This window comes from Molothrus ater, chromosome 23 (genome assembly GCF_012460135.2).
Source record: "Molothrus ater isolate BHLD 08-10-18 breed brown headed cowbird chromosome 23, BPBGC_Mater_1.1, whole genome shotgun sequence".
NCBI lineage: Eukaryota > Metazoa > Chordata > Aves > Passeriformes > Icteridae > Molothrus > Molothrus ater.
In genome coordinates, this window is record NC_050500.2 from 3,509,378 (window position 1) to 3,579,576 (window position 70,199).

A 70,199-nucleotide genomic window follows, 5' to 3' on the forward strand; every position below is an offset into this window, starting at 1 on the left:
CTCTCAGCTTCTCAGGAGGAAAAATCCTAAGGAAAGGATTTTTCATAAAAGATGTCTGTGACAGTGAGGCATCAAGGGGACAGAGAAGTGATGGGCACTGTGGGGATGGCATTGGGCAGGGATCATCCTGGCATTGTCTGATGAGGGATGAAGGGAATTAAATGTGGCTGGGACAGGGATGACTCCACTGGGTGCCACTCAGAGCATGGGCTGGGCTCACAGATAGTGGGGGGGCCTCAGAGCTGGCATGTCACAGCAGCTCTCCAGGGAATTGTGACATTGGCAGAGCCCAGCACCACCGTGGAGGAGATCTCTGAGGACACGAGGTGTGATAGATGCTGCCCATCAAGAGGCAGCCAGGGCTGAGCCCCGCTTGCCATCCAGTTGTCTGCTTTTAATGGATATAAATGGTTACCTTTAGCACTGAAAAAGCTGAATAGATACAAATATTACTGATAGCATGTGGGTGCACTGGGCCTCATTATCCTTGGGTAATCGAGGTTATGTGCAGCTCTTCTCCTGTATCTGTCACTGTCTCTCTCAGCGATGTGCTGAAGCAGGGAAACCTTGAGGACAAATTGCCCAGGGAGATGGGGAAGGGCTGGGACCCAGAGCCTCGCTGGCCTCCCATTGTCATGCCACACAGCCCCAGCAGGCAGCCTCTGCTGGTACATGGCTTCAGTTCAACCCCTGCAAGCAGTCACATATTTGGTGAGTTTTGTTTCTCTTGGTCTTCACAGGTCACTGGTGAGAAGGCAGTGATGTTATCAGATGGACCCACGGTTATTCCCAAATTTCTGCAGGAAGCATTGTGAACCTCTGTGACGGTGTTCACAGGGGTCTCAGGTTGAGGGAAGAGACAAGGATTTGACTCCATGTTTCAGAAAGCTTGATTTATTATTTTGTGATATATATTACATTAAAACTATAGTAAAAGAGTAGAAGAAAGGATTTCATCAGAAGGCTGGCTAAGAATAGAATAGCACAGAATGATAACAAAGGCTCTGTCTCGGACAGAGAGTCTAAGCAGCTCACTGTGATTGGCCATTAATTAGAAACAACCCTATGAGCCCAATCCCAGATGCACCTGTTGCATTCCACAGCAGCAGATAACCATTGCTTACATTTTGTTCCTGAGGCCTCTCAGCTTCTCAGGAGGAAAAATCCTAAGAAAGGATTTTTCATAAAACACATCTGTGACAAACCACACTGCGTTTTCAGGGTTGGTGGCACACAGGAGAGTTCCTTTTCCTCCCCCAGAACCCATGAGCTGCCCTTTGCTCCGTGCAGAGCCACAGCAAGATCCCTTCCGCAAACAAGCCCAGCTCTGAGGCTGCCCTTGGCAGGGAGTTTTGAGGGGTTTCACAGCCTGGTGAAGCTGGGGAATCCCAGAAGCCACATGCAGCTCTTCCCACTCTTGATGGGAGTTATCTCCCAGCACACGTTGTGTGTTTTACAGCAGAATCTGTAATACAACATTTGCAAGTGCTGAGCACTGAGCGCTCACGCTGAGAGGTGCCTTCCTGCAGGTATTGCTACTAATGAAGCTGAGGCTGTAAAATATTCCTGGAAAGTGCTTACAAAAGGCTTTCAGATATGTCAAATGATGTTTTTAATGTTATCTCAAATTTGCCTTCTGTTTCTAAGGAATACTCAGACTCTCAGCTCCTCCCTGCCTTTCCCCTGGTTCGGAGGAGGAGGAGGGAGGTGTGCTGTGTGGATAATCACAGAGCTCCTTACCCAAACCTCTCAGAAAATATTCACAGAATCACAAGGCTGGAAGAGACCTTCAAGATCATCGAGTCCAACCCATGCCCCAACACCTCGACTAAACCCTGGCACCCAGTGCCACATCCAGGCTTGTTTTAAACACATCCAGGGATGGTGACTCCACCACCTCCCTGGGCAGCCATTCTGGTACTTGATCATTCTTTCTATAAAAAACTTTTTCCTAATATCCAACCTATATTTCGCTTAGTGGAACTTAAGGCTGTGTGCTCTGGTTCTGTCAGTGCTGCCTGGAGAAAGAGCCCAGCCCCAGCTGAGCACAGGCACCTTTCAGGAGCTGCAGAGAGTGATGAGGGCACCCCTCAGTCTCCTTTTCTCCAGGCTGAGCACCCCCAGCTCCCTCAGTGCTTCCTCACAGGGTTTGTGTTCCAAGCCCCTCTCCAGCCTTGTTGCCCCCTCTGGACGTGCTCAAACATCTCAACATCCATCCCAAACTGAGGGGCCAGAACTGGGCATCCTGAGCTGCATCTTGGCACTGAAACACTCAATCAGACTCATAACCTCTGACTCTGTTTACTTCTTGATTATAAGGGGGGAAAAAGCCAAGTGTCAAATACTTCTCCTCCCCTTGGCTCCTTGGCAGAGGAGATGAGCAGCCCACAGAGGTCACACCATGTCCCCACCCAGCTGTGCCACCCCTGGCAGGACCCAGCCATGCTGGGTGTGCCCAGACCCATCACTGACTCTTCTCGTCACTCCCCCTCTGTTGCAGTGATCACCAAAACCAGCTTCTCAACAGAAAAGCAATGCCATTGTGGAGCTGATCCAGGCCCATCTCCCTGACTCCCTTTCTACCATAGGCAGGAAACCCATTAATATGATGAAAACGACCTCAAATTGCTATTGCTGGTTTATTTAATCTGGCCGGGCTCCTTTCAATGCTCAGCCACCATCAGCAAAGACAAATTACCTGTCTGATGTTTAAAGGTTTTGGGATGTAGGACAGCATTGATTTTGTGTGTCTGAAAAGGTGACGCTCCCTGGGCTTGCAGGGAGCGAGGGTTTGGTGACAGAGATCTGCTGCTGCTGATCCTCCCACTGATCCCGGGTGTGTCACTGCCACACAGAGCCAGTGGCCAGTGGGCACTGTGGAAAACTCAGGGAACAGAGTGGGAAGAGGAGGTGAAGTGATGGGGAGGAAGAAAAGCATCATGTCCCTGGGCTCTCTGCTCTTTGCCCACCTCGCTGCCTGTCGCCACATTTCTCTTCACAGAGAAAAGCAAGGCACGGTTCTTCCCAAGAATATTTCTGAGATTCACATTCTCTGAACCTCAGAGAAAGGAAAAACAATTCTTATCTCATTTGCTGTGCCTGTGTTGTGCCAAAGTAGAATGCAATATGGAGATTGTTTACCCAAAGTGATGCTGTTTTGTTTCCTTGGCCTGTCAGGGTGTGTGTGTGTTGGGACTGTCACTGACAGTCACGAGATTCTGTGCAGTTGTGTGCAGTTGAGTGCTTGGCAGATTCAGTTTAGATGTAATGTAATATAGTGTAATATAGTATAGAATAATACAGTATAATAAAGTAATTAATTAGCCTTCTGATAAGATGGAATCAGACGCATCATTCTCTCCCCTCGTCAGGGGCAAAAATATCATTGATAGCTGCCCACCCTACAGCTCTGCCAGGGGATGGCTGGGACCCAGTGTGGCACTGCAGGGCCTCTCTGTGCCTGCTGCTCCTCCAGGCAGCCAAAAAGTCACCAGTGACTCCTCCGGGATGCACGGAGCAGATGGAGAACTTTGCCTCTCGCTGGGAAGCGTTATTGCCAGTCCTTGGCTCCCACGGATAAGCATTCCTGTTCCAGGCAGTCACTGAGCCTGGCATTCCTGTTCCAGGCAGACATTGAGCCTGGAATTCCTGTTCCAGCCTGGCATTCCTGTTCCAGGCAGTCACTGAGCCTGGCATTCCTGTTCCAGGCAGTCACTGAGCCTGGCATTCTGTTCCAGCCTGGCATTCCTGTTCCAGGCAGTCACTGAGCCTGGAATTCCTGGTTCCAGGCAATCATTGAGCCTGGAATTCCCAGGTCCAGGCAGTCACTGAGTCTGGAATTCCTGGTTCCAGGCAATCATTGAGCCTGGAATTCCTGGTTCCAGGCAGTCACTGAGCCTGGCATTCCTGGTTCCAGGCAGTCACGGAGCCTGGAGGGCAGCAGGGTCCCTCTGGGCTGGCACAGCAGCACCTCCTGCTCTCCCACTGCTGGGGCATTCCTGACCTGGACCCTGCCAGGTGGGAAAGTCTCCATCGCTTCCAGGGAGTCACTGGCACCCACCAGCCCCCAGGAGAGCCAAAATTGCGCTCCAGGACTGCCTGTCCCCTTCCAGAGCCCCAAGCAGGGGCTGAGCACCCCGGCTGCCCCTCTGCAATCACATGCCTGTAAACCAGGGCAGTTCCACACCTGATATAGCCTACATGCAAAATAAAACTGATTCCTTGCTCCTGCTTCCTCCCACAAATTCCTAGGAATAGCCCTCCAAGGGGAAGCTCCAAAGAAAGGAGCGATTAATTCTCAGTGGCACATTTAAACACCGTTTTTATTACAATTCAGCCTTTCACGCTCTTTGCCCTTTTCCGATTCATTCTTGCTCTTTTGAGGTGGAACGAGGCTGATGTTTTGCAGCTCCTGTTTTCAAGGGGAGTTTTTTTTTTTTTTTTAACTCCTGGTTTGCTGCTGTGGCTGTGCCAGGGATGAGAGCCTTTCCCAAGAGGATGCACCTGGGGTGCTCCTGGGGAGCTGTGGGTGCTCTGCTCTCCCAGCAAGGGCATGGTGTGGGTGCAGTGGGACTCAGTTGGGCACACTGGGGTGCAAAGGGGCTCAGTGGGGTGCAGTGGGGCACAGCCCAGCCTCCAGTGCCCGATTCCACCACACAGTGCTCCGTGCCGTGGTGTTTTACAACACACAGCAACAAAACCTGAAATGTACTGGAAATAATTCTACTATCAAATGCATTCAGCTCTGTTTGTTTGCTTTTAAATTAACATTGGGGATGAAATGATTCACTGAACTACAAAGAGATCCCTCGACTTGACAAGAATCGCAGGCAGGATTCCTTCCACTTTCAGTTATCACAGGAAAAAACATTTCAACATCTTGTCTGCTCAGTGCAAGAAAAATAGTTCTGTGCTCTGTGCCTGAGAAACAAGGAGCTTATCAAAACAATCTCCAGCATCAGGGGGATGAGATGGCAGAGCCTCCAGTGAGGCACCTTTTCTCTCACTGTGCACAGCCCTGGAGCTGCTGAAAGGAAGGACAGGGCTCTGAGCAGCTCAGGGCCACTTTCATGGACTGCTGGTGACAAAGGGATGGATCCCAGAGGAACCAGAGCAGGAGGAGCAGCCACTCTAAAAGGATGCTGCATCCTGGACCCAAAGAAATGGGGAGAAGGGAATGGTTCTCAGTGATTTGCCTACAGAGGGACAGAGGGAAGCGCCCCAGAGACACAGGGAGAGCACAAGCAGCAGGCTCTGTGCCCCCATCACCCCAGATCCTTTGGAGGTCACTCATCCCTCTGCACTGCGCCCATCCCCTCAGCCTGAGCAAAACCAGTTGGATTCAATGATCCCAAGAGGTCTTTTCCAACATAAATGTTCCTCTGGTTCCAAGAAAAGCTTTTCCCTGCCTCCTGCCTGGATGAGGATCCTGCCTGCAACCACAGCAGGGCACTCCAGGCTCCTCCAGGAGCCACTTGAGGTGGAGATTAGGAGCCAGGGCAGAGCAAGCACGGATGGATAAGCCGGACTAGTCAAAGAGCACTTAAGCTTGGAGTGATAATTAGACAGGTCTAACGAGGACAGGGAGACAGGAGCCACGACCTTGAAGGTATCAGGGAAGAGCACTGACAACAAGGAGGCAAAAGGGCTGCTTTAACTGTTCTGAAAAGTGATTTAAACAACTTGAACAACTTCATTGCCAAGAAGTTTCGGAGGATGTGCTGGCAAACGCCAGCAGTGGGCTGGCAGCAAGGCCAGGCTCAGCTGCACCCACCCCCAGCACCCACCCCTCTCCTCAGGCTGCTCCTGACACCAGCCAGGGATGGACACTCGGATCCCAAACAGCTCCTGAGAAGTCCCCATCAGCCTGTCAAGGAGCAGGAGCATCCAACAGCTCCCTTTGCAGGGCTGGCATCTGTGCAGCAAACGTTTCTGGGTGGTTCAGGGCTGGGGAAAGATGTGTAACTCCAGGAACAGACTGGGAAAAGTAGATGGAAAGATGGATGTCAAGGAAATGCTGTGGGAAAGCATCATGATTTCCAAATCGTTTTACTGAGCAAAAGACATAAATTTCCAAATCGTTTTACTGAGCAAATTCCTTTAATTTTGGTGCCTTGAGACCAAACACAATACAAAGAAGCCTAAGAATTAAACATTTCTCTCCTTGGGTTGCCCTTTATGAAGAAATTCCAATGTCCAGGTCTCCAGCTATGCAAGGACTTCCAAAATTCCCTGTTTTGCCAAGGCCTTTTTTCCTACAGCACCAACACTTCTATGGATGGGCTTTGGGGGAAAGCCAGAGTTTGGACAGATGCTGAGGCATGTGGAAGCGGAGACTTAAGTTGGGTTTTATATCTTTTCAAAAAAGGGGTTTTTTTATTTCTTTTCAAGCTGGTTTGCTAATTCCAGTTTGAAAGCTTCCGACTTTTCCAGAGCCAGCAAGGTCACCTGACAATCAAACTCCCTGGTTCCATCAAGGCCCTTCCACCCAGCTAATGAAAACAAATGCTGCTGGCACAAGGGCCATCCTTCTTTCTGTCCTCTGGGGCCCTGGCTTGAGGCTTCTCTTTATAGATGCTGTGTTAACAAATGAGCCCAGTGATATTCTGGCTGCTCCCAGGAGCATCCAATTCCCAAACCATCCTGGAGCTGGTCCTGCTCCTGGGTCACTAATGCTGACAGCATCTGGTCCCTGGCACACAGAATTCATGTTCCTCTAAGAAGGTGCAAAGTAAAACCCATCAGAAGCTGTTTCCCACAGCAGGGGCAGGAGAGGGGCTCAGGAGCCAATTAATGATGGCTAATTGCCTCTTGCCTCCTTGCCCAGTGCCCTCAGAAGGAGGGAGCTGACACTGCCTGAGCTGCTGGGGGAGGTGGCTTAATCCCCTTTTATGAAGTTTGAGATCCCAGCTTTGTTGTAAATCCAGCGTTTCAGGTGGTGAAACACCTTTTAGAAGCAGCATTAAACCTCCCCCCCAGACAGGTCAGGACCGGGGGGAAAGCCCAGAGAAACCAGGCAGCAGGACAGGACAGGGTGTTTGTGCCATAAGGCAGCCCTGAGGGAAGGCAAGCATGACCTAATGGGGTTGGTTTGCAGCAAGACCTTGGCTGCAGCAGCTTCTATTTCCAGCTGCATCCAGCTTCCCTCACTTCTAAGGGCCTCCAGCCTGTAGGATCTTTTTTTTCCCCCCTCAGTATTCAAGTGCAGGCACAGTCTCTGGCTGCTGGCCCTGCGGGTACCAGGGGATGAATGAGGGCAGTTGGAACACAAGGGAAATAACAGCTTACTTTTATTGGGAGATAAAGAAATGGAGACAAGGCGGGAGTGGAGAAGGGCTTAAATAAAACTGTGCAGCTCAGGCTGGAGGCTGTGGAAAGCAGCAGGGGAGAGGCAGGAGACGCCATGGGCATCTCCGGGCTGGTGAGCAGATCCTGCCCATCTGTCTGTCTCTCTGTCTGTCTGTCTGCAGCCTCAGCCCCTGCTGGCCAGCACCTCACAGCCTCTGGCACTCACTGCAGGAGCAAGTGGGCATCCCTTAGGAGGCAAACACAGGGAACCTGAGACCCCTGTCCTCCCCACTGCTTCCCTCCCCTCATTGCTGCTCAGCTGGAAAAAAGCTGCAGCACACAAAAATAAAACCCAAAACCAAACCCAAAAAAAATACCAAAAAAAAAAAAAAAAAGGTGTTAAGTGTTTTGTTTGTGGAATAGCCCTAATATTTAGGCTATTCTCCCAGATTCATTTTTGGGAGTGTTTCCTTCCTCGCTGCTGTCTGTCTGTCTGCAGCCTCAGCCATGCTGGCCAGCACCTCACAGCCTCTGGCACTGACTGCAGGAGCAAGTGGGCATCCCTTATCCCTTAGGAGGCAAACACAGGGAACCTGAGACCCCTGTCCTCCCCACTGTTTCCCTCCCTTCACTGCTACTCAGCTGGAAAAAAGCTGCAGCTGTGGCACACCAAAAAAAAAACAAACCCAAAACCAAAAAAATTAAAATAAAATATAAAATAAAATAAAATAAAATAAAATAAAATAAAATAAAATAAAATAAAATAAAATAAAATGGTGTTGAGTGCTTTGTTTGTGGAATAGCCCTAATATTTAGGCTTTTCTCCCAGATTCATTTCTGGGAGTGTTTCCTTCCTCCCTGCATTGAAACCAGTGCGTGCACCCAGCAGCAGCACCTGGGTGGATGAGGGGCAGGAGGATGTGCACAGCTTTTCCCTGGCTGTTCTGGGGACAGCAAGCCAGGCTCCCTGGAGCTGTCACCTCTCCATCCACCCTGCCCCATGGCTGCAGGGGCCAAAGAGCTGGGAGGGGTGGTCAGGATGCTCTGGAACACCTGGTGCCTTGGTGCTTTACACCTCTGCCTCTGGGGAGAGCAGTGTGGGGCTGAGGAGAGGCCGTGTCCTCCTGCCAGAGGACAGTGACGTGCCAAGGGACGTGCCCCACTGTGAGAGCCAGGCAGGGCCACCCTCACCCATGCTGGGAGCTGCAGCACCAGGGTTTTACCCTTGAGCTCTTGTTTTGCTGTTGTTCTCTGGAGCAAGACACCTTCTCTTCCCACAAACAAAGCCATAAATCCTGGAGCAAGCAGGCTTCACAGGGAGAAAAAGTGAAGCTGGGATGACAGCGCCAGGGAGTTGTGTGAGGAGGTAAATTACTTGAAATATTGCTGAAAACTTCCATGCCGTAAATATAGTTCTGATCCCAGCTAATCAATCATCACAATTATTCTATAAATAAGGGAAAGGTTGGCTGTGTGGTATGGGACTTTTTTTCCACAGGCCTCTGGAGCAAATTTGTTAGCATCTTAAAATAAACTATTTGCTCCAGGTAGTTTGTTTGTTCTCTCCAGGCTGCATCATCCTCTCATTCATTTTTCATCACCTTTGGATTGGTCAATGGGAATCTTTTAGTGCTTTTTTTCCCCCTGCCTGGCTCTCACAAAGGGATTTAAAAACCAGCCAGACAAAACACGTCCAGGTGGGTCTCAGCCCAGAGTTCTCCCCCCCAGCTCCTCCCAATGCTCATGCTTAGGTAGCCTCTGTTTAATGTCTTTTCCACAGGGCTATAAACTCACAACAGGCCATTTTTTCCCCTTTTATAGATCAGCATTACTAATTTATTGGCAGTTTACTATTTGGAAATGTTCTCATATAAATTAATGGGAAGGTGATATTACACCTGAGTCCCTGGGGGAGGAGAAAGCCAAACAAACACACAGTCCCGGTGCTCAAGGAATGGCAGCATGTTAAATCACCCCTTTGCTCTGCAGAACCTGTTGTTCCAAGGGCAGAGCTTGGCCTCTGGCTGTCCCAGGGCTCCCACAGAGCCCATCCTGAGGAGCCAGCCCGGTTCCAGGGCACACAGGTTGGCATTCTGTGCTTTCCACATAATCTGCTTCTCCCCAGCTCCCAGCACCACCTGATCTTCCTTCCTTCCCACACTGCTTTCCAGGTGTGCAGGCATTGCCAGCCTCTTCACCAGGGATTTAATTACACGCTAGAGGAAGAAGAACCCGGCTCAGCCAGCTCCAGTCGCTGCTGTGAAACGGCAGCATCCAGTGCAATTGTGTCAGTGAAAATGGGATAAAACCACCTAAACCCAGACAAATCAGGACTGGGGAGGGGATGGGGAGCCACACTACGTGGGAGGGGGAGGAGGAAGGGTTTTTATTAAAGGCTGATCCTCCATTTCATGCGCTTCAGGAGCAAAAATTGAACTTTTCTGCCCCAATAAAACATCTCCTGCTCGATAGGAGTTTTCCCAGTCCCAGGTGCATCCCACTGCAAGCTTAGAGCTGGAGAAGGGCTGCGTTCTGTGGCTCTGGGGTGTCCTGCAGTGTCCCACACAGAGGGCAGGACACAAAGCCACTCAGCTGGAGGGGAACACTGTGTTCATTGACACGCTCCTTTTATTTTATCAAACCATTGCTATTTATGAGGGAAGCTTATTGAGTTAAATCACTTCTCCTGCAGTAATATAAAAATGCTGTGGCTCGGGAATGCTGACAGGCAGGAGAGCCAGGCTCACTTTTCTTGCTGAGCAGACGAGGAACAGGAATGATTATTTTGTATCGCTTTACGAAAGAGACCTTCTTGTAATATACCTGCTGCGCATTGATAAATAGCACCAGCAGATAATAAGGGCCTTGGGCAAGGAGCAAGGAAGAAAAAAGGCTTTCCAGCATGTGAACACAAATGCTTTAAATGTGAACTAAATTGGCCTGATCATTCCTCAGATTTGCAGAATTAAACCGTGCCCAATTGTCAACACCAGTGAGATTGATGAGACAAATACAGCCAAAGCAAAGGGAATCTGTAACAGCCCTGCCAGAGAGGCTCGCAGGGCCTGAGAGCCACACACTGTTCATGAAACCCTGTGCTACCATTTCATCCCCCTCCCAGCCACCTCCCCGCAACGGGGAGCTGGGGAAGTTCATCAAGCAGGGACGCAGGGTGAGGACGCTGCTGCTGGAGTTGGAGATAAGCCAAGCTTAGTGTCACACCTCTGCTCTTACAAAAACCTCTTTGCATTTTGCAGGGCTCAGCCTGTGAGTGCTGTGCACCCCATCGGGGTGAAACCCCAAAATTCAGCGCAGATAAAGGTCCCAGGAAGCAGAATAGGTTTCTTTATTTCACCCTCTGTAGCACACCAGGATGGGATTGGCTTTCCTTGCCCGTGAGGAGCCTGTGAGGGCTCCTCTCCTTCACAGGGCAAGGAGACCTTTGCTTCAGCTTCACTTCTCTGGTTGTTAATGTCTCCCAGCTGACAGCCACCGTGAAGGAGAGAAACCTCGCTTCAGCTTGCAGCAGCTCAGTGCAAAACCTGGGGAAACCATGGCAATGCTGAGGCCAGTGTCACCCTTCTAATGCTGCCAAGGATTTCTCAGCAGAGCTAACAAAGGCAGGAACCTCTCCTGATAGTGAAAGCACCGTTCCCAGGCTCCTGCAAGTGCTGTTCCTTAGGCTTCTGCTTTCGACCCCAGCCAGTGCTCCTGGTCTCTCCATCCCCTGTCTCATCCTCCTGGGCTCTCCAGACTCTGCTTGGCCTCCTTGGGCTCTCAGATCCCTGCCTGACAACCCTGGCTCTGCAGCCCACGTGCCAGAGATGAATCCAGCACTGCCTGTGCTTCCATCAAACCAAAAGGCACCTGAGGACAACGCTCAGGGTGGGCAGCAGGATTCCTGCTGCCTGTGCTGAAGGTGATTAAGATGCTCACTCATCTGTCCTCAGGGTCCTGCCTCACTCAGGGCTTTGCAGCCTGGCCAGGGAAGCCAGTGAGTGACAGATGATTGATTTGAGCTCATTCCTATCAGCCCTCACTCCTATCAGCCCTCACTGCTATCATCCATGCTGGAAGAGTGGCAGAGCCAGAGCAGTTTCATCAACACAGTCCTGGACCTGCCTTCAGGATTGTTATACCTGGAGATCTCTCACATGAGGAGCATGTCCTGGATCTGTGTTCAGGATTCTTGTACCTGGAGATCTCTCACATGAGGAGCATGTCCTGGACCTGTGTTCAGGATTCTTGTACCTGGAGATCTCTCATGTGAGGAGAATGTCCCCATCCCACCCCACACACAGGCATGCACACCACCATCCCACACTACCCTCAGCTGAACCAGAGGCTCATAAATTTCTTAAGCCAGAGCTGAAAATAAGAGGTGTAGGAGAACCTCAGGGCTGCTCCTGAATGCCAAGAAGAAGAGGAAGCACTGAGCTCCCTGCTTAGCTCCAAGGACAAAGCATTCCCCAGCTCCGTCCCCATCCAGGGGCCTGTGGGTGGCTCCTGAGGGACCTGCAGGCGCTCTAGGGTGACAACCAGAACCTGGGCAAGCTGTGGGGCTGTCAGGGCTGGAGATTTGGGGGCTTTGGCTCACTATGGGGCTGGAGGAGGGGTATGGAGGGGGCAGGCATGTTCCCTGCTTTCATTAAGATCCTAGGCTTCAGCGCAGCTCTGCTGCCGGGCTGCTAAGTCAGGGCTTCACGCTTTCTAATTTTTTCTTTTGTCTTGCATACACACACGAGACAGATTTTGCTCTCACAAGGGATATTTATAGGACATATGTTGGAGCTTGAAGAAGCTGATTAGCGATGTTTAGCTTGAAAACGGAAGAAACTGCATGAGAGCAGCCTGGCCAGACAAATACTACAGAAGATGGGAGCTTTGGGGAGCAGCTCTGTGAGAGACTGACATGTGCAAGGTTATGGACTCAAACAAAGGACCATTTCCAAAGCATCAGGTGCCAGGTTTGCAGCCCACAGCTCAAAGGAAGAAGGGAAGGTTTTGGGGGTGTGTGGTAGTTAAACTTCTGATTTGTGATATTTTCGGGGTCTCCTGTCGTGAGGAGGAAATGATGAATTTGACTCCATGTTCTTAGAAGGTTAATTTATTATTTTATGATATGATATTAAAGAATACTATATTAAAACTATACTAAAGAATAGAGAAAGGATACTTACAGAAGGCTTAACAAGATATTAATTAAAAACTCTGACTCTTTCTCCAGAGTCCGACACAGCCTGACTGTGATTGGTCATTAAGTCAAAACAATTCACATGTTGGATAAACAATCTCCAAACCAGATTCCAAAGCAGCAAAACACAGGAGAAGCAAATCAGATAATTATTGTTTTCCTTTTTCCCTGAGGCTTCTCAGCTTCCCAGGAGAAGAAATCCTGGTGAAGGGATTTTTCCAGAAAATCTGACAGTGACACTGATTTGCATCAGGGCAGCCCAGGTTCAGAGGGGGTGAGCACCCACCACTGGATGGTGACCACACCAAACCAGCCTTTCTTTGGCAACAAGCTGGGTTTGGAGGCAGATGAAGGAAAAGGCTGTTAAGAAGCAGATGCTACGAGGTGGGATAGTGCTTTTTTATCAGGGCAGTGTCCTCCCTTGCCCAACCAGCTCAGGTGTGGAACTCTGCCTCCCTGGGGAAGGTATCAGGACATTCACACATAGGCCTGAGGGGTTTCATCCCAGCTGAGGGGGCTTGAGAAGCAGCTGTCATGTCTTAAAAAGGGAAATAAATCATCAAACACCTCCAAGGTCCCTGCAGAATTATTCCTGGGGCCTTCCACTGGAGGACTGCACAAGATCCACAGTGTTGCAACACTCAGTGTAAAACTTCCATCAGGGGAGGTACCTGGGCATTCCCACCTGAACCTGGTAAAATACTTAACACACTGGACTGTGGGATTTGTGGGCTTTCCCCATCCCCAACAGATCAAGACTGAGACCATCACTTGGAGCAACAGACATCTAAATTGCAACAATCCAGTCTTTTCTCTGGATCCCTGGGTGCTGAGATCTTCCTGTTATCAACTTTTATCCTTTCTTTCTCTTTCCTTCTTTTCCTTATATATTTTCTTAAGTGATAACTTTATACTTTTATATTGCTATATTTTTATTAATAATAACCAAAACAGCTTCATACCCCCCTTTCCGTTGCAACCAAATTGTTTTAAAATAAACCTCTCATACATATATACCAATAAAAACACTGGTCATTTAATGTCATTTCACTCTGATTTGCCCCAGGGGGCCTGTTAACAAGAACCCCAGCTCATTTTCAGTTCCCTCCCTCCCTCACTTGGCCCCAGGAGTGTCTGAGACCACTGGGCCCCTGGAGCTGGGGGTGTGAGGTGGGCTCTGCCTCCCCTCCTTGGGGCAGGGGCTCTGGGGACAGAGGCAGCACACCTCCCTGGGAAGGTGAGCTGTGGCTGCAAAGCTGGCTGACCCCTCCAGGCAGGCAGACCCCACAGCTGGGAGGCTCTGGGGGTTTGGGTGGCTCTTCTGGGCTTGCAGAATGGACCTACAAAATCCCATCCAGCTTTTCCCCATCTCAGCCCTCCCCTCCCGCTCTCCTGCCTCGTGATTCTCTTTCTGTGGGTCCAGCCTGCCAGGCTGGAGCTGTGCCTTGCTAGACAACGTGGTTTAGACCATTAGAAGAGTTTGGGGGCTGTGGGGGATGCTTTCTGGAGGGAATGCAAGTCTTAAGAGAGCTGCTCAGTGTATACAATCCCGAGGTGCTTTCCAGAATCCTATTCCCTGTCAGCACTGGTCTGAAAAACGAAAGGACGGCACTACAAGGAGGCAGAAATTGCATTATACTCCTCTGTGCTTCACAAGCTCCAAGTAACACTTCTGCTTCTCCCGTATGAAAAGGAAAATGGGTAATGACAACCTACTTCTACTGAAGAGACAATTTTCACTCCTCCTTGGCAAGTGTAGCTGGGACAGTGTCTTTCTCTCCACTCAGAGGCAAATTAACAGATTTTGCCTCAGAACACGGTGGATGAAGTGCAGCTGGCAGGGATCCCCTGCTGTGGTTCACAGCACCCTTGGGGCGCCCACACCTGGCCCAGCTCACAGAGGGTGAACACACGGGGGCTCTTATGGACAATCTGGGAAGTGCAGACCCCATTGTAGGGAAAAAACCCCTCTTTTCTCCCCAAACACAGCTCTGCGTGAGCCTCTGTGCATCGCAGCACAGCAGCCAGCCCCAGCCAGCGCCTGCAGCTTTGCACCAGCATCGGGAACTTTACTCTCTCGTCGCGATGACTCTGAGAAGAACAAGTTCGACAAATGAATTCGCTAATGACTTCCTTCCCTCCTCCTTAAATGGGGGGATAATTCATGGTTCCTGCTCCCGCAGCGGGGCTGCTCCATCGCCTGCCCGCGGCAGGCTGAGAAGATGAGCGAGACAAAAGGGGCCAAGATTGCCGGGTGGCAGCGCCCGCCTTTGCAAGCGCCACAAAAACGCTGTGCTGGCTGCTTCAGGGAGGCACGGAGCGAGGGCTGCACGCGTGGCTGGGCCGGTGACAGGCAGGGCTCTCCAGAGGGATGCACACACTCTGCCCAGGCGTCTCCTTCCCTGTGAGCTTTCTGCTCCAAGCGTCCCAAACTAGCCCTGAACCCAAATAATTGCCCGCATTGAAAAGCTTTGCCCGCACACTTGCTTCGGTGCTGTCGGAAACCTCAGCTCTCCTTTGATCTCTTTTGTTTCTGGAAGCTTCTGGGCTGGTGATGATGCAATGTGGAATTGAGGCCAGAAGCTTGAGATGAGGTTCAGGGCCAGAGGAAGGCTGATGATGAGGGCACGGGGCCTTTCCATGCTTGCAGTCCCTTGCCTGACCAAGGTGTATGGACTATGACAGATATTTATAGCAAAAAATTCAGAACCTCCACCCTGGCACTGCCAGGCCCCAGATCCCCAGCATGGTCCTCCCTGCAATTGCCCCTTAGCTCCACACACTTGGCACAAATGGGGAAATAATATTTTTTTAAGTGGGACTGAGTTAAGAGGATTTGTTTGAGATACAAGATAGCTCCCATTAACGTTTGCTTGTTTGGGTTTATTTAAGCCTTAATTGAGTGTCTTTTACTTAACTGCGTTCCAGTATCTCTCTCAGCCTCTTAAGAAAATATCACATGCTCTTCCCTTCTTCTCTCTCAAGATCTTTCATGTTAGTGAGCTGGGTTTAATGGCTGATAAAGTCCATGGGTTTGCAATAAAGCTGAGCTTCCTTTCAAGTCCCTGCACATCCAGCCCCAGGAAGGTGTGCCCAGGTCAACCCTGGGTTTTTTTACCTCTCTGTGCCAAAGCTGCCTTAATCAGCAGCTGTGAGCATTGTCATCATGGGATTTTTTTGTCATGAACACCCTGGGGCTCGAGGCTCCTTCCCTCCCAGAGGTAGATTTGACAGAGCCACAGCCAGTTTGTAACTGGTCTGGCTCCAGGAGGTGAGGAGGGGACAGTGGCACCACCGAGGGTGGTATTCACTGGTGGCTGTGGGGGAACCAAGCCCTAACCACCCCGACAGACAAGGATTGTGCTTAGTGAAAACCAAACACAGCCTGGACATTATTTAGGTACTTTTGTAGCCTTGGTTCTGTCTGGGCTGGGATTGGAGATGTCTGTTCCCCAGGCAGCTGCCACCTCCCAGCATAAGCTGGTCCACAGCTCAGCCCCTGGCATTTCATCCTTCCCACATGAGGCTCCTTCTGACCTGGAGCCCAGCTCCAAGGAAGGAACGTGGGGCTTTGGATGCTGAACTACAGCACCTCTAGCAGCAGCTGGAGCTGATCCAGTGGGAGCACACGTGAGCAGCAGGGGCTGGCAAGGTGTCCAAGGGACAGTGCTGACCTTCCATCCAGCTGCCCTGCTCACTGGAAGATTTTCTCTCTGAGGAATAAGTTTCTCTGGAGGCAAAAAAGAAACCCAGTGAGTCAGAAAGGCAGCAGAGACTCATCTTTACACAAGCCTTGCTTTCTGCTGGGACTATTCAGAGCAGAGCTGTGGTCACTGGTGTGCCCCTTCCTTGCAGGTGGTTTGTCCCTGTGAAGAGACACCCCGGCAGTGCTGGGTCTGTGCACCACAGTTCTACTCCTCTCTCATATCCAGGAGCAGCTTTGAAGAATCTATCCCCAAATGCATACAAAAACTTATTTTATTGCAGCAGCTGAACAGAAAAGCAGCTCTGCTTTTGAGAGACACACTTTTCTTACAGTACAGCAGGAATAATGTCGCTCCTTACTGGCAGCACCCCCGGAAAGAGAGAAAACGCATCAGGCTCTGATGAAACACCTCCCAAAATAACCAGCGCCTCTCCCCGCGCGCTCCCCTTTGTGCTCGGCTGTCTTTGGGCGAGCACGGAGCACGAAAGGCACTTCCAGCCGAAGGGAATTCGGTGGTGGCTGCGTTATCTCTCTGTGCGGGGGCCCGAGGCGGCGGTGGCGGATCCGCGCTCCCGCTGGCCCGGCATTGTACCTGCGGGCCAGCTGTGCAGATCGGGATGGAAACTCTCCCAGGGTTGCTGGCTCGGGAGCGGGATGCCCGCTCCGGGAGCAGGATGCCCGCTCTGCCGGCTGGTGGAGCCCGCTGCAGAAACAGCCGGGCCCGCTCCACCGGGCAGCGGGCCGGGGCTCCCCGTTCGGGGCTGCCGAACTGCGGGGGACCCCTGGCCCTGCCCGCAAAGCACGGACTGAACCCGCACTTCCCCTGCTGCCCGCGGGGCCGGGACGGGCTGTACGGGACACCGGGGCTCCGCGCGGCGACACCGCGGTCCCGGGCGCGGAGCCGCTGGGCCAGTGCCCACCGGCGGAGCGGGAGCTCCGCTCCCCGGGGCCGCCGGCGAGCGGCTGCGAGCGGGGTCCGGGCAAAGAAGCTCTCCAGCGGGGGAACGGCGGCCGGAGCGTCCCGGGGAGGGACGGGCCGATCCCCGGCGGGGTCCCGGCACTGCCCGGCCATGCCCAGCGGACACGGAGTCGCAAGCGGGTCTGAGTGCGGGTGCCGAGCCGGGTCCACCCCCGCTCGGCCGCGGCGCGGAGGGGCCGCGCTCCGCCCCCGCCTCCGCCCCGCGCAACTTCCCCGCGCCGCGGCCCCCCGCCCCCGCCCCGCGGGTGCGCGCAGAGACGCGCGCGCGCCCAGCCCCGCCGCGCCGAGCCGCCGAGCCGAGCCGAGCCGAGCCGAGCCGAGCCCCGGTGAACCGCACCGAGCCGAGCCGAGGCGAGCGGAGCCGCACCGAGCCGCGCATGGGGCGCGCAGCCTCCGCGGGCGCGCAGCTGCCCCGCCGGCGCTGAGGGGCCGGAGCGCCGGAGCACCGGAGCACAGATCCCCGTCCTCGCCGCCGCCGCCGCCGCCGGGCATGCCCGCCCCGCCGGCCGCCGCCTGCCCCGCCGCTGAGCGCCGCCGCGGGCGCGGGGCGGCGCGCCCGGATGGAGCGCTGAGGCGCTGAGCCCCGCCGGGCCGGGCCGGGCCGGGCCGAGACGTGACGATGTGGATGCGACGGCTCCCGGGAAGCAGGTAGGACCGGGGAGCGATGGCCCCGCCGGGCAGCGCTTAGGGCATCCCGCCGCCGGGCGCGCTCGGGGAGCGGCGGAGTTAAACCATGAACTTGGAGAGGGCTGGGGAGCGGAGCGGGGTGCGGGATGGAGAGCGGTGTGTGGAGCGGAGCGGAGCGGGAAGCGCACGGTGCAGCCCGGGGAGGCGGCCGGTCCGCGCTCCGCGCCGTGCCGGGCTCCCCCCACCCGGTTCCCCCGCCCCGCTCGCCCGCCCTGCCCAGGAGATGGAGCCGCGGTCAGCGTCCCCTCGCCGGCTGCTCGCTCCCCGCTGGCCGCCCCGGCGGGGGTTGCTCGGGGGAAGGGGCTGGGGGGGCGTCCGGGGTGCGGGCAGATGGATGGATGGACGGATGGATGGATGGATGAATGGATGGACGGATAGATGGATGGATGTGTTTGGGAGATTAATCGAGAATTGCCAAGCAGAGGAGACGGAGGCAAAGTGTTACGTAACACATTTTCATTACCGCTGCGAAGTCATCTGAGCCGAAATCTTGTTATTTCCATGGTGCTGTGGCTGGAAAGCCCTGGCCCCGGCCCCTGCCTGTGTGCGGCCCCGGAGCCCCAGTAGTACCTGGGTTTTGGTGCTTTGAGCCCATCTCAGTGGCATCGAGTGCAAGCAGCAGCGGGTTAAACAAGTGAGACCCTAAGGAAAAGTGAAATCCACGATCTGTTTTGTTCTCCCCAACTCGATTTTTTTATTTGGAAAGCCCTGGCTTTGAGCGGTTGTGTCGGGCAGGGGTCAAAGCCCAAACATCCCTCCACCGAGCAGGACGGTGGATCCGGCACATCACCTGCTGCTGGGGAGAGGGGTCCCAAGGCGAGCAGTCCCGAGCGGCCACTCCACTCCCGCAGCTCGCAGCGGGCCCTGTGGCTGCTCCCTGGGGAGCAGGGCTGCGTGGGCAGGGGAGCTGCGGGGTGAGCGGATGGTGGGTGCAGCCCCCATCCCTCGCAGCACCATCAGCCCGCGCCGCCCCCCGCGCCCCTGCGCTCCGGCAGAACGTGGCTGCAGCCTGGGGGGCACGGAGGGAGGCAGGCAGGGCCCCCCGAATGCACGGACAGCGAGTGGTGATGCGAGAAGCCTTTGTCTGCCACCCGTGGGAATCGCTGGAGGCTTTGTCCCTCTGTCCGGGCTGTGGATGGAGTCCTGGAGGGTGAAACCTGAACTGAGGTTTTGTCTGTGCTGAGCAGCTGGGGGAGGCCCTTGGCCTCTCTCTTGCACTCCCGTGCCGCGCCGCATATTCCAGAGGCACGTGGCGAGCTGGCTGCCAATGCCCCCCTTCTTTGTGCCCTGCCTCTGGCTGGTGCCCCCCGACAGCCCGGGCACACGAGCACCTTCACGCTGCCGCTGGAGATGTCTGTCTGTCCGTCCGTCCGTCAGCCGAGGATGCGCTGCTGCTGCGTGTGGGAAGGACAGAGTCTGTGGTGATGTAGTGACCTTAGGAATTCCTCCCGGCGAAAGCACCCGAGGGTTTTCTCAGGGTGCCACGCGTTTGGATTTATTTCGTGTCAGGTGAAAGCCCAGTGGAGCTGGAGGGCCGTTTCCTAAGGCTGGCGCGGCAGAAAGCTGTAATCCTGGGAACAGAGGACGCCCTCTGCTTTGTTATTTTTGAGGAGAGTTTAGCAATGGAAACAGGAGCCCTCTGCTTGCTTCCCTCCTCGATTCATTTGCCTTGCGAATTTCTGTGCTGTGCATCCTGGATCCCCAGCACCAGGCTGTCCTTTCTGCCGCCTCATCAGCTTCCAGTCCCTCCGTGTTGTATTTTTAATAAGAGATAACTTTACTGCTAACCTTGCCTGCTGCTCTCCCTTCTCTCTTACTCTAATTGCTTCTGGCTTTATTTCTGACATTTCCCATGTCATTTCTCCTCATTTTCTCCAAGACTACTAGAAAAAATAGCTTCAGGAGAAGCAGTGGAGCTTTGCAGCGCCCGTTTCACCCCGCGCAGCCTGTGCCTGGAGCGGCTGCCTGCGGCGGGGAGATGGTACCGTGCTGCTCCTTTCAAGTCGGATCCCTTTCGCCCCGGGGCGGTGGCAGTGCCTGACCTCGCGGTGAGCTGCCGGGGAGGGCAGGGCCTGTGCAATTGCATTCTCAGAATTATTCGGTAAAGGGGAGCTGCCTCCCCCCAGTTCGGAGCGGGGCAGAGCGAGCAGCGCTGCCCTGAAAGCCCCTGTGAGGTCCCAGCGATGCTCCAGCCCCGCTCTGCTCTTGGCAGGTGTGGGTGTTGCGGGGCAAAATCTGTTCTTTTTGGGAGGTGGCAGTGGCTCTGTCACTTCCCTGAGTGTGCACAGACATACGTGTGCGTGCACACGCCTGCGTCAGTGCCTGCGCCCGCCTGCGAGGGCACGGCAGCTTTCTGCTGCATGCCAGGCTTCCAGCGCTGCCGAGGACTTCCCCTCCATAGCTATGAATATAATGTTTTAAACAATATGCCACGGTTTTTACAGCGTTGAGCTCTGGAGTGATTTGCAGTAGGAGTAAAACCACCGTTTGCAATTTCTCGGCGATTGTATAAAGCAACTCATTAAAAGCATACATCCCTGCACATTGGCTCCGTGGAAACTTTATGGGCCTTGTAGTTACTGCCAAAGCAAACATTTTCCATGAATTTCACTCATCAGGTTCACACTGTCAAATGTAGATTCAGCCGCTCGTCAAAGATGCAAGCCTTGCAGTCTGAGAAGTAATGAGAGCAGTAAGCAGTGGGAGTTAATGGCCTCCACTGAGGAGTCCTTACTCATCCTGCATCCACACAGGGGCTGAGCTTGCTGCTCCCGGGTGGATTGATTGCCACAGAAATTCATCTGGTGTCACTGGCTATGATACTTAACAGGCACAATAATGCTTGAATAAACTGCACTTTTATGCAGCGGTTTGTACCTCCGTGCTGGCAGCAATTTCCCAGATGAGGCGAGGGGAGCGGCGCAGGGCTCCGGCAGCCGCTTCCCAGGGCGTGAATAATTGTTCTAATAACACCAGAGCCACTGCCTTGTCGTTGTGGTGTCTCCAGCGGGGTGGCAGGTGGGGGAGTTGTCGTGGTGCTGCTGTTTTTGCCTGGGATGGTCGGGGCTGTCCTGTGTGGCAGCTGCTGTGCCAGCCTTGGGCAGGCGGGACACGGGACGGGCAAGCTGCCGGCCCAGCTGCTCCCGCGGCCGGAGCACCACGGCTTGGCTCTGCTGTGCATAATGGTCATCTGCTGGAAAGAAGGGGTTGCTAATGCTCCTTCAGAGCCCAGACTGCAACAGGAAGGGCAGCCAGGCAGAGGATAGATCTCCAACCGTGTTCCCACCTTCCCTCACCCAATCTGATCCTCAGGCTGTCCCAGCATGCCTTATTTACCTCAGTGTCTGTAGGTATGGATGGATGCAGGCTCCCAAAGGGCAGCTCCATAGGGTGTGAATAAGCAACAGAACTTCCAGCAGGTCTGAGGTTTATTATGAAAATGTATGCATGCCTAAGCTTTTAAATATAGCTAATGGGAGAAGGACTGGGAGGAGAGATTATCAAGATTACTGGAACCTCAGTGTGCTGAGCAGGAGCTGCCCTGCTCTGGGTTGTGGTGCCTGTTGTTCTCCTGGAGGGCTGGTGGTGACCAAGTGGGCAACAGCAGTTCAAGCCCAACAGAGTTTGGGTTTGATAGAAACACTCTTCTGGAGGCTGAGTGTGTTGGGTGGGATCTGTGGATGGTGTGACATTGTTGGTGCTTTCACCCCCTCCTTTAAAACTAAGAGGTTTTACTTCTGTTCTTCCATCTTTTTTCCCTTCCATCCTCCTTCCCTCCCACACTGGGTGGTGCTGCTGCTGGGAGAGGGTTCCTGGCCCAGGCCAGCATCCCAGCAGTCACTGTGGGTTATGTGGGGCTGTTCCCAAATCTGCTGCTTGGCCCTTCCTTGCCTTGGCTCACTGTTTTCATCAGAGTGATTTTTTTCACTAAAAGAGCGTTAAACTCTGGACCTGAAGTGACTCCTTAAAAATGGAATTTGAGTCAATATGAATATTTCCTGTGGTTCTTCTTTACTGGGACTTGCACCTACAGACTTTGATAGCTTATATAATTTCCTGTGATGGAGATGTACTCCATCTAATTTCACTTGGAAATGCATTGATTAAATCAGAACTGCTGAGAGATTTAAACTGAGTCTCAGTGGCCTGAACTTAACCGTGGGAGGTTTACCTGCCTTCATCCTTCAACATTAATTTGGTTTTATGAGGATTCCTTGTGAAATGAGCTTTTGTCTGCTGCTGAATCTCTCCTGCTTTCTGGGTTTATCAGTTACTTTCTCTGGCCTCAGCAGCTCTGCAAGGCGAAGCTGCACTAAAGCCTCCGTTCAGTGCAGCACTGAGCTCCTTCACTGGGACACAGTGGGGATTGATGAGCATTTTGGCTCCATTACCCCCCAGTGCTCCCAAAACTCAGCCCAAGCTGGAGGCAGAGCACCCACACTGCCTGTGGTGTGGTGGCAGGGCTGGGTGCTGTGCAGTGCATGCTCACATGGGTGCTGGGTGCGATGCTGTAGGAGCAGGGTGGGGACCTGCCCCAGGTGCAGCTGTGTGGGAGTGTCCTCCCATCAGTGCTGAGAGATTTGGCATTTGTGGTCCCAAGCAACACCGAGAAAAGGAGGAACAACCCAGCTTGGTTGGAGGTGGATGAGCAGCTCCATGGAGATGAGCAGGGGTGGGGTCAGCAGGCGCTGGGTGCCTGGGGCAGGGGGCCAAACACCCACTGGGACTCGCCTGAGGACTTAGAGAAATAAATAAATCCAGTCATTCACAAAGTGCTCATTTCCAACTCCGATCTGCAAAATGTCTCCTTGTGACTTGGAAATGATGTGTAGGCAGGAGATATGCTTTGACATGCGATGATTTTTGTTGAAGTTTGCTCTGAAGGTCTTTCTCAGCAGCTCTGTTTTCCTGGCAGTGCTGGAGCATCCCAGGGGCACTGTGTCCCCGCTGCCAGTGGCTGCTGTGTCCCCACGAGCCAGAGCCATTGGGAGCAGAAGCTGTTCCCTGGCAAAGCCTCTCTATGGGTATGGAAAGGACTCTTCATCTCCTGCTGCAGAAGCTGGCAGAGAGGAGAAGCAGCGCCTTGGCTGCAGAGCTGCTCCGGACCCTGGCTGAAGCATCCATGGGATGAGGCTTAGCTGTGGCGAGGCAGGAGCTGTGGAGCTTTGCTGGCCTGGCTGTGATGCCAGCACTTCCAACTCCACTGACATCCAGATAAAGGCTGAGCAAAAGCTGCTTCAAAAACAACATGCAGCCTGGGAGCGGCAAGGTACTTCCTCCAAGAGGCAAGTCTGGATGATTGAGGTGGAAAAACCTGGAGCTCCCCAGAGGGCACGTGCTCTAGCACAAGAGAAGCATGGAGATGGGGACGTGCTGGCACAGGGGTGACCGTGTGCCTCAGGACAATGGCAGCACAGCACACACCACGTGTGGGACCGCGCTGTGCCACACAGGAGAGCGGATTTGTGACTTTCAGCTACAGCTTGGTGAGAACTGATGGCTCCTGTCCATGAGGGTTTTGGCTGTGCCTCTTCTGCAGCATCCTGGGATGGTCAGGAGAAACTCCTCAGGCTGCTGAGGAGGGAATGTGGCCAGCTGAGGAGCCGTGTAGAGCTGCTGTGCTCAGCATGGGAAGGCTGGGGACTCGCTGCTCAGCAGCAGCGTTCGAGGTGCCGGTGAGAGCAAATGCTGCTAATTGATGTTGCCACTTGACTGCACGCCATTCAGGTTGAAGATGTGACAAGGTCGGGGCCAGCCCAGGTTGTCCCCCCTGGGAATTGCCTGCCTAGCAAGCACAAGCACACGTGGCTTCCTCAGGGACGCATTCCGTAATTGCCTGAGTCCCGTGCGTGACCCCAGCCCTGCTCCTGGCGCCTGCGATAGCATCTCTGCTCCCTTTGCAGGACTCGAGTAATGAAGCAGCAGTTAATTGACATGGACGAGGACATCCACTTAGGGACCCACCGGAACGTGGGTGATGAATGCCAGGAGATGAAGCCACACACCCCGCCGGGAGCGTGGTTGGCTCTGCCTCTTCCTGGCCAGAGCCAAAGCTTGGCTGAGTCCGCAGCGGCGGGGCGTTTATGTAGGGAAAGTGTGACCGCTCCGGATGCTGGCAAGTGTTATTTTAGAAAGAACTCCCAAAATGAATCAACCTTTTTTCCTGCAAGTATCTGTCATTCATAGGTTTTCTTTTGCGAAGTTTTTCATGGAAAGGATAAGGATGAGTTATTCATCTTCTTGTTTCTTGTCTTTGTAAGAGGCTCTACCTCAGCATCATCTGACGTGACACACTCAGGACTTACTCTGGGCTCCTGTCAGAGTGACATATTCTCTGGCAAAATCAATTTTGCTAATTTTGATGGATGAGGATGGAAGTAAAGCTGCTGGCACAGGTGCCTTTGAAGGAAGCTGAGATACTGAGGAATGCAGGAGGTCATCCCCTGCTGCCAACCCATTGGAGATAATGCTGCAAAAGTTTAATCTCTCTCACAAAGGGGATTATTAGGTTTTTTTAATGAGATGCAGAGCACAGTGATCCCTGACACACTGACAGCTGGGCTTCGAGGGGCTGTGCCCCCAATGACACAATATTCTTGAGGTGCTGGAGGTAAATCCTCATCGTCACTTTGATCCATCAGGATTTTGCCATGGCTGCAGTGGGAGAGCCTGTGAGCTGCCTGGTTGCTGTATTGCACAGTGAGATGGCCATGGCAGAGAATGGCTCTTCTCCATGGAAAAGAAATTGCTTGGTGCTAAAAGGGATTTAGAACTTTCTGTGACAGGATGAAGAGTCTTTGCCCCGGAGTTCATTCCCGCTGCCTTTGCTTTCTATTTTAGCTTGGCTTTTTCATCATCTTTTTGGGCTGTTCTTTCTCCATGCTGTGTGTCACGCTGACCCTTCTCTGGCAGCGGGATGTCCCTGTGGTGGGGCTGGGCAGAGCCAGTGCTGTCTCAGGAGCCAGGGGGGCCAGGGGCTCCCCAGGACCACCAGCCAGAGTCTCAGCTGGGCAATGCAGTGCCCTGCACTGAGCTCCCAGCTCCTGGGCTTTGGCTTTCTCCAGGCTTCCCTACTGACGTTTCACACCTTCAAAGAGAGCACTGCTGCTCCATTTTTTCCTATTGTATTTCTTGCTCCATAAAAGCCATCTGTTCCTCTTTCTGCTTTCAGAGTCTTCATTCCTCTCATCTTCTCCATCTCTGTTAAGAGTTTATGGAGCTTTTGAAATTATTGACGTGTTCCCTGTGTTCATTTCTGAGGACAGCTGCTGAGGTTTCCAGGCAGGCCGTGCATCTCTGGGCTGCTGGGGACTTCCCAGGAGAAAGACAGGTTTGGATCTCAGTCACTGCAGGGCGAATTGAAAGCAGCTCCATTCAGAGACCATGGTGCTGGAATGAAGATCTGAGTTAGATGGACATCCCTATGTGGACATCCAGCCTCTGCCATGGGGAAGCGTTGGCTGGGCCCTGTGCTGGTCATCCAGATGCTTCCAGTGGGTCAGCACTTGTCTTTGCTCCTGGGAAAGCAGAGCACTTTGTGAGGTCACCATTAAAAATCCCATGGTGAGGTATTTTCTCCCTGGATGTGTTCCATGGTTGGAGGCATTTCCCATTGATACGGATACCACAGCGAGCTCTGATGCGCAGCTCCCGCGAAGGCACATTGTGTCACTAAGACACCACAGACCTCTTTTAATTGTTTTTCTTTAAAGCTTGTTAAGCTGCTACTTTGGATGTATTGAGCCAACTTATTTTTTTTAGATCAAAGCGTTTCCTGCTTTCATTGTAATGACATGCTTGAGCACATTCATTTAGAAAATACGATCAGCGCTGGGTTATTTATCTGGAAAGCGCTGGGGTGGAAGGGCAGCATAAGCCATAGATTTGTGCCATGGTTTTCCTCACTCTAGGTCCTTCAGAGCTAAGGGCTGGGTTGACTCAGTTGCTATCTCTTGGAATCACTTTGTGGATATGTATTCAGAGGAACAAAACCCCTCATAAGGCTCCAGCTCGGGTCTGGGATCTGGCAGGACTATTGCCATCTTGGTGGGAAGAGCCTTGCTTCTGCCATCCCATCCCATCCCATCCCATCCCATCCCATCCCATCCCATCCCATCCCATCCCATCCCATCCCATCCCATCCCATCCCATCCCACAGCACTGAGCATTGCATCCTGCTTGGACACACCAATGCAGACCTTTTATCCAAGGGGGGTGCCTGATCGTCCTGCAGTTGATTTTAAAGGAGGCAGATGTGTGACAATAGAAGAAAATTCATGAGCAAAGCAGGGAAAGCAGAAACTTTTTGGATATGCTGGCTGTGGGGAAGTGCACAGTCCTGCCTGTGCCTGTGTCCACAGCAGGGAGCCACTCAGCTCAGCCGCTGGCCTTGTTTATTGTGGGCAGCATTAACTAACACCAGGGATGATCTCTAAGCTCTGGTTTTAACGTGCTCCGACGTATGTTGCAGTCCTGTTCCCTCAGCAGACTGATTTTGGTACATGGGGGAGTGTTTTCCACTGCTGCCATAGGGATGGGAGAAGGCAGCACTGTCTCGTGTGCCAGGTCACCAACAGCATGTAAAGTCTGGGCAGCGATTCTGTGGTGGCATGAGGAGCTGGAGCACACGAGGAGCCTTAGGTGGAAACTAAAATGAGGGGGAAAGCCCTGATTTCCTTGGGTTTATGGCTGTTTTTAATATCAGCAAGAGCAGAGCTTGAGACTGCGGGTCTTCAACAAGATTTTGGTGGATCTGGAAATCTGAAACTTCCCAGCAAGTTGTGTCTGAGCTGGAGCTCCTGCTGCTGCCTGGTCCCCAGCGCTGCTGCGGAACTCGAGGGGGGGATGAGTGGGGTAAGTTGGCGACAGATGCCAGTTTGGGCTGGAAAGCCAGTGCTCACAAACCCCCTTTATCCAGGAGGGACAAAAGGCGAGTGTTATCGCTGCTGGGTTGATGAAACACCCCACTGTCCATTCCTGCCACGCTAAATGCACGCAGTGTTTGCTGCCTGGGGCGGCCGGGCGGCGGTGGGGGGAGCGACAGCCGTGCTGAGGGGGATGCTCCAGCAGTGCCGTCACTGTGTGTGCTGGGAGGGATGCTTTGGTGGTACCCACACTGTGAGTGCTGGGAGGGATGCTTTGGTGGTACCCACACTGTGAGTGCTGGGAGGGATGCTCTGGTGGTACTCACACTGTGTGTGCTGGGAGGGATGCTTTGGTGGTACTCACACTGTGTGTGCTGGGAGGGATGCTTTGGTGGTACTCACACTGTGTGTGCTGGGAGGGATGCTTTGGTGGTACCCACACTGTGAGTGCTGGGAGGGATGCTTTGGTGGTACCCACACTGTGAGTGCTGGGAGGGATGCTTTGGTGGTACCCACACTGTGAGTGCTGGGAGGGATGCTTTGGTGGTACCCACACTGTGAGTGCTGGGAGGGATGCTTTGGTGGCACTCACACTGTGTGTGCTGGGAGGGATGCTTTGGTGGTACCCACACTGTGAGTGCTGGGAGGGATGCTTTGGTGGTACTCACACTGTGTGTGCTGGGAGGGATGCTTTGGTGGTGCCCACACTGTGAGTGCTGGGAGGGATGCTCCAGTGGTACCCACACTGTGTGTGCTGGGAGGGATGCTTTGGTGGCACTCACACTGTGTGGGCTGAGGGGGATGATCCAGCAGTGCCATCACTGTGTGTGCTGGGAGGGATGCTCTGGTGGTACTCACACTGTGTGTGCTGGGAGGGATGCTCTGGTGGTACCCACACTGTGTGTGCTGGGAGGGATGCTCCAGCAGTGCCATCACTGTGTGTGCTGGGAGGGATGCTCCAGTGGTACCCACACTGTGTGTGCTGGGAGGGATGCTCCGGTGGTACTCACACTGTGTGCGCTGAAGGGGATACACCAGTGGTACTCATGCTGTGTGTGCTGAGGAGGATGCTCCAATGGTACCCACACTGCGTGTGCTGAGGGGGATACACCAGTGGTACCCACCCCATGTTTGCTGGGAGGGATGCTCCCGTGGTACTCACACTGTGTGCGCTGAAGGGGATACACCAGTGGTACTCATGCTCTGTGTGCTGAGGGGGATGCTCCAGTGATTTCCACACAGTGTGTGGTGAGGGGGATGCTCCACTGATACCCACCTCATGTTTGCTGGGAGGGATGCTCAGTGGGCTGTGCCCACTGTGGGGGATGCTCTGGTGGTACCCAGACTGTGCCCACTGAGGGGGATGCTCTGGTGGTACCCAGGCTGTGCTGCTGGGGGAAGATATTCCAGTGGTACTTGCCCCATGCCCACTGGGAAGGATGCTCCAGGGGCACCCACACTCTGCCCTGCCAGGAGGATGCTCCAGCAGTACCCTGAGATGCAGGGCATGAGCTTGCCACTGTGTTAACCCCCTTCGCAAGCAGTCAAGGCAGTTCATTCCCTGGCTTGGCTGGGACCTGTCTCACCACACTGACAGATGAACCTGCAGCATTCTGAGTCTTCCCAGGGGAGCCAGACTAAGCTCAGAGCTGCTGCTGCCAGAGCGGTGGCAGGTAAATTGCAGAGCACTGGTCTTGCACAGAAAATTTTGAGACATGTTTTTGTCTGAAGATGCATGCAAACTTCTGGGCTTCCCACCCTGTCACTTTTCAAATCCTGTCTGAAAAAATCCCTGAAGACCAAAGAAAACTCTCTCAAGCAGATATCCTGCCCTCTCTAGAGCAAGCTAAGCTGGGCTGACCACAATGGACAGTGTTGGCCAGCTTGCTGTGTTAGCTCTCACACTCATCCTCAGGCTGGCTGGAGCCACTGGGCCTTTTGTCCAAAATATTTGAAAGTGGGAACTGAACTTGAAACTCGGGGTTAAAGCTGGCTCAACATTGGCAGCAACTGGGCACAGCTCTTGCCTTGGCAGTGATGCCACGTGGGCTTGCCCTCTGCCCGCTCCATTTTACTCTTCCCCGCATTGCTCTTCCACATCCTGCGGGTGTGGGATGCACCAGAGAGGTCCTGCCCTGGCGGGTTCCAGCAGCAGCCCCAGGTGGCTGCGCCGGGGCTTTGCCCTTCCCCTGCCTCTGGCGAAGGACGGGCCTGGAGGCGAGAGCAGCCGGGGCCGGCGCTGCGGAGCCAAAGCTGAGCGCTGCCGGCGCTGGCAGGGGCTGCACCTCCCGCATCAGCACATTGGCTGATGGTACCGCTGGGTATTAATTATGCCTTCCGCACTCGCGGCTATTCAAATGGTAAAATTGTTTATTTGCAGCTGGGTGAGCTCAAGGCAGAGGCAGAAGAGCCGCGAGTGGCTCCCCCCGCCACGGCCGCCCTGCTGCCCCCCTCTCATGACTCCCAGGGATGGATCCAGCTGCCTCCATCCTGGCATTGCCATCCTGGAGGGACCCGTGGTTTCCCAGCCCCACCCAACCTCTCCCTGCCCCATTTTCCCAGGGAAGTGGGTGTTTGCTGTCTGCCTGGCCAACAGGCAGCAGCGTGGCGGGGAGGATTCAACCTATTTCACCCTCTGCTGATTTCCCTCCATGATAAATCCCATCCCCTCCGCTGCGGGAAGCGGCGTCGGTTTAATTACTTGTGGGGAGAAGGGGGCAGCGGAGGAACTTAGGACTTGTTTTAAATATCACTTTTATTAGTAGGTAATCCTGAAGCTCAGGACTGTAATATAGATAGGTAGTGATGTGGCACATTTAATTTACTTAGGTGCTACTGTGTGTCAGCCTTTGTGCCTTAAGTCCCAGTCCTGGCTTTAAAGAGCTTGGCAGCCATATTTTCACAAATTTATAATTATCTGGGAAGAGACTGGGGCTACAGATGGCACAGTGTGCTGTATGTTCCTAGTTCCCATTGGGTCTGGGATCAGAAAAACTCATCCCGTAGCAGAACAGGGCTCAGGAGAGAGGTCTCCATGGTGCTGCTGATGCCTGGGGTGTGAGGTGGGACACGGTGGATGGCATGTGGGAGTGGTCCACAAGGTCACCTGCTGATCCTGTGCCATAACTTGCCACATGCCTTTTGGCACTCATCCATGGGATGGTGCATCTCCCCTCCTCCCAGCCCTGCGGGGAGCCCCAGCCCAGCCCAGAGTGCAGAATGGCAATGCTCCATTTCCATGGTGATGGTTGGTAGTGTGACAACAAAGGACAGTCTCTGCACTGCAGGGATCATCACACAGGACAGCGGGATGGAGAGGAGAGCTGCTGCAGCGGTGGCTGCAGTCCCCACCTCAGCGAGGACACACAGTCATGGGCCAAGTATCTGCCACTGAAGTTTTCCCCTCTTCTTCCTGCTCCAGTGTGAAAGTCACCCACTGGGATGCAGCGGCCTCGTTCTATTCCTCATGGAGCCACAAGAGTTCCTGCATGTACTCTCATAACCTGCCCTGCTCCCAATGCCTTTGTAGGACACGCAGCCGCACTGCCAAGGATGCTTTTCCTAGAGCGTGGTGCCTGATTTCCTGCCTTGTTTTGCCTGGGTCAAGGAAACATCACCCCAACTCTCTGACCACAGCTCCTGCTCCAGGCGTTCACAGGAATATTTCTGTCCCTGCCTCGCTTGGTGTTTGGAGATATGAAATGCTCAGAGTTCGTAAATCACCCCAACAAGGACATAACCTTGATTCCCTGTGCAATACCCATAGATTACCTAACAGGAGGCATGAAATGGAAGAATGGCTCCATTTGTATAATTCTGCATTAAAAATCAGCCTATTCTACAGTTAATGCTTCTGTGAAGTGTCTCCACAGGCACGGGAGAAAGGGGCTGATGCTGAAGAGCCAAAAAGGACCTTATGAAAGGGACTGCACTCAAGTGAGCCTTTGAGGCTTTGGGGAAGTGGGTTAGTGCTGACGGGTGGCGTTTTGATGTTTGCAGAGCCGTGATCCCAGCTAATTTTCAGACACATTACCAGAGCCAGGGGGTTCTGGGAGCACAGCGGGTGCACTGGATTAATCCATGTCCTGTCTGCAGTATCGGGGTTACCTGAGGTGCTGCCACCCCTGAGGGTTCCCAGGCTTGGGGCAGGGGTTGTTCTGTCCTGCTCCATGCTGGATGCTCCTTCTTTCCCTCCCTGCACGTGGAGGTTGGTACCAAGTGCACAGGAGTGCCAAGTTCCACAGCAACCTCTTCCCCACTGCTGAGGACCATGGTGAGCTCACATCCTCCGGCATCCTTGAAATTAATCTCTTTCACATCAAGTGTCAACTGTCCTCCTCTTCGAAGCACACAGCTGCACCTGGAAAGATTCAGGAAGAAGTTTCATACAGGGGAGGACTCTGAAAGGTGCATTGGGTGGGGAGGCTGTGGTGGCTCCAGTGCAACATTCACTGTTCCATCACCTTTGGAAGTGGGATGGGCTCGGGTTGGCTCAGAAAATAGTCCCAGAATGTCTGGTGTCCCTGGTCTGTGTCATTAGCCCAGCAGTTTCCTTGAAATATGCTCTCGTGCTTGTTGCAGGTCAATATTTGTAGGAGTTTCATTTCCTGTGTGTGAGTGTGGCCACCTCACCATCCATGGAGCCAGGGGAGCAGATTTGTGACTGGTGGGAGCCAAGGCCTTGGATGAGGAGATCAAGGACAGGATTTCATTTTCTCAAATATATCCGCTCTGTGTTTCTTTATCTAACCCAGTTTCAGAGTTTTATTGAGTTTTTCCTGGAGTTCGATCAGTATTTTGGGATAACATTCCCATTCACCTCCAAGATGGGAAAAGAAGTAATGTGAAATTTGCCCACGCTCCTCAAATTTCTTTGCAAAATAGGCTGTGTGTGCTTGTAGGGGGGTGAGGAAAGCCCTGATTCCCAAGTGAGGAGCATAACCACAGCCCTGCTCCATACATCCCCCGGGCCCACATGTCTCTCCAGCCAGGGCTGGCTCCGTGCCCCCAAACCGAGCCAGATGGATGCTGTGTGTGGGTCTGGATGATGTATTCCCTTCCCTATGCCACAGCCCCTCTCTGGGCGCAGTTAGGGAATTTTCCCATGCTCTGGGAGCAGCTCAGGCTCCTCTGCCTCTGCTCTGCTGTCCCTGAGGAGCAGCTCGTGCCGTTGGAGAGGTGTTTGAGCTGTTGGATGTCTCGGCAGAGCAGGAACGCCCTCCCGGCCTCCGAGCAGCGGTGACTTTGTGCCGGCGCTCCCGAGAGGCGAGCGATGCTCTCCTGCCTGCTCGGGCGGAGGCGCGGGGACTCCCGGGGCGCTGTGCCGGGCCGGGCCGTGCTGTGCCAGCCGCAGCGGGCTCTCCTGGGACAACCCAGGTTTTTCTGGGGCAAGGACAATGTGGCAGGAGATCCGGGCGAGATGTATCCTCGCTCCGGTGTGCGCTGCTCGTGGTGCGTTATCCTCGCTCCGCTGTGTGACCGTGGGTGTCCTTCGGGACGTGTCGCTCGCTCTGCCGGTCCTGGCAGGGCGCTGGCGTGGGGAGGGGGTGCGGGAGGCAGGGGAGGGCAGGGTGGTCCTGCCTCTGGCCGCGCCACGCTGCCGCATCCATCCCCGCTGCCGCCGCCGCGCCGGGCACATCACGCTGCGTTGCCAGGACAACGGCAACTCCTACACGCTGCTATTTATTCTGAAGGACACTTGCTCTTATCTGTTGTTGCAAAGCCCTCAGAAGATCGCATGCCACGCAAAATTCCTCCGAGGTAACCGGACTGGCTGCTTCTGTCGCTGAAGCCATCTCCTGGGGACATGCCAGCTGGTGTGGTGGCTAGGAGGACACTCCTGGGGTGACATCCCCTTGCTTGATGGGATGTTGGTGGCAGGGTGAGCCAAGCTGTCCTTGGGACAGAGTGGGACCTGCCCCATCTGGGTGTCCCTTACTGTGTCCATCCCCATGCCAGAGCCTCTGAGCTGGGCAGCAGTGGCAGCAGTGAGGGACACTGGTGTCCTGGGTGTCACCAGCACTGCCTGGCCATGCTGGGACACAAATTTCCAGCATGGCCCAGGGCAAGACAAGGGTTGGGTGTTGCCTCTGTCCACACATCCTCCTGATGCTGCTATGAATGATGCAGCTGTGTCGGGCAGGCTCTGCAGGAGCAAGCCCCTGCAAGTTCACGCTGCCATCTCTGCAGCCTGAAATGTCACAAGGAGACAGGAGGAGATGGAAGCAGGGGGAATATCTGTTTTTCCTGTGAGCTGCCAATCCCAAGCACCAAGGGCTGGCATTTTGTCTTTCAGAAGTTTCCAGGCAATGGCTGGGATGCAGTGAGCGCCAGGTTTGGGCTGGGCACATCTTCCCTGGCTCTGTTCAGCAGCTGTTCATAAAAGTTCTGAGTGTGAGCAACACAGAGAGCTGGGAAGGGGATGAGATCTGGGGATGGGCACAGATGGTGTGAGAGGTGGCACCTGGAGTGAGTGACATGTCAGGAGGTGCCCAGCACCTTTCCTTCCTTGCAAGGAGACATTTCAGGTGATGGGGAGCTGGGCAGAGGCTGAAATCAAGCCTGACATGCTACAGGAGTGATCCTGAGCATTGCAAAGGTGAGTCTGTGCTGGATGATCCTGCTGGAGCATGAGCTTGTGGCTCCTCACCAGTGGAAGCACGGCATTGCCTGCAGCACGTGGGGGACACTCTTCGTGCTGCCACCACTCTGTCGGCCTCTAAAAAAACCCACCACCACCACCACCACCACGGTTTGGGTGGTTTGTGGTTTTTTTGAAGCCTTGAAATCCTTCCTCCCCCAGCCTGAACTATTTTGGTTTCTGTTGTCTGTTTCTGGCTCTTCCCTTTCTCCTTCTGCGCTCTTTCCTTGCGTTGCCTTCTCCCTCCCCAAAATAAATGTTGTTACGCTTTGAAAAAATACCCAATTAGGAAAAAAGCAGAGATCCTCTGAGCAGAAAAAGCCTGTGCCTGGGAGTATCCAGGTCAGCTCCTTTAGCTTCGCTTGCTCACGCACAGAGGGAGTGTACAAATGCTTCTGTCAACCAGATGCACATTCTGTCGTGCTCCCAAGGACTGTGCGGGCACTGCTGCAGAGGATTAGCCCGTTTAGCCATGTAAAGCTCTCATTAACTCCTGCTGAGTTCGACAAAAGTCTTTCTCCTGTAAAAGCTAAGTAAAATGGAGTAAAGATTTTTAGGTTTTGGCCTAATGATTTTTTTTTTTCCCGGGGGGGGGGGGGGGTAGGGAGGGAGAAGGCAACAGAAATTTGCCAGGCAGAGATTTTCTTTCTGCTTTACGTGGGGGAGCATCGTGGAGGAGACATGAAGGGAGAGGAGCCTGGGTGTGGTGTCACTGGGGAAGGGAGAGGGCTGTGACATGACGTGATGTGACGGTGACATGAAAGCAAAATTCCAACTGCTGAAGCTGCCAGCAGCTCAGGGGTGTTCCAGCTGCTCTGTGGCAGAAAGGGCAGCAAAAAGGGCTGCTCCTCCTGCCCTCCCTGCGCTGCAGGGTGATGTTCAGCTTGGGTGCTCCATGCTGTGGGAGGGGATGTGCCGTGGGAGGATGTTCCTGCTGCGGCGTGGGTGACTGCCATAGTGGGAGGTGGGCTACACGTGCAAACACCGGAGCCCACGGACTCGTCTGCTCCAGCCCTTTGAGGGATTCATCATGCTGCCTGTGGGACTGGGAAGCAAAGGGTGGGCTCTCTGGTACCCCTGCATCTCAGTGTCCCCGGAGTGAAGGCTTGTGCTGCTGGAGCTGTGCTGGGCCATCTGCTTTGGATAATTCACCCAACAGGGCTGAGTTCGGGCAAAGCAGGCACTGGCTGCTCCTCCAGGGTGTTTCCTGGTAAAACCCATCCTCAGGTCATTCCCATCATTCCCAGACCAACTGAAAGGTCACAGTTATGAATGGGGATCCTCAGCCTGCCATGTTGGTGGTGGTAGTTTTTGGGGGGAGGGGGTACAGTATGCCCTATGATGCCATTTTGGGGGACTCTGGCTGGAGAACCAGGGAGGACGACGACACCCATGGAGCTGGGGGACGTTTTGGGTGGCTGGGCTCAGAGATCTAGTGTGCGCCATACTGAGAGGGAGAACGGGGTTACTCCACTGCCCTTCTAACACAATCCCTATCTGCCCACAGGTCAGGTTGCCCGCTCGGAAGCCATGCTTGGATTTTAATAGCCATGTTCCACCTAGCCATGGACCTTGCCAGCTGCCAGCCGCCAGCAGCCACCGGCACCGGGGGGAAGCTCTCAGCACGGCCGGCGCTCCGGCACAGACTGTCCCGTGGCTCGCTGTGGGGCACGGCGGGCACGGAGGAGCTGCAACGCCCCGGCCCCCCCTGGACCTGCGGCCCCGCTCCCCCTGTGCAGAGACCCCGCTCCCGCCGGCCGCCCCCCGCCGCCCCTCTGCCCGCCGCCCGCCCCCTGCGCCGCCCGCGCTCCCGGAGGGGCCGGCGGCACCTGCGCGGCCGCGGCTTCGCCCCTCGGGACGGGAGACCCACGGCGCTGCCCGAGGTCATCGTCTGGGGCCCCACGGGCGAGGAGGACTCCCTGGAGAGCAGCACGCTGCCCAGCGCCTTCGCCACCACCACCACCACCACCGCCGCCGCCGCCGCCGCCGCCACCACCTCCGCCAGCACTGCCGCCGCCGCTGTCACTTCTGTCACGGCCGCCACGCCGCCCCGGGTGCCTCCCAGCACCGCGGCTCCCGCGGCCGGCGGGGACGGGCCCCGCAGCAGCCCCGGGCGCAGCAGCACCGCCGAGCCGGCCGCAGGGCACAGCAGCGGAGGGAAGGATGCTCGCCCGCCCCGTGGGCTGGGAGACAGCACAGGTAGGGGGACAGCGAGGTGGCGGGGACATCAGGAGGGCTGGCGCGTTCACCGCGGCGCGAGTGTCCCCGTGGCAGCGCTGCCTGGGACAGGAGTTAGTGTGACATTAAACAGGCGCTCGGCGCTGATTATCGCTTTTATCCGAGGCGTTTTCCAGCCACTCGCTGTGTTTTCCCATTACAGGCTCCATCCACAGCCCATCTCCTGTAATCGCGCTGAGCATCACGCTCGGCACAGCAATGCCTTCCCCCAGCGCCGGCTGCTGCGTGGACATGGATGGGAAAGCTGCTTCCCATTTATTGCAAATTATATTTGTTATTGCTGATATTAAACCGTGGGATACCGGTGGATGGTTTACAGAATTTACTCACTGTGCATCGACTGCTTTGAGCCCACTGCGATTTTCTAGTCGAAATGAAAAGGAATTTTACGGCCTAATCTTAATCCCAATTAATTTATCCAGCCTACCCTGCTTGGCAAAAAGAGACGATGCAACCAGGATGTTGTTCCTGACTTAAAGGGGTTATTTATAGCCGAAAAATAACTCCCAGCCTACACACCTTTTACAAAACGCTGAAATGGGCTGGATAGATCAACGAGGGAGTATTGATAAGGGCTGAGGCTTTTGCTGCTCTCTGCATGATGAGAGCATCAGCCTGGTCTCCCCCCGCTGGGGTCAGTGCCTCTGGCCTCAGTGGCATCACCCATTCCAGGAGGGTGGGGTCCAGTGGACTTGTTGCCATCAGCCAGCTGCAGGAGCCCCTCTGCCTGCACCAGCTGTGGGAGGATGGCTCCTGGCATGTGCTGGGGCTCTGGGGCTTACTGGAGTGGGCTGCCTTGTTTAGGCGAAGTTGAGCTGGCAGTGATGCCACCCACCTGCCAGTGCCACTGCTGCTGTCCTGCGTGGCCACAGAACAACGGGAGCTGCAGCCCCGGCAGCTCCCAGGGGGACAACTGCTTTAATCTGCAGGCTTTAGCTCTCATTAGGGGCTTTCTGCATGATCGGAGTTTTTGCTAATTAACTTCTCTTCAAGCAGTGAATGTGATAAACTTCTTCCCAGGTCTAAAGGCCTCGTTTGATCCCAGCTCATCCACCCTCAGTTGAAAAGCTCCTGAGGTCCAGATCCACTTTTCCTTCAGTGCTGGGGCTGAGCCCCCAAGAGAGCTCTCAGTATGCTCCCAGTGAGAGCTCCATGCCCCTGCCATGCCTCAGGACAGCGTTTTGGGAGCGAGCAGCCGGCTCTGTCTCAAAGCAGGGTCCGTGCCAGTTTTTCTGGTGCGGCGCCCGTGCGAAGCCGTGCAGCTTCCCAGCCCTGCTCCACTCTGTTATATAAGCTGTAGCGGCTGGAAGTGTTTGTTCTCTGCTGGGAAAAACATATGGCTACAAATGAGGATGAGGTAACTCGCCTGTTCGGTTTATTTGCCTCAGCGAGCATTGCCAGTCCCTGTCCGGTGAGACGCCTTGACGGGAGCCCATGGTGGGTGCAGTGCTGCTCTCACTGCCTGTGCTCCCTCAGCTGTCCCCAGCACATGCCTGGGGTGGTCAGGGTGGAACCACCTGTGTGTGGCACCCACAGGAGCTGGCAGAGCTGTCCCAAGGCTCCTGGAGCCATGCAGATACCCTGCACTTCCATCAGAGCAGGTGGCTGCTGCTGTGCTTCTGCTTGCTGTGCACCCATATCCCTCCTGTGCCATGTCCTTGTATCCCTCTGTGCTTTGCTTCTGGGTCCCTGGTGGTTGTGTAGGACCGTGGGGTCCTTGGGGTGCACACACGGTGGTAAAAAAGACCCACTTCACTTCAGCAGAGGCATCAGTGCTCGCTGAGATGAGCAATGGGAGCAGCTCTGCTCTGTCAGATCATCCTCTCGCCCCCCCTTCCTCCTCGCTGAGGAGCGAGAGAAAAAAAGCCAGAAACAATGCCTCCGTGAGTCGCTGACAGCAAAAACAAGCTTAAAAAAACTCCCCTGGAATAGGAATCACTCATCTCCTAGGCAGGAGAGGCAGCAGAGGAGTGATGGCAGGTAATGCTTGGGATGAGAGCAGAGGCAGGTGCGTGTGCTGGCCCGGTGGGTGCTGCTGTGGGGGTTCAGGTGACCTGTGGCTCAGGTGTCCCTGTCCCCGTGCCACCCCTGCCGCGCAGCACAGCACTGCTGGCATCAGCTGGGCGTGCAGGATGTTCACCCAGGCGTAGTTTATGCTTGTGCTTTTCAAAAATGTGCTTCCTTCTTCAGGGCTGTCACAATCGTTTTACTCTGGAGCAGGGAAAGAGAGGAATAATTAAAATTCCAGCATGCTGCAAGTGGGAAGGGCTGTGAGGAGCCTTCACCGGGCACTCTCCACGTGGGCTGGGCTCCTCCAGCAAGGCAGAACATCCCCGGGTCCCGCAGCCTCAGCCAAAGCAGAGAAGAGTGGAATGAATCAGAGCTGTCAGTGCAAGGCAGGAATTGCACTCGCTGGTTTGTCTGAGCCTCCTTTCAGGAGCTTTAGGATAAAGCCGTCTTTAATTAAACCTTTAAGTGCTTTATAAGGCAGAAAACTCCATGTGCTGTCTGCTGCTCTTAGTGGTATTTGATGACCGGTCGCGGCGCATTTGGCACCGCAGTCTGTGAGCTTGTGGCAGAGCTGGTGCTCAGGGACACCCCTTCACCAGGGCTGGGGTTCACCTGGGGGAATGTGGGGGCCATGTGGGTGTTGGCAGCTGGATCTGAGCTGGTGGTGGCCCCAGGCCACCCCTCCCCACCTCCAGCCAGCAGTGTGTCAGGAATAAATAATAACAGAGGCGTTGCTTCCCGCTGGTGATGACCCTGCCTCCAGAAAGAGGGTGCAGTAGGGGGTTGCTGGAGGCGAGGAGATAGTAGATGCAAAAAGCTTCAAAGGAATTAATTAAAGATAAAATGTGTTTAAAAGAAAACCCTGGGCAGTGAGGATGGAGCTGCCTCTTTGATCCGCCATGCTGAGGGGTGGGGTGGTGCCGCAGCTTGGGGACGGAGAGGAGGTGAAGGAGCTGGATGGTGTCTCCTGGGCTGGCACCACGGTTACCCTTCCTGGGAGCTGCCCAAAGGATCCCTTGTAGGGCTGTGCATCAGCTGCAGCTCTCCTGAAGGGTGGAGGATGACGGTGGAAGCCAGAAAGGAGCGTGGCCATCAGCTGAGCTCTCCCTACGAGGGAGTCGGGACGCTCCCCGGGATGCACGGATGGCGAACGTGCCTGTGCACATCCTCCCACGTGCCTCTCAGTGAGCCAGAAACTCTCCTCTGCTGCTCTCCAAGTATTTATTGCTCGGTGATATTTGCTGTAACACCTGAGAAGATAAGTCCCAGTGTCTTTAGCATAAACCTCCAGGATTTTCCTTCTTGGCAAAAACATTTTGCAGCAGCAGCAGCAGCAGCAGCAGCGGGAAGATATTTTCTTTCTTTCATCAGTCCAGCTCAAAATACCAGGAAGTTGCCAGGAGCCTTGGTGGGTTTTTTGCTGAAAAGCTGCATTTTCACCTCAGGATGACTAACACTCCCTGGGCTGGGTTTCAGAGAGATCACTGATTTACCAGGTGAAAAACCAAGCAGCTTTGCTGACCTCAGCTTTGCCAGCAAGGTGTTGGGAAGAGCAGAGCAAGGCGGTTTGTGGCGTGGTGGACTGGGCAGCAGAGGAGCTGGCTGTGTACTGTAACAAGCTTAAAAGAAGATTTCTGCTGTGTCTCCACCCCTGTAGCAGACCCTTGTGGCTTTTGTAAATGATTTTCCTTACAAGCTATTAACCAGCAGTAGGTTCATGATATGGCCAAATCTGGCTGATCAGCCCTGGGAAAGGCCGGCGGTGGCAGCAGGGAGGCCACACCACGCTCCTGATTGAATTGTTCTGTCCACAAGCAGCTTTATCAGGGGATGAGATTTTTGGGGCTCAGATGTGATTTCTGATGGCTGGGGAAGCTGTAAAGCCTCTTGAGCCCAGCGGCCTTGCCCCAGCTTCTCCACAATGCTCAGGAGGAGGCATTGGCATCCTGGTGCTCAGGGCATGTGAGAACAGAGGAAGGGGACTCGTGGCAGGGCTGAGGATGGGATGCTGAGGAGAGGGAGATCCACGCAGCATAAGTGTGGGAAGAGACCAGGGGTAGCAATATCTGGCCTGTAAGAGTAACTCCAGTTTTCTCCCTTTCAAATGAAATAGAGCTGTTTTCTCCTTTTTCTAATTTTATGCAGCTTCAAGGCCTTGACGAGGGTCTTCAAAGAGTTGCAGCTCGTAGCTGTTTTTATTGGGAAAATGAAAAATACAGGCTCCCTAACCAGAGCTGTTGAAATAAAGGCCTTGGGGGATAGAGGTTCTCTTTGTTTTTAATTAAGAGCTTATATCTCCTGTTCGCTGCCATGGCGTGCTCCTGCAGTAGCAAGACATTAGTCTCGAATGGATTTTTCTCATGGAATTAATTCCATTGATGCAGAGCTGTCCGGGAGCCGTTTCAAAAGGTGGCCAGAAAGGCCAAACCTCAGCACTTTCATCTCAGCAGCAAATATATGGTCTTTAAAATAACAGATAAAAAAAAAAAAAAGCCCTGGCATTGCCTTGCTCTGAGAAGATTGGGGTTTTGCCCAGGATGTGGGGAATCGGGAGCTGGGTTGCGCTGCCTTGCTGGGATTCCGTGGCCCCTCTCCCCCCACCTTGGGGATTTAGAGGCCCCAGTGAGAGCGGACAGCACGAGAGTGGAAAAACCCAGAGATATTTCAGCATTTCCGAGGGTTCAGAGAGCGCCTTTGAAGAGCTTTCCCTCCTGGCAGGCGGCATGCGGAATTCTGCTGCACTAGCAGAAGCGCAGAGGCTTGGACACACTTTCGGCTCCATTAAATACTTCTCCTGTAATTACCCTCCAGTTAAATGGTCACTGCGTCAAATTGCCTGGTAAAAGCCTTGGCAGGGGGAGCCCTCGCAGGGCTGAGGCGCTCGCAGGTGAGAGGGGCTGGGGCTGGGTGTCCCTCCCCTGCAGCTCCCTGTTTCCATGGTTAATAACGTGTAATTACATGGCCACCGGGTTCCGTGACCCGCTGGGATCAGAGCTTTTGCCAAGGAGACGAGCAAACAAAACCCAGGCGCTGTAATCCCTGCTCCCGGGGTCTCTCTCTGGGGGCACAGGCTCTCATGGGGAGTTATGCCTGTGCCAGGCAGCTTCCTGCACTGGAGGAGGAGGATTTTGCCCCATGAGCTATTGATTTTATCTTCCAAGTCCCCTTCCTCCATCCTGTTGGGCTTTGAGGGCTGTGTCTAAAACAGTGCTTTGCCCTTGGCATCATCTCTGTCCACCTCACTTCACTTGCCAGGGTGCTTTATGTCCCTTACAGGACATTCCCCTCTCAAAGGGTGCCCCACACATTAACCCTACCTCTCACAGACTGGATATTTGCTTGATCTTGCTCCGTTTGGCCCTACATGCTTTGAGCGGCTAATAGAAAATATTTGATATATTTGTAAATTGATATATTTGATATATTTGTAAATTAAGAATAAAGACCTGGTAGTGTTTATTGCAGCAGGTATTGCTCTAGGGCTTCCCAGGGAACCATCATGGGCCACCTGTTGGGTGCCTTCCCTCTGCCCATCACCAGCATTGAGACAAAGGTTTCCTGTTCCCTTGAAATCCCCCTGGCTTCTGCAGAATTTATACATGATGCAAAGGAACTTTGCTGTGCCTGTACATATGGCAACTTATGTGTGTGATGGAGTCTAAAATTATCCAGCCTTTCTTAAAATCCATGTGTCCTGCTCCAAGGAGCTGCCATCCTTCCCAGTGCTCAGCCACCTGCAATCTGTTCTGCCTGTGCCTTTCCCATTACGTAAATGCAAGGATTAATTGCATCGTTAGGTTCTCCCGTGGCCCTGCCACCACTGCCTCAGCTCCCAGCATTGCAGAAGGTCTCGTCCCCGACTCTGCTTCTGTTTTCAAAGGAATCGGGCACTGGGCTGGCTCGATTTTATTTTTAGAGTCTTTCCTTTTATCTTTTTCAGCAGCGTCCCACTGGGAGCTGCTCCAAGGCTGCCGTGCAGGATGCGGCCGGGCTGGCTGCTGCCAGGGTGGGCGTCACTCCCGACCTGCCACACGTGGGCACGAGCTGCCACCACCCTCCTCGGGCCCGTGGGGACATGCTCCCATCGTCACCACCCTCTGGGAACTCAGAAGTCTTTCCCTGGGCCTCACCTTCAGCATGTGGGGTGACAGTGGGAGGTGGGGAGCCTCCCAGTGTGGCATTTTCCCTGTGAATTCCCCTGGGAGGTGAAACCCAGAGGTGGAGCAGCTGAGGAGTGAGCTGGAATTGGTTGCTGCCCACCCTGCCAGCACGGGGGCCACAAGTGAATCCTTCCCCAGGAGCAGTGGCTGCCCCAGTGCTGCCCAGTGGCCCCCAGGCACCCCCAGCTCCAGCTGAGCCATGGCCCTGGCACTGACTCCGTCCTTGCCACAGACACATACAGATATATATATAAAACTGCTTATTTTCCTGTCATTCTAAGACTTATTTATTTATTAAAACTACCATCCATCAGGAGCTGCAACATCTGTTTGTGAAAAATAGCACATCCTTGGGCTGCAGCCAGGAAAAATCATTTCATTACGAAATTGCAACTGTAAGGCAGCGCAAAATCACAAACACAGTGTACAGCGAGCTGCTTTTGTTTCCAAACTGCTCATTAGGAATGATCCACGAGCCAAAATGATACCCCGTGGAAGGTGAAGAGGGGGAAATGAGCCCACCCGACCTGCAAGGCGAGCAGCCGCCAGTGCTGTAATTATTCTCCCTGGTGAATCCCGCACCCGGTGCAAGGCTGTGCTCGTCTCTCTTTCCGTCCCAGAGGGGAGACGTCTTCACTTCTCTTCCGTTCTTCATGCCTAATTCGGGCTGACAAGGAACATACTTGAGAGGATAGGAAATGAGGAGCCTGGCTTACAGATTTATTTTGTGTAAGGCAGGAGAGAGGATTGCGGCGCCGCTGCCGGGGGCTGTGTGTGGCCTCACGTTGGGAGGGGGTGGTGGGGGGCTGTGTGGGGAGGGGGGCTCTGCCAGGGTCCCCTCAATTCCCATCCCCACTGTCTCTTTTCTTCTGTCTGCAGGTCTGGCTGTTCATCAGATAATCACTATTACCGTGTCCCTCATCATGGTCATAGCTGCGCTGATAACAACTCTTGTCTTAAAAAATTGGTAAGGCCCCTCCTGCTCTGCTTGGCCTGGGGGTGACGTGGGATGGGGACAGGGTGGGGATGGAAGTGCCCATCCTGCTGCAGGTGCCAAAGCCTGTGGCACCTGCCAGGATTGCAGGAGAAAGTGGGGGGTTTACAGCAAAACCTCCAAAGGAAGTTGGTGCATCGGGGTTTGGCTGTGCCTCCACCTCCCATCACCTGGCCACTGGCTCTGGGGACCAGCATGTGCCCAGGTTGGGTGGACAAGTCTCATGGGACACGTGCCTCAGCACAGTGCCACCTGGAGAGGTCAGAGCCGTGTGCGTGTTCCCAGGATGTGTCCAGTGCCAGCAGCTCCTCCATTGCCTTCCCTAAGGAGCTTTGATGCTGCTCCTAAAATCCCCAGCCTGGCTTGACAAGAAGCAGCTGCACCTCCTGCCCTTCCCTGTGACCCCAGGGACGGAAGGGCACCTTCGAAGCTCCTCAGGTGCCGTGGTTTGAAGCATGCCCCAACCCCCAGGGCGCTGCTGTGCTCCTCCAGCTTCATTTGCTCCCATTTGTTCTCTCAGTGTGGCTTGGGCGTATGGCAAAATAGGTTAGCTTTCGCTCCAGGCACTCCTCACTTTACCTATTTTCCCAGGGAAACTGGCCTACTTTGAGGTCAGCGTTGCTGGCGTAGCGACACGGCTGCAGCACGGGGCTGGGGGGAGCCTGGCTGGTGGCTCTCCCCTCCGGCCTGGCCGAGCTCTGCGTGGCTGCTGCAGCAAATCAGTTTCTGCAGCCAGGAGGCAATCACAACACCGGGGTGATGAGGAGCCTGCTGGCTAGCTGGGATGAGAGGAGAAGCCCTTTGCAGGGCTATGGAGGCATCTTCATCTTGGTATAGCTGTAATGCTGAGCAGCAGCCGGCTGACAGCACCGAGGTTCTGTCCCCACAGCTGAACTTGCTTTGGGGAGTAGCCAGTGAGGCTCCCTACTTTATCTCAAGTGGGATTTAATTCACTGAACTTCCCTGGTTGCCGCAGTGTTTCAGTGAAGGAGCAGGGAGAATAGTTTATAAAACACTTGTGGGATTTGTCTCCAGTCGCAGCAGTGAGCGGTACGAGTCATTGATCCGGCTGACCACAGCTTGGCAGAGCAGCTCAGTAACTGCTGCTGAAGCCAAAAAGGGGGAAAAAATAAATCCAGTGATCAGTGTAGAATAGAAATGCTTTATAGTAAGTGAAATTGAGAAATCACCAGAGAAAATCCTCAGCAGGAGAGTGTGGGCAGCACCCAGGTGTGTCCAAGGTGAAGAAACAGTATCTGGGAGTTTGCTCGACTCTACCCAAACTGCCTCGGTTCACTGGGTGACCCCAGGCCACGTTCAGGCACTCCATGGCAGGGCTGACCCACGCCACACACTCTGTTCCTGTCCCCAGCAGGGACACAGTCACTGTCCCCATCCTTTGGCTGGCGTTTTTCCCCCTCAAGCAGGACGGGTGAGCGATGGCTGCATGCCAAGCCAGCGTCCTTCTTGTCACTGCTCCTCCTGCACACGTGCTGTGGGGAGACAGCAGTTGGTTTAGGGCTGTCTCTTTCACTTGCATCAAGCAGAGCAGAGCCAGCAGCCAGATGCTGTCACCCTGGCCAGCACTGCTCCCAGCAGAGCCCCACGTTCCTGTCCCCAGGGGTGCCCCTCCACAGACAGTGCCGGCATCCCCAGCTCCCACCACCCTCGGAGCTGCCACCTCCCAAAACTCCAGCGTTCTGCAAGGCGCTGTCAATCCCATCTGGAAAAAGTGGCATCTTAATTAAATCAGTGTCTAGACCCTGAAATAGGACCAGGCTGATTGAGGGCGGCTCCTGCGAGCTGGGGTTCTCCTCGTCTCTGACGTACTGAGGCAGAAGTGTTGTGCAGCCACGAGATCCTTATGAAGCCTCCAGAGCTGGAGGAGCCCCCGGAGAGCAGGGCTGCCCTGCCAGCCATCCCTCTGCTGTGTCACACCAGGTCCTGAGCTCATTTATCCTGAGAAGTTCCAACCTGTTGGCGTCTCCCAAATGGAAAGGGTTTCACTTCATTGTTCTCACCTACATATTTTCACTTAAGAAAAGGCTTTTGCTTCCTGCAGGTACAAAAGTGTGACTCATTAAGTCATTCCTCTGATGGGAAAAAGCTTGTGTCTAAAATGTAAATTTGGTTCTTATAAAAAAGCATCGAGCCAAATGACTGCTTGTGGCTGATCTTTCCAATTCTGAATTGGAATCGGAATTTCTGAATTCTAATCTAGTATGGAACAATCTGTAATGACTGGTCAATCAGGTGAGTTCCCTTGCCAAGTTTCAGGGATACAATGTGCCTCCCGTCCCTTCTGCTTTGGCCTTTCAGGCCATAACAGACTTATAAAAATGATGGAGGGCAACTTTTCACACAGACAGACAGTGGGATGGGACAGGGGGAATGGTTTTCAACTAAAGGGAAGACTAGATTAGATTTAGGGGAAATTTCTTCCCTATGAGGGTGGTGAGGCCCTAGCACAGGCTGCCCAGAGAAGCTGTGGCTGCCTCATCCTGGAAGAATCCAAGGCCGAGTTGGACAGGGCTTGGAACAACCTGATCTAGTGGAAGGCATCCCCCATGGCAGGGGGATGGAACTGGAGGGTTTTTAAGGTCCCTCCCAACCCAGACCATCCCATGACAGTGGGATTCTCTCTCCCCCCGGCTCAGCTGTGCGCAGAGCGGGCGCCCCCGGCGCAACAGCCACCAACGCAAGCTGGACCAGCAGGAGGAGAGCTGCCAGAACCTGACTGACTTCGCCCCCGCCCGCGTGCCCAGCGCCCTCGACATCTTCACCGCCTACAACGAGACGCTGCAGTGCTCCCACGAGTGCGTGCGGACCCCCGTGCCCGTCTACGCCGAGGACACCTTGCACTCGCCCGGGGATTATAAAACCACCTTCAATGGAAACAGGTGAGCTGGGCGCCGTGGTTTCCCGGTGTGGGGGCAGAGCCATCCCGCTGGGGTGATGGGGCTCTGGTGCTCAGAGGGTTATCCCTGACATATTTTCTGAAAAATCCCTCTGGCAGGATTTTTTTTCTCCTGAGAAGCTGAGAGGCCTCAAAAACGAAATGTAAACAATAATTATCTGATTGCTTAGAATGTGGTTTGGAGGTTGCTTATCAACAGGTGCATCTTTGATTGGTCTCATGTAGATTGTTTTTACTTAATGACCAATCACAGGTCCAGCTGTGTTGATACTCTGGTCAGTCACAAGATTTTATTATCATTCTTGTCTAGCCTTCTATCTGTATCCTTTCTCTATTTCTTTTAGTATAGCATTTTTATTATAATATACATCACAAAATAATGAACCAGCCTTCTGAAACATGGAGTCAAGATTCTCATCTCTTCCCTTGTCGAGGTTGCCTGCAAATTCCACAAGGGGTGATGTTTCAGGGAGCATTTGGCAGAGCCTCCTACCTCTTGTGTGCTCACTCACTCATAGTTCAGTGTGGGACTGGCCCCCTGACCCCAGTTCTGGCGGTGAGGCTTGGTGGGTGCCTCAGCAGCCCCTGGCCCTGCAGGGCTGGGCGAGCTCACCACCACACACAGTGTTCATTTCCCAGCTGCTGCTGCTGCTCCTGCCAGCACATAAAATGCCACTGGATCCGTTTTTCCAGCACCCGTGCTGTCTCCTCAGTGGCATCGGCAAAGCTGCCGGGCTGCAAACAAGCAGGTGATTAATGGAGGAGCAGGCAGCGAGAGCCAAATGAACCGTTTGGCTGCTGCGAAACAACGGCACAGCGCTAACAAGGAGCATCGTTTCCAGCCAAGGGATGTGGCCCTGCTCTGCCAGCCCCTTGCCTGCCCGAGGTGGGGATCAGGAGCAGTGGGGTTGGGAGCGATGTTTCCCGCACCACAGGCTGTCTCCAGAGTGCTTTCACTGCGTGCTGGTGTGGTTTCACCATATGGTAAATGTGTGTCCCCATCAAAGGTAGAGGGGAAGCCAGGCAGAGAGTTTTGAGGGAGAAAATGAGCAGCTGATGCTCCAGACAGCCTTGAGGAACCACAACATGTGTGGCAGCCACAGCCCAGATCTGCCTGCCCCAAGGACAGGCCTGGAGCCAACAATTTAATGCCTTTCAGCCAACATTGATGCCTTTTCAATCAGCATCTCTTGCGTGTGTGCAGGGTTCTGCTCATTCCTGCTGCATTTTCCAGGGTTTCTTCACATCTTAGGAGGTGGAGAACTGGCAGGGATTGTCACACCATTTTGTTGGGTGTCCACAAGCCTTGGTTTGATATGAACTCCAGCCAGGTGACAGAGAGTGCCTGTGTTCTGGCTAGCAGAGATCATGGCTTTTTCACCATCCAGGGATGCCCTCTGGGACCCTCTGTCCCAGAGCACTTCCAGGCAACCTGGTGAGCCCAGGCCCACTCAAAGCATCGCTGCAGAGAGATGTAGAACAGCTGACTGTGCAGCAGGCCGCCCCGGCTTGCACCGGGAGTGTTACGTACCAGCGTGTACAAGCCCCTCTTTCTGCTCACTGCAGACCCTCTTCTTCTGACCGGCATCTTATTCCCGTGGCCTTTGTGTCTGAGAAATGGTTTGAAATCTCCTGCTGACTGGCCGAAGCCTGTTTGACTTCTGGGGGCAGGGCAGACGCCAGCGGGCTGTTTCCTGGTACGTACCGCGCTCCCTGCACCCATCCCACATCCATCCTGTGCCCCTGCTATGCCCATCGTACCCTGCCTGGTGCCATCCTCCCTCCTGCACTTCCTTCAGTGTGACTGGACTCATTCCATGCTGTGGATGGGGCATTGGGAGCCAAACGAGGCTCCCTTTTCCAGGGAGGTTCATTGCAGACAGGCCAACACTAACAGGGAGGGACTGGGATGGACAAGGGCTCAAAAGCAAAGGGTGCCTAGGGCAGCCTTGAAGTTCAGCCTGATCCCATGGTTCCAGCCCACCTCTGAAACCTCAGCAAGCCACAGTAATTTCCGTGCTGGGAAATGGCCTGATCTGTAATTAACCTCTGGTGGCATGATGGACAGCCTGCCTCGTCGGAGCATGCACGCTCCACCACTATCTGAAAGCTCATTTGGTGATGTTTGCTGTCATGAACACTTCCATGCTCACTGCAAGGGTGCTGGGGTCCTCCTCCTCCTCTTCCTCCTCCTTCTCCTTCTCCTCCTTCTCCTGCTGCTCTGCAAGGCCAACCCTTCGAGCACAGTCCCCAGCAGCCGGTCACCCCTGGCGTGTTGCTGTGGCTGAAGGAGTGCAGTGATGTTCTGGTTGCGACAGTACAATCTTTGGGGATTCCCTTCTCTTTCCTTGAGTTGGCCTAAGCCGTTTTCACCTCCTTGTGTCACTTTTGAAGGTGGCACAGCTGATAGCAGTGGCAGGAAAAGTCTGTGTGTGCCAGCTCGCCCTGGGCAGCGGTGCCCGCTTGAGGCACGTGCGCAGGTGAATTAATAGCTCTGTCCCAAGTCCCTGCTGTAATGAATCATATATTCAGTGTAAATGAAATTTCCAGCCTTCCCTGGCTGCTGCTCACTTGGAATAGCCTGTTTAACATTATGCACAGCTATTGAACACAGAAATATAATTAGATTAGAATGGAAGGGAATAAAAAGTTAATGATCTTGGCCGTGCTGGGGCTGTGGTGTCTAGACAGGGCAGGTGAGGTGTGTGCCAGCACAGTGGGGCACAGAGAGCAGGGATTCACCTGGCATGGCCCCACTGCCCTCCCCAGAGCCTCTCCTGGTTGCAGCAGCTGCACTGGTGAAGGTGAGAGGCTCTCACTCCCCATCCACTGATATGCTCATGTTTTTTCTCTCTGACTCTGTTGTTGTGGCCATTGTCTCAGGAAGCAGAGGGCAAAGGAACCCAGGCAGAAGCTGGTGCCAGGAGTGAGGGCAGCAGGAGAATGAGCATGGAGGATCTGCAGGGAACACCAGCCTCAGTAATAACCCACTGGGCCTTTTCCACCCTCAGTTTTATAGTTTGGGAAGTCTTTCCATTGGCATAAAGTGAATTAAATAACATATAAAGCAAGCCAGCTACACTCAATGCCATCTACAGCTCTCTATGCCTCGGGTAGAGGGAAGGAAGGAACAGCTTGAAGCACTGTAGGAATCCTGTGTGGATCCCACTGCTCCTGCCCCAGGTCCTGTGAAACCCCAGGCCAAAGACTGTGCCCTGGTCACCTCCATAGATTTCTTTAAGTAGCCTGAGCCATTCCATTACGCCTTATTAAATCCTTGAAATTCTCATTGATCCGTTTTCATGGAATCCATAAAACGCACATTGACGCACTCTGGAAAAATCTATTGGGCTCGTACCTGCAGCATTAGCTCTGTAATGGCACTTCAATTACAGATGCAATTCTGGAAGCTGCTGTTTGGTTTCATTAAGGATAACAAAATGAGATTGATCCCAAACCTGTTCTGCCTGTTCTCTGCAAGTTTACTCTGCACAGGTGTGTTTGCACCAGCGTGTTTCTGGGACACACTTGCATAAGTGGTGTGTGTCCCAGCTGAAACGAGGTGCTGTTGGGAAATCCCTCAGGTGAAATGAGCATTCCAAGCTTTCATGTGTCACTGTGTAAGGTGCAGATGGCATGGAGATGAGCTCCCTGCTAGGCTGTCCCTACCAGGCTGTCCCTGCCACCGCGGTTGCCTTGTGCTGTCACCAGCTGCCAAGTGCCAGAGGAGCAGTGGGATGGAGGGAAGCAGGGGAGTGGAGGCATGGAGGATGCCTCTCCAGCTCTCGTTTCTAGGGGAGAGGCTGGTGGAAAAGGAGATGCAGCTGCTTGGGCTGCACCGTTTCCGGGGGAATGAGTATTTCCTGGCTGGCATCCACAGCTGCAGCAAGGTCACCTGAAGGGGACAGTTGCTGTTGACCCACTGCACCACAGCAGAGAAGGATAATCTGGAGCATGTGCAGCTTTCTGGCTGGAGGGGCTACATGCAGCTTTCTCCTCACAGCCCCTTTCTCCTGGTGTTTTGCACATTTTAATTGACAGCACTTCACAGCTCTGAGCTGTCTTGTGTGCACATTAGTGCTCCTGATGGTGTGGGGCCAGAGCTGGAGGCACAAGGCAGGTGTCATGTCCCAGGACAGGGGTGGCAGGACAGAGGTGCTGCAGATGTTTTGTTGAGATGACTACTGGGAGGCAAGTTGGAATTTAATGTGAACTTTACATCTGACAGTCTGTGAGCCTGGTGTGAGGACTGACCACAGTGCTGCCCAGCTGTCACCCTGGCCTTGGGTGATGCCGACAGCATCATCAGGCTGGGGTGAGCAGTTGAGGCAGCAGATATAAGGGATAGCACTGCAGAGCATCTCTAGCCTAGAGAGCTGCAGGCAGTGCCACATTTGTGTCAGAAAACCTGGTAAAACTCATCCAGGTACACAGGGAGCAGATGTTGAAGCTATTTCCTGGGGTCAGATTCCTCCTGTGCCAGCAGGAGCCACAGGGAGGGTTCCTGTGCTGCAGGCATGGTCCCTGTCAGGGCACCATCCCTCCCCACAGCAGGCAGGGCTGCCCGTGGCAAGCAGCTGGTGGAGCTTTCCAGCAGATTGCCTGTGCTGGCTTCTGGGCCCCACTGGAGCACCAGCTCCTTGGTAGATGTCACACCTCGGTGGATGTCACACCTCAGCAGCAGCTGCCAGCAGCTGCTCCTGCAGGCTGAGAAGTCAGTCTGTCTGCAGGAGCCTGGTGTGGCAGTGCAGCCTCAGTGCAGCCCTGGGCTGGACAGGTGAGGAGTGGAGCAGTCAGTGGGAGCTCTCAGGAGTTACCTGAAGGGAGGGATGAAAAGGAAAGCTTCTCTTGCCTGGTGCCAGTGGCGCTGGAGGAGCACCCAGACAGAGGCAGGAGCAGCACTGCTCTGCAGACCAGCACAGGACACGTGCCAAAAGCTTGAGTGGCTTTGTCCAGGCACCACAGCACAGGATGGCTGGTTTGGCTTGATTTCATCCTGGCTTTGGGGCTTTCTGAAATGAAGTTTGAGATTCCGCATTATTCTTGTCCTTAATCCCGCTCTCTTTGACTGAAAAACCCCATGGAATGAGATTATACAAAAATCTGTAAGGTTGATCAAGCGCTGACCTACTTTGCACAAAGAGGCTATTTGGGATACAACACCGATTGTACACCCTGCTGTTGTGCATTCACCAGTGCCCACCAGGAGCCACGGGATGCTGGGCACCTCTGGCAGGGAGGGGACACTTTGGGGCCAGCAGCTGTGCTGGTTTGGTGACACCAGCCTGACCCTGCCCTGGCACAGAGCAGCGAGAGCTGACAGCAGTGTGTGGTAAAGCCACGCTGGAACACGGCAGCAGCTGCTGCTGGCCCCGTTCTGCCTAACAACAGCAAATGGTTTGTGTTAACATTAACAGATAATGAGTCATCATAAAAGATCCCAGCTTGTCTTTGGAGGAGTAGCAGCAGCCCCAGCACAGCCCCAGCACAGGAGATTAAGGACTCTGGAAAATCTGTCTCGCTAATTAAGACTTCAGGGTTGTTCTTGGAGATGGTGTATTGGGCATCTTGCTTAAAAATAGTGGTTTTTTTAGAGAAAGAATCTTGGAACAAAAAGCACAGCACATTCTGGATGCTGATCCCAGCCAGGCAGAGGGCACAGATTAGGGATGTGTGGGTTAGGAATGTGTATCCTGAGCGTGGCTGTACAGGGTGTAGGTACCTGCTGGCAGCTGTCTTTGGCACACCCAGCTGTGCTACAGCTCATTAAATGTCACAGACATGTAGAGCAAGTGGCCACACGCCAGTGATGGGGAGTGACTGTCTTCACGTTGAGGGTCCAAAATTGCATAGGAAGACATCTTCCAGTAGATGGTAAATAAATAGCTTAAGGACTTTGATAGGATCTCTGGTTTGGTGCTTAACCAATTCCCTATTGATTCTTTAGATTTAACTTTAGAAAATCTTGTTAGTGCTTGTCATCATCTGCTCATCTGCCAGAGCACTTGCTGCTCGAGGCCCGAGTGTGAGAAGCTGCAGAATGCAGGGATGATCTGGAGTAAATCCCACCCTGGAAAAGGCCCTGAGGAGAGAGAAGTAGTGGTCCCAATCCCCAGCACAGACCAGAAGCTGCAGAGAAGGAGGAGGAGGAGGTCACTGATACCCTGCTCCCCCAGAAATCCCACAGCTCCACAGCCAAGGGGGAAGGAGGAGGAAACCTCTAGGCTGTAAGAGATCATCCAAGCAGAGATGCAAGTCTTGGTGCAAATTCCCTGTCGTGACTTAATCTTTCTTTTTCTTCTCGTCCTCAACAGGATTCCATTGGTGAACCTGTAAAAAATATAAAAAAATAATGGGTTACCTGTACCTACCATTTCTGTTTACCAGTAGGAGACTCAAAGAGCAGCGTTCTATGGGCCAAATATATTTTTATAAAAATGAACACGCCTATAGGTAACTGCGTTGTCAAGGAGCACGTTTTTGGGAGGAGAGAAAGGAAAGTGTGCGAGTAAAGAATCCCGTGGAGGAGGAGGAGGAGGAAGAGGAGGAGGAGGAGGAGGAGGAACCAGCAAAGGGATGGAAAGGGAAGGATAAGCGCCTGGAGCCCGGCCATGGACGGTGACTCTGAACCTGTGCCAATAATTACCATTATGTGCCATGAACCGATGCAAAGACTTTGCAAAGAGCTGAGACAATAACGCCTGGAAATGTTGTGGAGGACAAGTGGGGCATCTCTTCTGGTGGAGTCATCCATTCCAGTCCATACATACGGTATATGTAGAGAGAAAATATATATATATATATATATACACACACAAACACTTTTTGTACTGTAGCAATTTTTGAAGATCTTAAATACTCATTTTTAAAGAAGATGTCATGGGCTAAAAGTCTCATTTCTTTAACACGCATCATGCAAACTGGGTGATCTGATGTTTTCTACTTTGGCAGCTTGCCTGTCAACCTATATGTGTATATATAGGTAGACATATATACATATATATACGTGTGTGTGTGTATGTATAGACATATATATGTATGTATACATATATATATATATAATTTTGGTTCTTTTTGGAAATGCTTTTCCAGCGACGTGACCGTGGTGGGAGACAGCTGGGGCTGTGCTGCCAGCGGGAAGCAGAGGAAAAGCTTCCCAAAACCATCCAGAGCACGGCTCAAGGTGGTGCTGAAGGTATTTCCAGGCTTCTCTATCCCGATAAATCATCAAGATCGATGGGAAGAAGCTGGAAAGCCTGAGCCTGCCCCATGTCCACAGTGCTGTGATTTCTGCCGTGCTAAGCATGACACCTCGGGGCTGGACGGGGCAGATTTTAGGGGTGGACTTCCAAGAGGTGGGTCTCTCTTGGCACAGAAGAAAAAGATTTTAGGAATGGGGTGTGTGAAGGTTTTTGGAAAATGCCTTCTGAATTGGCCACAGCACCAAAGTTTACTCAGCCCTGTGTGAGAAACCAGAGGAAGGAGCTCGTGTCCTCCTCCCCCAGCCTGGGGCTGTGGGATTGAGAGAGCCTCTCCTTTGTTCTCCCAGTCTTGGCTGGCTCTGCTGCAGCAGGAGAAGACACAGCCGGCTGTCCACAATCCTGGAGATCTCTTAATTGTGTTTAAAGGGAATTTTTGCCGGGGAAGCACGATTCTGCAGGCTCCAGTTTGGTGTGTTGCTCTAGAAACACGTCCACGCCCGTCCAGCTCCTGCTGGGGTGGGTGGTGTTCGTGGGTGCTGACCCTAAACCCTCTGTCCAAGTCTTTCCATGGAGTCAGGTGCTGCCATGCCGTGCTGCACATCAGACACTGGGATGGGTCTCACTTGGGTCCCTTCAATGTTAAAAGGGTGGAAACAATAGCAGAGATCAGACCAAAGTCCTCCAGTTCTTTTTGTAAACTGCCCTTGGTAAATACTAGTGGTTTTTTAGAATTATCCAGATCCACGTTTCTACTCCCCCACTGATTACTCAGCTCCTTTTCTTTATGATAATGAACGTGCAGTTTAAAAACAAACAAACAAAAAAGTAGAACCCTGTGGTGTTGCGCATAGCCACGCGTGCGGTCTCTTGTTCCCGTGTCCTTTTCTGTCCTTTTCCCATGGAATTGCACAGTCTGGATTATTTGTCCTGAATTTTTGGACGCTGCCTCAGACAGAAGTCTTCCTTGCCAGCCCTGACAATTACCTGCGGACTTGAGCCAACCATCCCCTGGGCAGAGCTGTGTCTCCTGGGTGGCTCATGTCCTGCTCTCCAGAGCATCGGATGCCTCCAGGGAGAAGAGGAGACAGTGTCTTGCTAGAGCAGTGGCCCCCAAAGCTTCAGCTATCCCTGGGGAACGTGGGGAGTGTCTGTCCTAGGGAACTGTGGAGTCTGAGCAACTACTCCAGGGTCATCTCAGTGTCCTGGGGCTTTTTCTGTGATGCTGGTGTCAGTGGTGCAGCCCTTGCCCACAGGCTCTCCTCCCTTTGTGACTTCATGGGAATCCATCCACGCCAGCTTTGAGCCATGTTCCTTGTGCTTCTCCCCTAATCTTCCTATTTATTTCATTCCCACAGGTATTCCAGTGTAATCGCGGTAGCAGTATGACAAGAAATATATCTCAGCTCCTTCATTGCAGGGCATCCGAAGCAGCATTCTGTGTTTCTGCATGGATGGAACCTGCTGCCCGCAGGGAAGTTGTCAGGCAGAGCTGGGAGATGCCAGGGCAGCACTGGTGCAAGCAGTGATGGTGATGGCAGTGGTGATGGAGAGGCACCTGGCTCACAGGAAATTCCCTGTGGAGCTGGGGAAGAGGAAGGGAAAACGTGTGTGTGTGTGTGTGAGAGAGACAGAGAGAAGGAAGGTGAATCACTGCAACCCTGAGCATGGGCACAGGTTTCAGAGGGCAGGACTTGCATGAGCTTCCCCCCCACCCAGTCTGCAGCAGGACATGTCCTGGTCTCCCCGGAGCTGAGCAGTGAACCAGGGAACAAAAGTAGATGCACAATCTTCCCTTATTTATAAGGACCAACAGCACTTGCACTTTATCAGAGGAAGCCTCCCCCCATCCATGCTGGGCCACTGCAGTGGAGGGAGAGGAGGAGGAGGAAGGGCTGGGATGGAGCTGCTGATGCAGTGATGGACGAGGCAGGATCCAGGCATCCCAAGGTCTTGCACAGTGAAGAGAAATGAACTGTGTTGATCTCATTCCTTCCTATTGATGAAAGCCAAAAAACAAGAAAGAAATGAGAATAGAAAGTCGCATTTCCGTGGCATAGTCTATTGAGGAGATCTTCCCACCGTGGAAAAGCAGGGAAGCATGGTGTTCTCAGACACGCTCCTGTGGGAGCTTTGTCATGTTTTGGGCACATCGTCTCACCCCTAGGTCCTGGAAGCTTGAAAAAAGAAAAGTTTTGCTCCTTGCTTTGTTGTAAGCCCTCAGCCCGCTGCTGCTTGTTTGTTTTCAGTTCATTTTCCAGATTCCTTAGCCCCTGAACAGTCCCTGAGAAACACACCATGGCAGCCAAGAGGCTGCCACATTCCCCAGACATGTCATGGGGTGTCTGTGTGTCACTTGTGGCTCTTAGAGGAGAGAGTGGCGTGGCACAAGCCACCCATGGCAAGGAGAGGTTGGCTCTCCTTGGGCTCTGCAGCAAGCCCAGGCTTCCCAGGACTGTCTGGGGCTCTCCTCCCTCCACATCCCTTGCAAACCCTGAGCAGGAGCCACAGATGCACCACTCCCACTGGGCCAGGGGTCGGTGCCACTGCTGCCACTGGCACCGGTGGGCTTTATCCTGCACCAAACTGAGCAGGTTTGGGGCTCCAGGTCTGAGCTCCCACATCATGGCACCAACAGGTAGGGCAGGCAGGGTTTGCTCCTCAATCCCCTGACCTTTGGAAGCCCCGAGGGCGGCTTCACCCCACAGCACCCCGGGCAGAGCCGGTCCTGGGCAGCCGCCTGTCTCTCCAGATCCGATCGTTTACCTTCACTCTGTCTTCCCAGCTGGAGAAAGGGCGGCCGGTGGTGGTGGCAGGAGCCGTGCTCCAGAGAACACCAGTGCTCCATGGGACACCATGGGGTCAAGGGCACCGAGCCTGCCAGGAGGTCACCGTAGCGATGGCAGAGCTGGCGCGGGGACGGATTTCAGGTTACCTCTTCTCCACTGGCAGCTTGTTTGCGAAGGAAGGTAGTTCAGCTGAAACGGTAGTTAAATAGTAGATATTCTACACATAATATATATTTTGTAAAAAAAAAAATTAAAAAAAAATAAAATAGAACAAAAATATATCTATCCTATCTCAGCCCACCCATTTCAGGATGAATGTGGTTGGAATTTTCGTTCAACCAGATATTAAATCTGTACGCGATTTTTTCAAAACCAGCAAGAAATCCCTTGCCATTTCCAAGTCTGTGGGTTTGGTCTCCTGAGCTCATCTAACGCTTCTCACACATTTTTAAGAATTACTCTCAGCATTTGTAGGTACATTTTTAATAGTGTCACGAGTGAAGATAATATTTACTTTGAAAAAAGTATTTGTTGCACAAAAATGTACACTAAGGGCACAGATTTCTGACCCAGATTCTTCTATTTTAGGTTCCAAGGGGTTTATTTTTTGTTTGATAGGACATGTACAGTGAAGTTTACACTTTATTTTTATTTTGCCAAAACCCGTTTTCTAACATGAGACAGTTTTACTTTGTAACCGGTTTTACATCACTGAGTACTTCTTTCTTTTCCTGGGAAAATCCTGCACCAGGAGGCACCCGATGGAAGCGCCGTCACCTTTTGGCATGGTGGCTGCCCCACCCGCCCACGGCGCGAGCTGGGGCAGTGCCAAAAGGACCTTTTTTCTTCCTGAGCGGTTTTTAATTTGTCTCTGTCCGTGGAAGCCGTGTATTTGGAAGCACTGTAAATGCCACCCTGTCCCCTTGCCCTCTGTATATTTAGTACTCTGATGTTGCTATTAAAACTGATATGAGAACCGCGCAGCCGCTGGTGACTGGGTTCCTCCGCGCGCGGTGCCTGGGGAGGGGACGGGGTTGATTTGGTCTCCAGGGGGATCCATGCCTCAGCAAGGAGTCTTTCTGGTGAAATCCCCCTGTTCCCAGCTGTGCACACCTCGGGTGAGCAGCAGGGAAATGGCCGTGCCTTGATCCTGAGAAGAGGGTCTTGTGCATCCCCTTGGACTCGCCGCCACAGCAGTGCCACCGCCACACCCTATGGCACAGGCGGGAGGGTGCCAGGTCCCCAGGCTCACCCAGTGTCCCCCAGGGCTTTGAAGGGACCCTGTGTGCCTTGGGACAGTTGCTTGGAAGAGGGAAGCCATTGAACAGGACTGTTGGGGAGTTAATTAAGCATCACTAAAGATGCCTTAAACAAACAGCTCTGCTGTGAAATCACTTCACCCAGCTACATCTTTTACCCAAGGAGGAGTCCTGGCTGTGAGCAGGTAAGTGGTGGCTCTGGTTTGCACATTGGGTGTGGAGCAGGTGATGATGGGTCACACTCAGGCTGGCCCTGCTCTGCTGCTCAACAGATGGACAGACAGATGGACAGACAGATGTGGGGACTAGGCAGCACAAGGAGGGCTCTTGCCAGGCAGCAGGGACAGCTCCCATAGCCCCCCTTGCTCCCACAGCATCCCCCTTCCCCAGGGCACCGTGGGACAGCATAGCTGTCATCCTCACAATGCCATCTGACCTGGAAAGGGGGAAAAGCTTTCATTGGTGTCCCTGTTGGCTTTGAAGAGGGATGATCTGGGATGACAGAGAGACCAGCACAGCCACCTGCCACTTGCATTCCCAGGCTGTGGCAGCAGCCTTCCTGCAGTGCCAGCACCCTCCACAACTCTCCGTGCCAGACCAGAGAGGATGCCCAGCCCCAGCCCAGCCAATCTCCAAAAGCTCCATTCTGCAGGAAAATATATAGAAAAATGGGGAGGGACAAAGTGAGCTGCTCTTCATTTTAAGGCCAAATTGCCAGCTTAAATCACCGAGACAATGTGTACAAGCGAACAGGATGCGAATGGCCTCAGAGCTGCATATATCAACCAGAGAACTCTGTTCATTTCCAGATGCAAGTGGGATTTCAGGGCATGAAATACAGTGTTAGGTTCTCATTCCTTTCCCTGCTATTTATCACAGCCGGAAACGTACTCACCAGCCTGAGCTGTTCCAAGTGACGCTGCTGGGAGCGTGGAGGAGAAATATTGTGCTGAGCTGTGGGAGAGGGATTGGGGTGGGACGAGGCAAGCAGCCAAAGGGAAGAACCAGCATCCCTACTCCCTCCAGCACCCACTGCCCCAGCATGGAGCCGGGAGCATCCCCTCCTGCTGCTCGTCCCGCCGTGCAGCAAGGGCCACGCACCACACACCATGCCCTGGGTTAAACGGTGCCACGAGTGGTGCCCAGGGCTGGAGGGGCTGTGACAGGGTCACCGTCCCCTTGTCAGCACTGGAGACTGCCAGCTCATGTCCCTTCCAGCGCTGCTCGGCAGGGCGAGGCTGGAAAATGAGGCTGGAAACAAAACACCACACACTGTGCCGCAGCACAGAGTTCTGATAAAAAGTAGGACTAAGCATTATCCAAGTTTAATTATTATAATTATACCGGGGCGAAGTAATTGCTGGGGATATTTTAAGCTTCAATCAACACGCTATTTTGAAAACCGAAGCCTTGATTTACCCAGGGCGAGGTGGTAACCATCAACAGGCACCCGTGCTGCTGGCAGCCAGAGGAGCCCCCCGGGAGGGTTTGTGAGCTGCTTAGAGCTTCTTGTCTTAAAATAGGGATTTGGGAGGGTGGGGAGGTGAGACAAACAGTGGGAAGGTGGAAAGGGGTCCCCCATGTCCCACAAAGCATTGACTAGAAGCCTGGATGCAGCAACAGGATGGGCTGCAGGAGCAGCATCAGCTTCAGGAAGAGGAGCCATGCAGGATAGGCAACCCCAGCTCTGAGGAAGATTGGCTGGGGCTGGATGATGTAGTGATGCTGAAATCATTTAAGCTTGTTATGGTGGTTTCTATGGCTCTCTGGCTGGATGTAACAAATTGTCTGCATCATTTTCCAGATGGATCATTCTTAAATCATCCAGGACAGGCTTCAGGGCTCTGCACTGAAGCAGCGGAAGGCACTTTGGTTCAATAAATGCTGCAACGGTTCTGTATCAAGTGCTATTTCTTATTAAAAGTGTAAGTACATCATCCCAGCTGATGGGTCTCACAGCCAAGATCTCCACGCTCTCTCACTCAGAGAGGTGCCCTTAGGTCCCCAAGGGGATGGGGGACAGGAATGGGGGGCCCCATGTGGGTGCCTGTGATGGCAGAGGGGCTCAGTGGCACAGCAGAGGGAACACTGATGGATAAGGTTGCCCAGCAGCTCATCCCTACTCCCTGCTTCCCCCTCCCCAGGCAGGTGCCAACCCCCAGCACATGCGCAACTCCTGGCGGATGGCGCAGCCCAAGCAAGCCTGAACAAAACCTCTTATTAAAATTGGAATCAGCTGACCCCTTATTATTATTAGCTGACCCCTCTCTGTGAGGAGAGCTGCAGCCACAATCCCTCAGTAAGTTCTGCTGCAGAACAGAGGGTTTATCCCTGCTGCCCTCGCTGAAGCAGCCCATGGTGCCCCATGGCACAGCGAGATGTCGATGTGCCCGGCTCTGTCACCACTCTTGGCCGCACCCGGTGCTCCCAGTGAATGATGAGAGATGAGAGAGCAGTTTGTTACTGCCAGGCAATTTGGGCTAATAAGCAGTTCAAGGCAGCAACGCCTCTCAGCAGAGATGAGTTATGGCAGGAGGGCTTGGAGAGGAAGAGCCCTGAGGGTGCTGCAGTGGAGGAGCCCGCATGGCACATGTCAGCACAGCCCATGGTGGGCTCACTCTGTGATGGGGCTGGTCCATGGTGGGCTCAGTCCAGAGTGGGCTCAGCCCAAAATCTCCCTCAGCCCACCTGGGATGGGCAGGGAAGCTGCTCATGACTTGTGCTGTGGACTGGCTTTCCACTGGGGCTTCTCCTAAGGACTCAGGATGCAGTCCCCAGGTTTCAAATGCCAGGCTTGAATTGGATCTAATCTTGGGTATTTCTGATGCTGGCAGGGACTGAGCCCCAGGGCTGTGGGACCTGCTTGGCTCAGCCAGCAGTGACATGTCTCTCTGTGTTTAATAAACATAGCAGAATGAAATCCCCATTGTTCCTGCTCATCTTCCGAGCATGATTTTAACTGAAAACTGACATTTGTCTAAGTTCCTTGTCAGGCCAAAACAAGGACAGACTTTCTTGGGGGGGTTATTATCTTTCCCTTGCAAATTTTCAAGCGTGAATAAATGCTGTGGCTGGCGCAGAGGACGGAGGCGGGAGCTGGTGGTGGGTGTCCTGGGAGCCAGCTCCTCTCCTCTGCCACAGCAGGATGAGAGCAGGAGGAGCAAAAGCCCTGGTGGCACTTGGGGGCAAGGTGACATCGCAGCGTGAAGCCCGTGTGACACCCAGGTCACAGAGCACAGCAGGGCATCACTCAAGCAGTAATGCCAGGGGAAACACATCCACCCCTGCAGGCGAGCGTGTCCTCCCAGGTGTGGTTATTGACCTGCCTGAGGGCTCTGAGGTGGCTGACGGGCACTTTCCCCCTGCAGCAATTGATTCCAGTCAGCTTAGATCAGGGAACAGTTGATTTCTCTGCCTGATACTCACTCTGGCCTTCAATAACACCGTGTTTAGGAATAGATCCCAGGATTCACTGGCAGGAGCATGTAGCCATGGTATTTTCTGAAAAATCCCTTTGCCAGGATTTTTCTCCTGAGAAGCTGAGAAGCCTCAGAGGAAAAGAAAAACTATAATTATCTGCTGCTGTGGAATGCAGCAGGTGCATCTTTGATTGGTCCATGTTGATTGTTTCTAATTAATGGCCAATCACAGTCCAGCTGTCTCAGACTCTCTGGTCAGTCACAAGATTTTATTATCATTCCATTCCTTTCCTTTCAAGCCTTCTGATGAAATCCTTTCTTCTATTCTTTTAGTATAGTTTTAACACATCATTTTCTTTTAATATAATATATATAATAAAATAATAAATCAGCCTTCTGAAACATGGACTCAAGATTCTCATCTCTTCCCTCATCCTGGGACCCCTGTGAACACCACCACAGGAGCACATCGCCTGAAGTCCAATGGACAGCACTAACAGATATTGGCCATGTGTGGCCTTGAGGGTTTAGTTTCCCACAAAAAGCCACAGTTAAGCAACACCAATTCAGCCTCTGCCTGCCAGTGGGTGTTTCCAAGCTCCCTGCTAACCCAGAAGACTGCTCTGCCTGTGGTGACACGGGGCCAGCCCTGCCTGAAAACTGGGATCCAGCTCGGTCCTTTCCTCTGAGTCTCCTCTCTCTAACCCTGCAGGCTCCATGACTGGGGTGATCAGGGCTGCACTGTGAGGGACGCTGCCTTTGGTCACAGCCAGGCTCAATGTGGGCACTCAGAATGCATCATCCCATCCCAGGACTGGCTGGCCAGGGGTCCTGAGTGCTTGTAGGTACAGCAGCCACCCTGCCACCCTCCCCCCAGCACCTTTCCAATTTCCAGCCCATCCTTCCCTTCTTAAAAGCCCAGCCAGTACTCTGCCCTTGCACTAGAAAAAGCAGAGCTTGACATTTGTTTTTACCTACCTATTTCTCATCCCTGTTTTCCTCCTCGTTGCTTCAGCCTCCACGACAATGTCCCAACCAGCAGCTCGGCACAAAGCAGTGGATTGCAGCCAGCACCATTTGTGAAATGGGTCTGTGAAGCCATGGGAAGAGCCATATCCATGTAACAGTCCATAAAGCTGTCCATTGGAGCAGTTAGCCATGCTCAGCCCCTGGGAGAGAAAAAGCCCCACAGTCACCAATTTGCTTTCAATCAGCTCTAAGAGCCTCTTGGCCAAAGCCATTCTGCATCCATGGATGCTGTTAATGTTTGGGCTGGTGTATTTGCCCTGGCATTCTCCCAGGGGTTAAGGAGACAGAAACCCTCAAAACCTGTCTCTCCTGGGCAGACACTAGCAGGCTGAAGTTTTGCTGTGGCTACATGTCCCACATCACCTGGGAAGAACGTGGCTCAGTGTCTCTTGTCCCAGAACCTGGCTCAGTGTCCCTTATCCCAGAACCTGGCTCAGTGTCCAGCATTTTTCCAAGTCCAGCAGAGAGCATGGCTGAAAACCAGGTGCCAGGACTAATAGTTTAAATGCCAATAAACCCCTTTCCCCGAGTGTTGGCAGGTTTTAGAATTGTCTGGCTTTGAATAATTGACTCCCAAAGGCACTGAGGTCACCTCTCCTTGAGCAGAGGGGAGGGCAGAGCAGGGCTGTGCACACATCCCAGAGGAAAAACTCCGAGGCAGGATGGGAAAAGAAGCAGCCCAAGAAAACTCCCTCCAGAGCCCACAGCACTGCTCAGAGCCAGGGAGAGTGGGAGTGGGTGAGAAGCCCCTCTCCCAGTGGGGAGACAGCCTGCTGGCAGGCACAAAGGCAGTGACAGCTGAGTGACACCGAGCAGCAGCTGCCAAAGCCAGAGCATCCCATCCCCAGGGGGCTGGGAAGAGACTGGACAGTGCAGCCTCACTGGTGGCAACCAGCCAAAAGCCCTGGGCACATGGACAGAGCAGACAAAGCAGGGGGACGAGAGCCCCCCAAGCCACTGGAGACCACCGAGGGTTGCTGGGCCCCACTGAATGGATTTGGAGCTGTTTGGTGGCCAAGAACCGCCCTCAGTCCTGCCAGAGAGGCATGAAGTGTCAGCTCAGGGAGTGCCAGCCTGGCTTGCAAAGAGAGGAAAGAAAAGGGGAAGTGAAGGTTCCCAAGCTCCATGAAATTCCTTCCCAGGGCCCAGCTGCAGCCCCATGTGAGGGAGCCAAGAGGGCGAATGCAGCAGCCCCCGCAGGGGCAGGGCCAGTGCTGCGGTTCCCAGGGAAGAGAGGACATTGAGGCTGTGCTTTCAAGGTGAAAAGGACGAGAAAAGGGAAAGGGGTGTGAGAAAGAAAGAAAGAAGATGAGGCATTGGTAGGATGCAGCAGGAATGGTACCAAATGGGCACTTCTCAACTTGAGGAAAGCTTGGGAGAGCCATTAAAGCCAGAGATCAGTGAAGGGGGAAATTGAAATGTTAGGGGCTGGAACGGAAAATTAGGCTCAGATAATGGCCCTGGGGTTTAAAGCACCCTCCAATAATCTGTGGTGAGGAGCTGTTAAACACTCCCACTGGAGATGTCTTTGCATCCAGCTGCCCTGCTAAGCAAAATCCCCAGAGCTGTGGCGTGATAGGCATGGGGTCACAAAGTCCTGCCAGCTCCCTGGCATTGCTGATCAGTGCTGTAGATAGCAGGGTAAATCCCGGAGATGAAGGACAGGCTGGAAATGCTCAGGCAAAGCAGCAGCAGTGAGGCCCAAAGGAATGGATTTCCACAGCCCTTTCCAAAAATGCCACAGAAACTGCTAGGACTGCTCTGGACCTGTCCCCTCTTGCCACGGTACTGCCAGGGAGATGGGACTCATGACACCCACAGGCAGGGCCCACACTCAGAGCTGGGGCAGCAGCAGGATTAGGATGCCTGGGAAGTCCTGCAGCTGGACTGGGGAGGAGGGATGGCTCTTTGCAATTAGGCTGAGTCAAATGCCTTTGATCTAAAACGGATTTGGACTGGAGTAGGACGTGCTTGTCCACCCCTGTGCGCGATGGCTGCCAGGAGCACTTGGCATGGCTGGCCTCCCTCTGCCACTTCCAGCCAGCCAGCCTGGGCTGGGGCTGTTCCAGCAGCACCCTTGGAGAAAAAGGGGCCATGGAACAGCCTGGTTCAGTGGGAGATATTCCTGCACCTGGTTTAGTGGGTGGTGTCCCTGCCCATGGCAAGGAGACGGAATGAGATTAACTAAGCCTTCTGATGTTTATATTCTTGTAATTAAGTTCTTCTTTTATGTAAATAATTATTGTTTTACATTCTTTTCTAGAGGAGGAGAAATTTGATGCACTGTTGGTTTGTCCAGTGTCATTGGAGAGGTGGCACTTTCATCCTCCAATCCACTGTCACTTTTTAAAGTCTATAAATGTTGGAGTCAGAAACTAAACTCCCTTTCTTTTGACCTTGGGGGTTCCAGCACGTGTGTCATTTTATTTCATGTCCTTTAGCAACACACATGGACTGTGGGAAGCTGAGGGAATCCTGAACATGGCACACAGGAGCCTTCCAGGCTTGGTCAGGCCAGGGCAGAGGTTATTTAAGAGCCAGGCAAGGAGCCAGGGGCTCAGCCCCTGCTTGTCCTTTCTAAGGGCCCAGTGGCAGCTCAGCCCTAGCAGGGATGTGGCAGTCAGGGGGAATTGCTCCTGTTTCCCAGCTGGCATCACACACATTCCCTTCCAGCCCTTCCCCTCGTGGTGATAGGCCTGGCTTAGGGAGAAGTGTTAATCTGGCAGTTGCTATGAGACCCACTTGATGTCTTTGATGCAGTGTGGAGGCAGGTGAATCATTAGGAGGAAAATCAGGTTTTCTGGCACAGCTTGAGGAGACACAGAAGTTTCCTGATTCTCAGTGAGACGCAAACACTGAGGTCCCAGCAGCTGGGACAGGCCTAGCCTGGAGAAGCTGGGAGCATCAGCTTCCCCCTGCCACAATCTCTCCTCTTTGTGGCTTTCCAGTCCCCAGTTGCTGCTGAGTCCTTACAGAAAAACGTTTCCCAGAGTGGATTCTGAGCTGAGGATGTGCTTTGCTCTAATCCTGGCACCCTCTCTGCCAGCTGAGCCTGCTCCTGGGGCTCCCAGTGCTTGTGGCTCTCCAAAGTGCAGACAGAGAGAGCAGGGAATGACATCTGGGAGAGCTGAGAACGCTGCCAGGAGAGCCAGTGCTACAGCAGTGGGGGCAAGGGCAGGGTGCAGCTCATCCTCCTGGTGCTGGCATTTACCACAATCAGGATCACCAAGCTGGGGTCCCAGCTGTGGTGCTGTACCCTGCACAGTAATTTATGTAACTGGGGGAAGGAACCAGCACAGCAGAAATTTTTAATTATGTATTTGACTGGAATAGTCTCGGTTTGAGTTCATGCAACGTTGGTTAGTTACCTCAGATAATTAGAAATTTTACAGCTGGATAAAAAGTTTATAAAGCACTGAAAAGGGTAGGGCATTTGGGAGGGAGATATTAGGTCCCTCTGCTTGTTCTGGAGAAGGGAAATGGTTTTTGGGCTTTCCAAGGAGTCCCCGTTCCCAGTGGCCCCTAAAGGTGATCCTGCTGGCAGCTCTGGCCCTGCTCCCTCCACGCACCTTGGCCAAGGACAGAGGGTTCAGTGTGAGCCACTGCTTGAACCCAGGCATTCCCTCATAGGAATGTTCAGTTCAGCACAAGCTGGTGACAATTCCTGGTAACCAACAGGCCCTCACGCTGGGGATGGATGGTTGTCCAGGCAGTGGGGATTTAGGGATGGTCCAGGATGAGAGGATGGTGAATTTGGAGGGCTCACGGTACAAATCCCCCAGTATTTGCCTACAGACACTTCTGAGTGTGTTTGAGGTTTTTTTTTTTTCCCCTAGCATCTCTTTCCTGAAGGGAGCAGAGGTTCAGGGAGGATGTTAACGATCATCCTGAGGTTTTCAATGTATCAGAGAGACAGGAGTGTTTGCTCCCTCAGTGAAAGCCCTGGAGATGCTGAGCTGAGGGCGCTGCTCTGCTGAGGGGGTTCCTCTGCAGTAACGTGGCAGCCTGCAGTGCTGGGGTCCTTGGGGGAAGAGGGATTCCAGGAGAGAAGCATTAAAAAAGCAGCTCTTGTGAAGGAGTGGAACAGCACGGGCCATTATTTACATTCAGGGTAATAGCTCAGCAGGGCAGCAGCTGAGAGGTGTCTCAGGGCAGCACACAGGGAATAAAACTGATGGATGCTGCATTTCCCTGGCATGCAGGGCTCATGGTGGAAGGACAATGCTCCTGTGAGCAGGAGCTGGGAGGCTGCTGGGGCTGGAAACCTGGAGGAAAGCAGCCCTGAGCCACCAGCAGAGGTTTTGGATGCTTTTGACCCCAGAACCTCCTGGCACATCTGTCACAGACATCTTTACATGAAAATCCTTTCCTTAGGATTTTTCCTCCTGAGAAGCTGAGAGGCCTCAGGAACAAAATGTAAGCAATGGTTATCTGCTGCTGTGGAATGCAACAGGTGCATCTGGGATTGTGCTCATGTGGTTGTTTCTAATTAATGGCCAATCACAGCCCAGCTGGCTCAGACTCTCTGTCCGAGCCCCAAACCTTTGTTATCGTTCTTTCCTTTCTATTCTTAGCTTAGCCAGCCTTCTGAGGAGAACCTTTTCTTCTGTTCTTTTAGTATAGTTTTAATGTAATATAGATCATAAAATAATAAACCAAGCCTTCTGAAACATGGAGTCAGATCCTCATCTCTTCCCTCATCATCAGGCCCCTGTGGACACCATCACACACATCTGGTGCCTGGCTGGGCTGATGTCACACAGGGGCTCCTCCAGCTCCTCACAGGTGCCCAACACCCCTGCATGGGAAGCAGCTCTCCTCCTTGAGCACTCCTGCCAGGATCCCTCCCTGGACAAGCTCATGTCCATACAATTTAAATTCTTTTTTTAAAGGCTGTGTGTTGACCATGTTTGGTGCTGTTAAATAGGAAGAGCTGCCACGAGTGAAGGGTTAAGTGCATGGTGGCTCAGGCAGATGTGAAGTCTCCTCACAAGCATGCAGCCTTGCAAATGGAATAAAAGTGTTTTTTTAAAGTGTTTGAAATCAGTTTTGTTTATGTAATCTGACAAGTTATTATGCGCAGTCCTTATCTGACTTCATGATTTATGGGAAAGAACCTCAAATCTATATTTAAAATTACTATTAAACACAATTTTTTGCCTCTTCAGCTGAGATAGAAGCACCATTAGCAGTTGTTGCCCTGGAGCTCAAGTACTTCATTAGTTTAGGAAAATTAATTTTTTTCCATTAAATCTTCCTAAGATCCTGATGCTATATTTGCTTGTAAATGTTCAATAATAATAATTATTAAGAAAAATAAGGTTCAGCTAGCTGTGATCTTTGGTTTTCTCTTCTCTTTAAGCTGCTGGGAGTGTGTGGCTGTGGGTTGAGACCAAGGGGATGCCACTGCCACAGGGGAAGGTGTGTGTGGGCAGACTGAGACCTGGTGATGGAGAAGGAGAAGAAAAGGCCCATCTGGTTCAGAGAACTCCATCTTGTTCCATTCATTGTAAAGATCTTTCAGAGCATTACTGGGAAAGCTGGAATTTGTGTGGCTCAGCTCTTGGTTCAGCTCCTGTCCTGGGCACTGCGGTGCTGGGTGGTGGGAGATGCTCTGGAGGATCCTGGTGCTCCTGTTCTCCATCCATCTGCTGCTCCAGCCCTGCACAGAAGTGGCTTTTCAAGTGCAGATGAATCTGAATTCATTTGGCTTTCTCTTGATGAGCCCAGTGAAGTGCCAAAGCCTCTCCTCATGTCTCAGCTACTTCTGGCAGGTTTGAGCTCAGATAGGAGACGAGTTTCTGTTTTCATGCTCCTCCAGCTTCAGAACAAAAGAGCTGATGGCAGTTGTGCATACATACACATGTACTGCTCCCACCTGGAATATTAATTTATACTGAATTCAATCACATTTTGTTACATCTTCCTAGTTTAACTTTTTTCCCCTACTTGAACACTATTCCTACATTTTGATTTTAAAGTTAAGTTAAAGGAGTTGGGGTGCAGGTCCCCTCCAGGGGTTTGTGTCTCTCCAAGGATGCTGCAGGCATCATATCCACAATCACATAAGGACTGTGAAGGGGAGGATTCTAACACTGAGCTGAACAGGGAGGCAGTGACTCTCCAGAGAGCCAACCTGTGCAGTGGGATTTATGTAGAGATTCAATTATGGACAGCACAGTAAATTTCTCTTTAATAGAGCCTTAAATATTCACTGGCAATATTTACATAAGCATTGTAACAGCTGCAAAGGAGTCATTAAGGACTACTCAGGGAGATAATCTCGATTTTAAAATTCCTTTAATGTGCATTTTCAGAGAGATTACAGCCACAGCTATCTGGTCAATAAAAAGCCTATCCTCGTCCACAGGGTCTGCAAGCAGACTGGAAGGACAATCAAAAATAACAAGGCAAAAGTATCTGGATGAGCTGGGGGTTTTTATGGCTCCTGTTCATTTTTTTGGCAGCCAAATGCCATTTCCAGGGGGATGTCATGTGTGGCAGTCAGACACCAAAGCTGTGCAATCAACCACACACAATCAAATAACCAACGGCCCCAGTGAAAGGTTTTCTTCCTCCAGCTCAGTCCCTGCAGTAATTCATGTTTCTGAGGAAACGCAGTAGGGATTCCCCTCTTCCCCAACTCCTGCACAAGGATGTTCTGCAGGAGCTGCTGCTGCTGCCAGCTGCAGATAACTGAGCTGTTTCTGGGGCCAGTTTGTTGTTGTAGGTTGGTTTGGTTGGTTGGTTTGCAGTTTTATAACCATCCTTGGCATCTCCTGCTGAAACCCTGCCCTTGCTACCTTTGGCTCAACTGCTGCTGCTTCTCTGTCCTGTGTACAAAGTCTAACCTCCTCAGAGCCTTGTCTGAGATCCCTGTGCAAGAGGTTTGCTCCATGGCTTCTCCAAGAAGAGCCAGGTTCCCATCTGAGAGGAGACAGAGACACCCAACTTCCAAAGGCACCCATCAGCTATCAGGCAGTGTGTAACAGAAGCTGAACAAACTCTAAAGGCTGGGAGATCCTGACTCCTTCTCCTCCTCCAGCAGCTCAGTTGGCCGAGTGTGAGGAGATGCTAATTTGAGCTGGCAGCAATTCATGTTCACTTTGGAGGACAACAAGGCATCAGAGAATAGGCAGGAGCAGAGCTCGGCTGGAGAGCGGCTGCGAGGCGCAGGCAGGACTGGGGCAGCTGCTCACGGTGGATTCCCAGGGAAAAGGACAGATTAGGCTGCTGGGCTCTACCTACTTGTTAAGGAAAATAAGGTTTAGCTATGGTTTCCTCTTCTCTTTAAGCTCCTGGGGGTGTGTGGCTGTGGGTTGTCCACCTGCAGGTGGACAAAAGCCTTTCTCCAAGGCTTTGGGAGGTGCTGGTTTGTGTTTTCCTGGAGGGGAAGGAGAGGGAGATAAGGGGCAGGAGGCTGATGTTGGCAAGGGCAGTGTCTTCTGCAGACTCTTCCTTGTGCAGCAAGAGTGGCCAAGCAGAGCAGCAAGCATGGTCAGTTGTGGCATTCTCTGAAAAAATCCTTTTGTGCAGGATTTTTCTCCTGGGAAGATGAGAAGCTTCAGAGAAAAGGAAAACAATTCTCATTTTATTTGCTTTTTTTGTGTTTTTTTTCATGTAGAATGTGTTTGGAGATTGTTTACCCACAGGTGATTGTTTCATTAGATTCTGATGTGAGTTGTTTTGACTCTTTGGCCAACTGGGGCCAAGTCTGTGTCAAGACTCTGGAAAGAGTCACGAGTTTTTATTATTATCTTTTTAGCATTCTGTACGTATCCTTTCTGTATTCTTTAGCATAGTATAGTATTCTTTAATATATTATAGTATTATAAAGTAATAAATCAGCCTTCTGAGAACGTGGAGTCAGATGCATCCGTCCTGCCTTTGTCGGGACACTCCCAGCAAATACAATAGTGAATCTGCACAGACCCATGTGTGACCCTCTGGCAGAGCTGGCACAGCAGCACGAGCCTTTTCTGCCTCCCCTCAATCTCACCAAATGAGAAGACTTCAGTCAGAAACATCAAGAGATAATAAATATGGATCATGTTGTTTTACGAGTTTCCCACACGGAACAGCACTTTAAATTAAGCACTGTAAAGCTCAGCTGAACATGGTGAAAGAACAATCCAGGGTTGAGCTGAATGTACAATTGCCTTTCCCATTCCTTTCCTTCCTCCCTGGTCCTGGTAAATCCAGCCCACCAGGAACTGCAGTCGGGAGCTGTCCCTGGTCCTGAGTGATGCTCTGGGCTGAGTTCTGGCAGAGTTTGGCCCCAGCTGCTCACCTCGAATATTTCCGTGGAGTTTTACATGGCAGCTTAGCCCCAAACCTGCCCATTGAGAGCTATTTCAGTAACTCTGCCCTGCCCCAGCATCTGCAAAGTTTATAGAATAAACCTGTTTGGCACTGGGGCTGGTTTGGAATGGCTCTGCAGGAACAGCCCTGCTTCCCTGAGCCAGGAATGTTTGGTTTGAAACCTCTTTAGTCCCGTGAACTTTCTCTGACTCCCAGGCTGGGGTCTGGACCTGGCTACTTGCCCTGCACTCAGGCACTTGCTCTGGAACAAGCCCAGATGCAGCAAAAATGTGTTTCCTACCCAGGCAAGCCTGGATTTCCTTCTGCTTCACTCTGCCCCAGCAAATTCTGGTTCCAGCAGTGATGTCCCAGAGCCACTGAGCAGCAGCTCCCTGGCCTGTGGAGAGAAGGTTTTGATGGGGAGGCTGCTGCCTCGAGCTGCTCCTGGGGATGGGGATGGGCATGGGGATTGGAATGGCAGCCAGGGGGTTTTCTAGGAAACCCAGGGTTTGTCTGGGCAGTGCTGT

The 70,199-nt window shown here is 53.1% G+C and overlaps 1 protein-coding gene across 1 annotated transcript; it reads left to right on the forward strand.

Annotated features, from left to right (window-relative positions):
* The first annotated feature begins 17,460 nt into the window (after window positions 1-17,460).
* Window positions 17,461-56,647, forward strand: AJAP1 (adherens junctions associated protein 1). The gene is made up of 6 exons (XM_036396130.2): window positions 17,461-17,814; window positions 34,865-35,556; window positions 42,645-42,732; window positions 45,417-45,659; window positions 47,243-47,373; window positions 51,991-56,647. Exons 1-5 carry the CDS (start codon window positions 17,786-17,788, stop codon window positions 47,313-47,315), a joined length of 1,125 nt encoding a protein of 374 aa, XP_036252023.1. The 5' UTR covers window positions 17,461-17,785; the 3' UTR covers window positions 47,316-47,373; window positions 51,991-56,647.
* Window positions 56,648-70,199: the final 13,552 nt, after the last annotated feature.

Coding starts and splice junctions, on each gene's coding strand:
- AJAP1 (XM_036396130.2), top strand. CDS start 17,786: ATGTGGATGCGACGGCTCCCGGGAAGCAG. Junction 17,815..34,864: donor CGACGGCTCCCGGGAAGCAG/GTAGGACCGGGG, acceptor ATCTGCCCACAG/GTCAGGTTGCCCGCTCGGAA. Junction 42,733..45,416: donor ACTCTTGTCTTAAAAAATTG/GTAAGGCCCCTC, acceptor CCCCCGGCTCAG/CTGTGCGCAGAGCGGGCGCC.